General features: G+C 42.1%; 4 protein-coding genes across 11 annotated transcripts in view; 2 read left to right on the forward strand and 2 right to left on the reverse strand.

The window, feature by feature from the left end:
• Positions 1–10,533: 10,533 nt before the first annotated feature.
• Positions 10,534–17,047, reverse strand: LOC112223173 (prolactin regulatory element-binding protein). 2 transcript variants are annotated; one of them, XM_024386203.2, is made up of 10 exons: positions 16,865–17,047; positions 15,631–15,807; positions 15,220–15,409; positions 14,612–14,859; positions 14,428–14,508; positions 14,157–14,284; positions 13,865–14,038; positions 11,542–11,614; positions 11,297–11,456; positions 10,534–11,193 (listed from the first exon to the last, which is right to left on the reverse strand). In XM_024386203.2, exons 2-10 carry the CDS (start codon positions 15,763–15,765, stop codon positions 11,099–11,101), a joined length of 1,284 nt encoding a protein of 427 aa, XP_024241971.1. In that variant the 5' UTR covers positions 15,766–15,807; positions 16,865–17,047; the 3' UTR covers positions 10,534–11,098. The 2 variants fall into 2 exon arrangements, with proteins under 2 accessions (XP_024241971.1, XP_024241970.1); XM_024386202.2 differs by having other exon boundaries at positions 14,612–14,862.
• Positions 17,048–19,157: 2,110 nt separating this feature from the next.
• Positions 19,158–48,788, forward strand: LOC112223172 (adenylate cyclase type 3-like). 2 transcript variants are annotated; one of them, XM_024386201.2, is made up of 21 exons: positions 19,158–19,993; positions 20,305–21,815; positions 23,125–23,274; positions 32,816–32,958; positions 33,071–33,182; positions 33,418–33,545; positions 33,993–34,151; positions 34,511–34,676; positions 35,051–35,170; positions 35,662–35,804; positions 36,157–36,318; positions 36,434–36,521; positions 39,472–39,588; positions 39,944–40,212; positions 40,449–40,530; positions 40,698–40,856; positions 45,156–45,302; positions 45,495–45,608; positions 45,942–46,068; positions 46,180–46,304; positions 46,785–48,788. In XM_024386201.2, exons 2-21 carry the CDS (start codon positions 21,141–21,143, stop codon positions 46,965–46,967), a joined length of 3,369 nt encoding a protein of 1,122 aa, XP_024241969.2. In that variant the 5' UTR covers positions 19,158–19,993; positions 20,305–21,140; the 3' UTR covers positions 46,968–48,788. The 2 variants fall into 2 exon arrangements, with proteins under 2 accessions (XP_024241969.2, XP_042160363.1); XM_042304429.1 differs by having other exon boundaries at positions 35,054–35,170.
• A 1,641-nt stretch (positions 48,789–50,429) lies between these two features.
• LOC112223171 (WD repeat-containing protein 26) lies at positions 50,430–60,423 on the forward strand. Of its 2 annotated transcripts, none has more exons than XM_042304430.1 (14): positions 50,430–51,126; positions 51,980–52,079; positions 52,273–52,329; positions 53,197–53,333; positions 53,714–53,811; positions 54,552–54,708; positions 56,719–56,857; positions 57,027–57,167; positions 57,413–57,532; positions 57,646–57,791; positions 57,894–57,972; positions 58,061–58,190; positions 58,489–58,683; positions 59,498–60,423. In XM_042304430.1, the coding sequence occupies exons 1-14, from the start codon at positions 50,834–50,836 to the stop codon at positions 59,569–59,571; spliced, it is 1,866 nt and encodes a 621-aa protein (XP_042160364.1). In that variant the 5' UTR covers positions 50,430–50,833; the 3' UTR covers positions 59,572–60,423. The 2 variants fall into 2 exon arrangements, with proteins under 2 accessions (XP_042160364.1, XP_024241968.2); XM_024386200.2 differs by having other exon boundaries at positions 50,431–51,126; positions 59,488–60,422.
• A 3,240-nt stretch (positions 60,424–63,663) lies between these two features.
• LOC112223169 (protein cornichon homolog 4) overlaps positions 63,664–71,390 on the reverse strand; it is a 12,393-nt gene continuing 4,666 nt past the window's right edge. For all 5 annotated transcript variants that reach the window (XM_024386195.2, XM_024386196.2, XM_024386198.2 and 2 more), the window contains 3 exons: positions 69,228–69,340; positions 65,577–65,717; positions 63,664–65,388 (listed from right to left, as the gene is read on the reverse strand). In XM_024386195.2, coding sequence (XP_024241963.1) covers positions 65,361–65,388; positions 65,577–65,717; positions 69,228–69,340 — 282 coding nt within the window. In that variant the 3' untranslated portion in view covers positions 63,664–65,360. The remainder of the gene's footprint in view (positions 65,389–65,576; positions 65,718–69,227; positions 69,341–71,390) is intronic.

A 71,390-nucleotide genomic window follows, 5' to 3' on the forward strand; every position in this document is an offset into this window, starting at 1 on the left:
AAATAAATGTATAATTTATCTGTGGAATTTAAAGCTAACCCCTAACCCTTCCAATTCAAACTGGTTGTGATTAGGTGTGAGTGGGAGTGAAGTAAAGTGTGGGCTGAAACATGCTGAAGCAATAACACAGTCTAATGTGTTCCATCTCTGATAAAGCACTGTACCTGGTGCCACTCTGGCTACCCCTCCACCTCATACAATCACACTGCTAGACTACAGCACTCTCCCACACACACACACACAGTCACTCAATCCCCAAGCACATAGTCACTCCATCCCCCATATGCTGTACTCACCTCAAATACACAGCCACACATACAGTGCACTCAAATACATAATCACTCACCACACTGCAAACACACACACAGAAAGAGACATAAGCACACTACACTGTTTCAGTTCTATGCCACACAATTACACTCACTCTAACAAACACACATAATCAAAGTCAAACATGAAATAGCCTACACACACATGCATGCAGACACAGCCTATTTATTGTACCACTTATGGTGCTGTACAAAGGTATGTTACACATTTTGTTCAAAGTGGTTCCTCGCTCTTTGTCGGTTCCCAATAATGGATGAAAAGACCTTAAGAGTCGTATATAATTCATATAAAACGTTTTATATCTATAGAGAGGACCATACGATAATGAGGAATTCCCTCTCTCCCATCCAAGAGAGGGCTGAGAGATGGAGATGAGTAGACGGGAGGTTTAAGTCAAAGGCAGCTAGCCTGGCCTCTCCACTGCTGTGCGCTATGCTGCTGTGATGTGGCTATGAAAGGTTAGGCTTCTGGGCTGCAGAGGCTACCAGGAGGGGACGACTTCTTCAAACTAGAGCTCTGCTACCCGACCCGAGCCCGATGGGCCCCAACATTATACATTGGGTTAGGGCCAGGTAGGGCCTGCATTTTTATCAATAACTAGAGTACGGGCAGGGCTAGGGTATCACTAAATTGATCATTAACATTTTGAAGCTGAGCCATTTACTCGTGCTCTGCTGCGTAGTACAGTCATATCTTACTAAGATCATAACATGGTATCAGAAGTGCTTCAACTATGTCAAATATGAGGCAGGAGAGATTGTTTCAAAGAAAATAATGATGTTCCTTGAGTTTTGTCTGAGTTTAGAGAGACAAAAAGTAGCTAACAGCTCTCTCATGTCTCTTCATTGAGCAGAGCAGTTGCTATAGATACTCACAGACTCTGAGCTCCATGAGCAGAACACATAGAGTGAGCTGTGCACAGGGAACAAGTGACAGACAGAGAGTAGCAGTTAATGGATTTACTAATGGGGGAAGTTATTTCGGGTTTCAGGCAGTGCTGGGCCTTTAAGCAATCAGGCCTGGGTAGGGTAGAGCCTGGGCATAGACTTAAAATTCATGCCTGTGCAGGGCTCTACGTCAAACACTGTCCTGATAGCCATAGTCAGAGAAAAAGCTCCAGTGTAGCCTTCTTATGCAATACTCAATTAACAGACACGTGGGATACCAATGTTCCGATACGGCTTTGATGCATATGATGATCGATGGAGAACACAAGGATGTAAGGGTTGTTGTAGCAATTTGTACAATATTTTTATGGATTTTCAAAACATTATTGTTATGATTTCCAATTTGTTGTGGCTAACGTTACCTAAGTGGCTAATGTTAGCCACCAAAATATGTATTTCATACATTTTGAAGTCAGGCTGTAACACAACAAAATGTGAAATAAGTCAATGGGGTGTCATGACGTTGGCCTGGGGGTAGGTTTATGACAGTCATAAATACCTCTTCCCCCCTTTTTTCTTTCTCTACCCTACTGATGTTACATTTGCAAACACCTTGGTTAACATAGAGATTCTGGGAACATCAGAAGGTGGGGAAAATGAACTATATTCTGGTAATCCGACCAATTGAACATATGCGGTGGTATTTAATGAATATGATGTCAGTTCAGTTGTCATCTGAGACATTCTCATCAATGATAAGATGACATAAACTCTACAGTGGAAAGTCTACACATCAGAGTTATCGGATTCACATGGAATTGTTGTTAAATTTAAATGTTTGAATATGAAATTATTTGTGATAGGATGAAATGTGATTTTAACTTCTAAAATGTGAGATTTGGGTTTTCATGAGTGAATTAGGCCTGACTCAGTGGCCCGCCCACGTGAAGAGACATAGGTTGTAAACCATGAAACACACCCCTTTTCTTCCTTTCTTATATAAAGCCTTGACGACAATATAACCTCCTGTTCCGAGGATGTGAGGACGACGATCCGATGTCAGAATGGTTCAGATAATAACTACAGAACGAAGCCAACATCAGCGTGAGCTTTGTTGCGAATGGTATGAACTTTGAACTCTTATTCACTACAGAAGTGATGCCTCCTAGCCGTTGAGTTAGCAACAGCAGCTGCAAACGCAGGTTAGGAAGGAACAGACAGAGTATCCCGTCTACCACACAACGACGTTACTACAACGTATTCAATTGACCACCAGAGACATTCTTCAAAGGACAAAGGACTCAGTTTGGCAACACGGCCTTCCATCTACCACCAACCTAAGCGCAGCTCAGAGTAAATATTTATTGCATTTTCCTTTTCCAAATGGGCGGTAATTTAGAATGCATAAGATACTGTATTTACGATAGCACAGCTTCTCCCTTTGTTCCTCAGTCTTCCCGCTCTTTCACTCAAACCCAGCCCCTTTTCTTTTGCGTAACAAGCTGTCATATCTGTTCCGCCCGCTAGGGACGTTTTCCTTTATGACGTAATTTGTAATCAAGTTATGATTAATTATGTGTATGTGTAATTCTGTGTGATTAGTTAGGTATTTAGTAAATAAATAATTAAACCCAATTTTGTATTGCTGATTCAACTTGTTAACCAGGGCTCGTGAAGATAACCAAGAATTTACAACTTTCAGATGAGACTGAATTAAGGTGACGATTAATATTGACTGCTATTGATGTAAAATATTACTAGGTCTTTAAGAGTTTATTCGGAAGATAACAGCTCTATAGATATTTTTTTCGTGGTGCCCCGACTCTCTAGTTAATTACATTTACATGATTAGCTCAATCAAGTAATATTATATTACGGAGAAAGTATTTTATATTATAGCATGTCATATCACTTAATCCGGCATAGCCAAAGACACGGCAGGGGTATGAATACTTTCTGAAGGCAATGTATGGGGTTTAGTGTGTGTGTTGTGTGTGTGTGTGTGTGTGTGTGTGTGTGTGTGTGTGTGTGTGTGTGTGTGTGTGTGTGTGTGTGTGTGTGTGTGTGTGTGTGTGTGGTGTGGGAGGGGGGGGCTCTTTATATCTTAGTTGTTTGCCGTGCTGATAGTGGTAAAGGCAGGTATAATGTTTGCCCTGCTTGTCTGTTTCACATTACCCTTCATGGTTGCTGTACTACATTTAAGACTGTATTTTATGTGCTTTCGACCCCGGGAAACCTTTTCTTCCGGGAGAATGCATTTTTTTTCCTTCCCTAATTCGAAATGCTTGATCTTCAACACACCTGAAACAGCAATGGGAGAGGCCTGCCTTTATAGTGGAAACATGCAAGTTTTATGATTTCTCTCTCACATCTTTGAAATCCACTTAAAGGGCTGCTCTCTGATACCATAACTGTATCCAACTGGGTGAGTTTGAAGCTGTTTTTTTTACACAAGAAGCGAAGAGAAGTGCAAAGAAGATCAATGTTTCCCTGTAATTCAACATGACAGTATCTGAACCAGTGGTCCCACACAGCCTGGCCTCATAGACTAAACGTAACATAGTAAATGTAAATCAGGGACCCTCCAATTAGTAGTAATTTATATGATGGGCTGGATGTGTCAATATCCCCCCAATCCGTTTGTGATGGTTACATAAGACAGAAGGTTACTTAAAGCAAAAACAAAAGTAGAGTGGCTGGTCAGGGTGGATGGATAGGCATATAACGCAAACGTTCAAATCTCATCACAGACAATTTTAGCTAATTAGAAACTTTGCAACTACTTACTACTTTTTAGCTACTTTGCAACCACTTAGCATGTTAGCTAACCCTTCACCTAATCTTAACCCTAACCTTAAACCCTAACCCCTAGCTTACCTAATGTTAGCCACCTAGCTAGCATTAGCCACAACAAATTGGAATTCGTAACATATCATGCATTTGGCAAATTCGTAAAATATTGTATGAATTGCAATTCGTAATATATTGTTCTAATTGCAATTTGTAACATTTCACACAAATTGTAATTCGTATGAATTCATGATTCATATGAAATGGATAATGGACATGCACAAATTAATACATACCATAAAAATCATTACCTATCATGCTAATTGGAGTGTACCGCATTTACATTTGCTATGCTACATCTACCCCTGAGTCCATGTTGTCCCACAAGGTTTGATCCATGAACTCACATATCCATTCATGAAAACAATAGTGTTTTAGTAGTCTCATTTGAACAGGAGTCCCCAAATGCTCTGTGCAGACCAGGCTGACTGGCCAGCCAACCAAACTCATCCACTGAGACACATGACCCTGGTCTGCATTATTACTGTATTACTGTATTATCAGAGGTACGCCAAAACAATCACCACGATGAGACAGATAATCATGGTCACTGGCTTAGTCACCACTATGGAGAAAACAAACTTCCCCCTCTGTCTAGCCATTTTGCCCCATGTCACCAGTCAATTCCTTAGACAAATTGAAACCATTTTACTGGTCTGGTTTAAGACAGCGGGCCGACAGGGTATGTGCGTTGTTGGGAGGACAGGAGGTGAAAAAAAGAGAAAGAGATGGTGTTTCTTCCTCTTCATGGAGTTTGAGACACTGGCCTGTCTGGGGAATTCATTTCCTGCTGGGCTGCGATGTAGGTGAGAGGTGGGAGTTGGGTTTCCTGCCTTGTGCTGATGTAGGGGCGGGCCGTGGGGTGGAGGAGGCTGGCTGGAGGGCGGGGGTGTATTTGGGGAAATGTCTGAATCGGCTTCACAATTTGGTGAGAAGAATGATGTTTTGGAGGGGCGAGGGGGTTGCGCAAACATGGCTGCTGACCTTTTAGGACGTAATTTTGTCTCACTGATGAAGCTCAGGATTTTCAGCACAATGATGACTGATACTTGCCCCTTCGATCTCTCATATAGACAAGTAAACCAGGGATGGCTGGCTGGACAGACAGCATTTAGAGAGCTTCATAATGAAACACACACTGCCATTGTGAAGTGGCCTTGAACTTCTCTGGAGAAACCATAGACCTCTGAGTCTGAGAGGTCTGAGTCTATCCCCCCAATCTGTGATGACTGGCTTGGATGTGTGGGAAGGTTGTGCTGCTTCAACTGAATCAGAATGTAGGTTAGATCAACAACATGGGGACTTTCACCACTGTACAGCAATAATTTGCCAGGCACACAGTGCCACCTGCTGGCCAAACACACTGTGTGAGTGAACACATGCACACATTTGTTTTCATTGAAGGCCTTAAAGACATGCTCCGGTACTTTAGCGACTAAGTCATTTTTAAACCTCTCGCTTTGGGCTGGATGTGTCAATGTCTAGTTCATATTGCTGGAGCTGCAGGAGCTAGGAACACAAGCATTTAGCTTCCCCCCCAAATAACATCTGCTAAAAATATATATGCGACCAATAAAATTAGATTTGATTTGGTGTAGTTCATGCATGTGTAACAGCTGTCCAGCGAAGACAAGATGACTGGTTTCAGCACCAGTAGTGTAACAGATGTGATCATACTTCGTGACTCTCTTGCGTTGTGTTTTTAAAGAAAGGACTGTCCAGCCAGTGATGCCAGTTGATTTGTGTTTATTCTGACAATAGACACAAGGAAGCGCATTAGATGTGCAGGACAACAATATGTTTATGGCTGTAGATTTCTTGATTCGTCACTTGAATGTCAATATTAGACAGGGTATTTTATAATCAAACATCATAACAATGACAAAAATAGTACAAAATACAATAAATGTAAGTACCTGACAATAGACACACAGAAGCACATTAGATATTCAGGACAACAGTATGTTGATGGCTGTAGATTCGTGATTAGTCTGTTAGCATGGAAATAACTGTGAATTTGCAGGGAGCTAATGTGACCATTACAATTAGAGCATGCTAGCTAACTCGCTCTTACAGCAATAACATACAAAAGCAGATCCCAGGATTCCCCCAATATCTAACAGTTACCATACACATATATACTGTATATACAGTGCCTTGCAAAATTATTAACCCCCTTGGCGTTTTTCCTATTTTGTTTCATTACAACCTGTAATTTAAATGGGTTTTTATTTGGATTTCATGTAATGGACATACACAAAATACTCAAAATTGTTGAAGTGACATTTAAAAAAGAACTTGTTTAAAAAAAATGTTTTAATTAAAAAAAGAAAAGTGGTGCGTACATATGTATTCACCCCCTTTGCTATAAAGCCCCTGAATAAGATATGGTGCAACCAATTACCTTCAGAAGTCACATAATTAGTTAAATAAAGTCCACCTGTGTGCAATCTAAGTGTCACATGTTCTGTCACATGATCTCAGTATACACCTGTTCTGAAAGGCCCCAGAGTCTGCAACACCACTAAGCAAGGGGTACCACCAAGCAAGCTGTAATGCTCCGGGTGTCGTGGGTGTGGAGTCAAATGCAGGAGACAGAGTTCAATGCTGTGCGTCTTTTAATAGCACCAACGCACCACAGGGTGCTCACAAAAGTTACGTTCCCAACCACAGGGAATCAAAATGTACAATGGAAAAAATCACGACCAGGCACTAACACGTACCTCTACAACAGAGCCGAAGGTTACATTGAAATAATCCCGCACAACAACCAGGTGGGCCGGCTGTCTAATAAAGACAAACTAATTAAACATGAACAGGTGCTACCACTAAACATACAAGGAGGGGGAGGAAAAACAATCAGTGGCAGCTAATAGGCCGGTGACGATGACCGCCGAGCGCCACCCGCCCGGGAAGGGGAAACACCCTCGGTCGGACTCGTGACACAAGCGGCACTATGAAGACCAAGGAGCTCTCCAAACCGGTCAGGGACAAAGTTGTGGAGAAGTACAGATCAGGGTTGGGTTATAAAAAATATCATAAACTTTGAACATCCCACGGAGCACCATTCAATCCATTATTCAAAAATTGAAAGAATATGGCACCACAACAGACCTGCCAAGGGAGGGCCGTCCACCAAAACTCACAGACCAGGCAAGGAGTGCATTAATCAGAGAGACAATGAAGAGACCAAGGATAACCCTGAAGGAGCTGCAAATCTCCACAGCGGAGATTGGAGTATCTGTCCATAGGACCACTTTAAGCCATACACTCCACAGAGCTGGGCTTTACAGAAGAGTGGCCAGAAAAAAAGCCATTGCTTAAAGAAAAAAATAAGCAAACACATTTGGTGTTTGCCAAAAGGCATGTGGGAGACTCCCCAAACATATGGAAGAAGGTACTCTGGTCAGATGAGACTAAAATTGATATTTTTGGCCATCAAAGAAAACGCTAGATCTGATGCAAACCCAACACCTCTCATCACCCCCAAGAACCTCATCCCCATCCCCAACACCAAGCATGGTGGTGGCAGCATCATGCTGTGGGGATGTTTTTCCATCAACAGGGACTGGGAAATTGGTCAGAATTAAAGGAATGATGGATGGCGCTAAATACAGGGAAATTCTTGAGGGAAACCTGTTTCAGTCTTCCAGAGATTTGAGACTGGGATGGAGGTTCACCTTCCAGCAGGACAATGACCCTAAGCATACTGCTAAAGCAACACTTGAGTGGTTTAAGGGGAAACATTTAAATGTCTTGGAAAAGCCTAGTCAAAGCCCAGACCTCAATTCAATTGAGAATCTGTGGTATGACTTAAAAATTGCTGTACACCAGCGGAACCCATCCAACTTGAAGGAGCTAGAGCAGTTTTTGCTTTGAGGAATGGGCAAAAATCCCAGTGGCTAGATGTGCCAAGCTTATAGAGACATACCCCAAGAGACTTGCAGCTGTAATTTCTGCAAAAGGTGGCTCTACAAAGTATTGACTTTGGGGGGGTGAATAGTTATGCAGACTCAGGTTTTATGTTTTTTTGTCTTACTTGTTGTTTGTTTAACAATAAAAAATATGGTGGTAGGCATGTTGTGTAAATCAAATGATACAACCCCCCCCCCAAAATCTATTTTAATTCCAGGTTGTAAGGCAACAAAATAGGAGAAATGCCAAGGGGGGTGAATACTTCCGCAAGCCACTGTACATATCAGGACATGTGCATAGTGAACTCCTACGCATGGAAATAGAATACAGTATTTTAGAATGTGACCTACCACTTGAATGTCAATATCAGAGTGGGAAGAATTTAAATTTGCGTTCTCCCCCTATCTGCAGGCATGACCGATGGCATAACACCTTATTGATATGTAAATTCAACCAAGCAAAATGTGTACATAAACATCAAATACATATTTCTGCACTGTCAAGTAGAAACATAACCAACCCTGTTACACATTTATAATCAACGAGCAGAATGACTGTTTTACCACAATTAGCCACAAAATCCCTAGTTTCTTGAAACTGCCCCGTGACATTGTCCCTACATTTCCTCGATATGGGACAGCCCCCTAGCAATTTGTGTTCTAGCCAATGAGCTTCAGCCCCTCGCATTTGAGTGACAACTGGCAAAAGGCCTGCCCAGCGTTAACAAATGAGGTTGCAGGGCAGGCCCAACGACTCAGTGTTCGGCAGAGCGAGCGCGAGAGCAATGAGGTGGTGCACATATCTGCACATAGCAAGCAATTTTCAGGGACTACTTTCAGACTACTGGCTAAAAAGTATACAAAAGTACCAGAGAATGTCTTTAAAGGCCCAGTGCAATCAAAAATGTGATTTCCTGTGTTTTACACTATATATACTTCCACATTATGAGGTTGGAATAATATTGTGAAATTGTGAAAATTATGATGGTACCCTTTTAGTGGAAGAGCTGTTTGAAAAGACTGCCTGGAATTTCTGACTGACTTGGTGGAATGGAGTTTTGGCCTGCCAGGTTAATAGAACAATAAGAAAGAGTTCCAAACCTCTCTGCCAAGAACAGATAGTTTTCAGTTTTCCCCTCCCCACTCAGACCACTCCACAGTCCGAACAAAATTCTTGCTTGAGAAATTGCTCTTTGCTAATTTTTGGTTCTTTTTGATCATTTTAATTGAAAATAATCACTTTAAGGTACTTAATAGTTACCCAGAAATGATTTGATATTGAAATATAACCATCTTCATTCAACCTTTTAAAGGTATATTCTGTCTGCCGCTGTAACAGAAATTGAACAGAGGTAGAGCACACACTCCTTTTATTATGCCCCTGGGTCATGTTCAATAAGGGTACACAACAGAAATCATTTCAAAAAAAGTTTTGCAATGGGAAACTAAAATGTGCCTTTCTTATTGGATAAGTCCAGGTAGTCCCTCCCTGTTTTAGTCCGTCGTCTTCCATTTGGTGCTTAATGAACACGTCCCAGTGTATCACAGCAACCTTTCCATCTCTGCAACAACGCAAGTGCTTATGCCAGGCATGTAGAGGGATGGTGGTAAGACTAGGGGCCAGAACCAAGCTGTTACATATTCAGGTACCCAGATGGACTGGTGGCATTATTTTAAAGAGTGTGAAGAAAGTGGAAGAGAAAATCATTAAAGCTCTTTAGTTGAAGGCCATTAAGCCTCGACAATAGAGATTCCAATAAAGTGTTTAATTGGTTGAAACAAACAAAGATGAACTATACAGCTTGATGATAGTGTTAGTCAGCCATTTGAAACAAACCAAACACTCTCCATGGTGCTTTGGTCTAGAAAATGCAGAATCTTGAATGCCATGCTACAAAAGACCACACAATGCTAATATAAAGGATGTAGACTCTGCAAGATACAGAAAACCATCACATACACTGGATCATAGCCTGCCTCATCTTTTATATAGGAACATTATCGCTTTCAACCATCTTAGCTAAGTAGTGTTAAATGACCTGTGAGAGTGGCTAGAGCACTCAGGACCACCACATTAATATGAATCAGTCGGTCCAGCTCTGACGAATCAGAGCAAGCCCCGGGCCCAGACTGAATGGTTGTACATAAACACATCTACAGAGCTGTGTTGAGCAGAAAAAGACCACTCTTCCACCTGTCAATCTGGTTTAATGCTGGAATAGGCCTGAAAGGAGACAATTAGAGATACTATACAGGAGCCTTCAGAGAAGAACTTGCCAGGTCTTTCAATATTGGAAATGGAGCTAAAGGGGAGTCCACAAACACCATTTATTTAGTTTTTCCTGAAGGTCATGATGCCCTGTTGCCTGGACTGCTTTCCAGTCTGGGATGAACAATATTAGATACAAACATTTGGTCTATGATGCCCACTAGTGGGCAAAGCAGGAAAAACAGGCCTCAATGGAAACTGGTACAGAAAGTCCATATGCAGAAATGTTAAAATTACAAGTGTGTGTTTATGTATGCACAGGACAGATGGAGACAGACAGAGCAATGATTCACATTTTATATTTATAATTTTACATTTTCTTAAATATCTATGATAAAAAAGCCCCACCCCTTGCACATTCATGATGATATAGAACTGAAGCTGAGCCCTTAACTCCCCACCATGGTATAAAATCAAAAAGAAGATTGACTGATTGATACAGATCAAGAAAAAAAGAGAAATTCTTGCGTCTTGCAGAATTGTGGGTGGAAGGAGCAAGGATGGTTCACTGGGCTGTCCTGAATCAGGGCTAGGGGTGACAGGGAAGGATGGGGGATACAGATATTGGTTAAGGGTATTGTCATTGATATAGGGAATGCTGTTGGGTTGGGAGGATAGAGTTAAGAGTGGGTAAATGGCTCTAGTAGATGTAGTCCAGGGTTGGGCAAGTGTGGTTAAAATGTTCCACGGTTCGGTAAGTGTGGTAAGATGGCTATAGGTAGGAGATGGATGCATGTTCCAGGGTTGTTGCGTCAGGGGAGTTCCTCAGAGGTTGTGGTTTTTGAAGATGATTGTAGGGCCGTCTGGGATTCCTTCATTCTCCCTCCAATTAACATCCCCGTCAATGTCTAAATGAATCCTGGGAAGAGGTGCCGCAGGAGCAGGACGGCTCCCACCACCATGAGGCCACAGAAGAACAGCACCAGCCAGATAGGGAAGGATCCTGGGACAGTGAAGATACAGGGAGAGAGAGAACGAAGGAGGGTGAAGGAAAAGACAATACTGCTCACAATGCTAAATCAATGCTACCAATTCAAACCACTTACTTCGGTTTCGTACCGTGTGCATCTGACAGCGGCTGTCCACAGCCACACTCAACATGGCTGCCTCATTGTTCCCTTTGAGGCTCTGGCCTTTGGGAGTGTCAGGCAGGAAAGCCAGATCGGTCACCACAATGCCGTGGGACTCCTGCACATAGTACAACTTCTACAGAGACAATGAGACAAGATAAATAGGGAGTTACACAGGGATAAGCTAAGGCAGCCAATTATTTGTGTGTGTGTTTGTCTACCTGTAGTGAAAAGGCGACATAGATTGCTACTGATCCCGTCACTGTCCCAAGGCCGAGAAAAGTTCCAGAGTCACTGTGGAACACAGCGAGAATTTAAAAAAAAGAGCCACTGACTCCTGGTTAACAGGGAAGAACAAATATCTACAACAATTACATTTATTCAGGGATAGGCAGTATACCGTATTGATGCACAGACCAGTTTGAGTTTTTACTTCACCTTCTGTAACGGTATTTAATGTTTGGTTTGTTAAAATGTGATACGCCACTCCGTTTTTAAAAAATAGTTTACTCCGCAACTTGAGTCGTCTCTCTCCCCAAGCTCTGCCCAGTCACTGAAGGAGCGCAGTTGCTGTTAGACCACAAGATCATTTGCCGACAGTTCACTGCATGGTCAATGCAGCAGATTAAACAATATGTTGATGACAGCGATGTTGCTTTCCACTTTGCTTCTTAATATAAAAGTGTTCTATAATTACACTATTAGTTTGTATATTACTGTCTGCGAACAGCTAGTTTGTCTTTTCTTAGACCGTTGTGGCTAAAATCGTTTTAGCCGCTAATGCAAATCGCTAGTTAGCTAATAAATGTACTGAGTTTGAGCAAATGTAGCTAGCCAATACAGCCTGATACCAGTGCTGGTGTAGGCCTAAATCAGCATGTTGTTTCTGCAACAGTATTTTCTGCTAAATCAGAGAGGAATAGGCAAAGCATGAATATATTAGCTAGCTACATGAAGTAAGAGAAACTTCTAATGTAGCCAAAGTTTATAGGGTTCCACTCCCATGGGAAACACTTACCAACACTTTGGTTCCTACCCTGTCACAATAACACCTCCAATTAGCATTGAAATTCCAAGTTCTATGAACGCTTGCTTGGCTTTTTCATTCATTGACCTGTCAAATAGTGTATTCAAAGTGCCCACTATTACATTCTAACGCTCACCAGACAGTTTTAGGTACACCCAACTAGTACTGGGTTGGACCCCCTTTGCCTCCAGAATAACCTGAAATCTTTGAGGCATTGATTTTACAAAAATGTTGGAAATGATTGTTGATCAATTGGTGTCAAGGGACCTAATGTGTGCCAGGAATAAATTCCCCACACCAGTACACCACCACCCTGTACCATTGACACCAGGCAGGATGGGTCCATGGATTCTGCTTACATCAAATCATGACGCAACATCAGTCATCAGACCAGGCAATGTTTTCCCACTCCTCAATTGTCCAGTGTTGGTGACTGCGTGGCCACTGGAGCCGCTTCTTCTTTAGCTGACGGGAGTGGAACCTGGTGTGGTCATCTGGTACAATTGTGCATCCATGAGTTGTGCGTTCCGAGATGCCATTTTGCACACCACTGTTGTACTGCACTGTTATTTGTTTGTCAGAGTGCAAGATTCTTGCCATTTTCCCTTCAACCTTTCTCATCAACGAGCTGTTTCACAGGACTGTTGCTGACTGGATTTCTTTGTTTGTCGCACCATTCTCAGGTAAACCCTAGACAAAGTTGTGCGTGAAAAACACCATTGAGGCCAGACGTTTGAGATACTGGATCCGGCATGCCTGGCAGCGACGTTCATACCACACTAAATGTCACTTAGGTCACTCGCTTTGCCCATTCTAACGTTCAATCGAACAGTAACAATGCCTCAATGCCCATCTTCCTGCTTTATATAGCAAGCCACGTAACTCACTGTCTGTAGGAGCAATCCCTTTTTGTGAATGGGGTGATGTACCTAAAACTCTCCAGTGAGTGTAGAATAATCATTCTATTTCCATGATTCCAACACCCAAGTGTTTTGATCTAAAATCACAATACTTATTTTTAACTAAGGCCTTTGTTTTTTTGTGCATATATTGTGCGCACCTACGTGTGGAAATGGTCAAATTAGATCAACTTTTGGTTGAAGTTTGATTGTACAGAACAGAGAAAGCTCCTTTGAAAATCACTTCAAATGTGTGTAGCCACCCTAGGATCATGCACAACTAACGCATAAAGCAAATTTAGAAATGTTACTATTCAAAAACATATCATAAATGTGAGAAATATTGTGATATGATATTTTGGCCATATCAGCCCTACATTTATGACACAGTAACGTCACAGAGAAATACCTGCAATGAGCAGTTGCGCAACCTTATCAGAGATTAACAAATAAGGCTCTTTCTCAATTCATCTTTGCTCAATTCCTCGCATCCTTTCTGATTTGCCTCCTCAAAATGCATTGGAAAAGAAGGTCTGAGTGGAGGGACCTTCTCCAATTCAGAAGGGGGGGCAAGGAAAGATTGATTGAATCCTAGGTATCATCTCCATCGTCCCTCACCTGACAGCCAGGGTGGAGATGACCTCAGTGCCGCAGGGGTTCGTCAGCATGGGTAGGAAATTCTGGCCGTCCCATTTAGAGAGGTAGCATTGTGGAGGTTTTCTGTCTCGTTTGTGGGGGATCTGGACGGTGTAGAGCCTCAGGGTGTCTTTCTGGTCCTCGACTTTTCCAAACCTAAACGGGAGAATGAAAAACATATGTGGTATGCTAGTGTGGCTATTGGATCAGAGCCATATGTCAGTGATGTAACAGGGTATATGAAAATTTGTAGGAGAAAGGGGTATGTGCTTGCCTGCAAGACATATAGCGGTATGACTTTGCTGCTATCTGAGGCATCTTCTCATGCCAACAGAGGCTCATGGCTAGCTGGTTGCCACTCCATATACTGCAGGCAAAGTCCCGGCCCACCGTCACAAGGTGCTACACAGAAACACAAAAGAACACACACACAGGTCAGAAAACACTTACCAGTTTAGCTTACACATTATGTTTATAACCTTCTCATTACTGTGATTCCAACACAGACAGACATTGAGGTCATATACTTATTAGCTGTTTAGTACCTTGTTGTTCGGACTGATGTCCAGGTCTTCAATTTCCCCCTCATGGGCTTTGAAGTCCAACTTCTCTTTTAAGGAGGGGTACTGGTGAGAGAGCAGAGGCATTACAGTCAAGCTCAAACCCTGCACAGTAACAATTGGGGAGAAGTCGCAACATGGCAGCTATTTTGGCATAACTTAAACTCACCTCCCACACTCTGATGTGTCCGTCTGTCCCGCCAGTCAATAGGAGGCTGAGATCAGGACTGAACCTCACACACTTCTGGAGGGGGTCCTGGGGGTTGAGGTCCGACTGCACCTCCCCAAACGTGTCAACAGAGATCTGGGTGGTGTTATCATTCATCTCAGACACATTGCCCCTAGCAGCAGCTCCCTCACTACCCTTACCCCCTTTCCCAGCTCGTCTCCTAGCTGCACCCTGCTCACTGCCACCCCCTGCTGGAAAATAAGGGGCATAGTGATGTGTTAATGTAAGGCAGTGTTGCCCAATCATTCTCCTGGTGACCCAAAGGGATGCACATTTTTTGTTTTTTTCCCCCTACCACAAACATACGTGATTTAAATAATCAAAGGCTTGATGAGTTAATTAGATGAATCAGGTCTTGCTAGGGCAAAAATAATTATGTGCAGCCCTTTGGGTCACCAGGACCAGGATTGAGAAACACAGATGTAAGAGATTAAATGTAAGATAGGAATGATGTTACAGTAAATATATCTGTAAAGATAATTTGAACTTTGTGTATGAAGAGGTTTATAAAAGTGAATGGCAGGTTTTTGGGGGTGTCCCTTCCTTACCGTCTTTGGCTGCGGCCTTGCCCCTGGGCTGGTGTTGTCTGAAGCGCATGAGGCTGCATCTGCCGTCCTGCCCTGCGGCGATCACGTCCCCGCCTATTGCCAGGTTCATGGTGGCACGCGTGTCTGTGTCATGAGAGTGCACCAGGGTGGCACAGTGCTGGTCTCCTACCAACTCCAAACCCAGGAAGTGCTGAAAAGACAGTCCCAACTTAGCAAATACTGTACAACATTACTCAGATTTAATTAGATCAAAATAAATGCTGAATCACAATGTCTACAATGTTTCTGCATTTTCACACTTACATAATACATGCAAGGTAAAAGGGTGTGAAGACAGAGAAGAGACTAGAAATTGAGAGATTGTGCCCATAGAGCAAAACCATTACATGACCTAAACATTCAGTAGCTTACCACTGCATTCTTTATGCCCGTCTTGGAACCGCCTCCCCCTCCTGCAGTGATCACCCATCCTGTTTTGGGGTCCACTTTGATTGTGTAGAGGGGGAAGGGGGCCCTATACAGGTCTGGCATCCTCCGTTTGCCCATGGCTCTTGAAGGAATCAATCCACTTCAGGGCAAATTCCTTGTCTGTAGAAACAGATGCATGAGTACTCAAAATACAAGACAAGACTATAATTACACAATAGTAGCTAGATTCTTGCTTTTAGCAATGCTCGTGTATTTATATACACTAGTGTTGCTTTCAATTGTATTTGGTTGCACAAAACAGTCCGTGGGATTCCAGAAGTTAAATACAATTTTCAGACAATTTAGGATGCTGCACACCCTTGGCTGAACACGGTTTGCAACATCCTAAGTAGCCCGAAAATGGTGGTGGAAAATTGTGTATTAAAGACAGTACACATATTTTTCCTGTTTTAGAAGATCCTGACCCTACCATTACAGGTGTTTACACTGAGCTCGGAACACAATCATAATTACATTAAGACCGTATGGAGCCGGCGTGAGATTTGGGTCAGAAAACGTACCTCAATGCAGGGATGGGATATGCCACTGTACTCCAAATTGTACCTTTAGCCACACTGCTCCATTGAGAAGATACTGCTAGTTTTCCTGGGAAACTGCCATTTTTGGCTTCATGCTAGCTGAGGATGAAAAGTGACGTTTTCTGGGAAAACTAGCAGTATTTCAATCTTCTCGATGGAGCAGTGTGGATAAAGGTAACATTTGGAGTACAGTGGCATATTCCATCCCTGCAATTAAGTAGGTTTTCTGACCCATATCTCGCGCCGACTCCAAGGTGTGTTAATGTAACCATGATTGCGTTACGACCTCCGGTGCAAACAAGAGTAACTGTAGGGATGGTATCTTCTACCTGTCAAGCCTAAGGCGCTTGCTACATCGTTTGCTAACTAACTAGGGTTAGGGTTAGAACAGGTGTTGTTATTTTAATGTTAGCTCGCTAAACATCCCATCGCGAAAGTCTTGTTAGCTAGCTACATAACTTGAAATCTTTGCAATTGTCACTGCACAATAAATATGTACAAGACAGTTGAACTAGCTAGCTAGCTAACTCGCCATCTAAGCTTTTAGCATGCCAGCCAATCATTAACGTTAGCCAATTGAGCATGAATGGTGCACTGGTTAGTGTATGCTCATGTATTTGAGGTCTTGCAAACTCTACCTGTGTAATCTGCTCCGATTTCTCTTCTGATGTCAATTATTTCAATTAGTTGGCTATTCCCATTATGAGCTGTCACTGGCTGCACATATCTAATGAAAATAACGCTAAAGTTGCTAGGTAGCCAGCTTGCTACTTCCCTACATACACGTCAGCAGCGTGCAATCTGAGCGACCACGTCATTAAAGACGCCGCTGTACGTACACTATAAAAAACAACAACATTTGAACTAGCCCTAGATAGACCACACCCCGTCGTTTCCAATGGGCGAAAAGTAATCATAGTGGGCAGACCATGCAAGGTGGGCAGAGCCGAGCACGAGTTAGCGAAATCCTATTGGTGCGTTCTAGCCAATATTTGCATATTTCCGTTAGATAACGTCTACTCTGTGGAGTGTGCGTGTGCAATAACTCAATTTGTTCTTGCGCTACTAACAACGCATTTTTATGCATGTATTTTTTACTTTGGCAAAGGGTAAAGTCTACAAAACTTGGTCCACTCTGTTCATAACAGATTCTAGTTTGGGGAACAGAAAACTATTAAGATCAAAATCCAAAATCCATCTCACTCCATCTTCTCCCACTGCCAGCCACTGGGCTTCCTCTCATAACCATATTTGGGGGTGAGCGGAAATGCCAACCGGAGGCTTCAGATTTATATATCCGGTGAAACATATATCTCAGTTTTCTGTGACACTGTATTGATTTAACTGTATTGTTGTTGTTTTTCTAAACACAATAAACATTTTAATAGCATTGCAAAACAAGAGACAAATATTTGCAAACAAATGTTTTACATAGATGTATTCTATTCTACATAGAGCTAAAACCTTCTGTAGATCATGGACAGCAGAAAAGATTTGCACAGGCCTATATTGGCCAAACAATGTATTGATAATAACACTTTCCTCATGCAAATAATATGTTTTTCTTTGTCCTCTGTGGCCAATGCCATAGAAAACAATATGCACATCTGATGTTCTATTCTGATTCTGCCCAACAGGGTCATTCAAATAGTTACAGTGTATTGGCTTAATCACATGAGAGGGATGATGAAAAAAATGGTCTCTCTAAAACAATAGTGATACTGAGAGCATGATTGTGATATTGTTATAGGACAATGTTCATTTATGAATCTAGAGAAAACCCTCACCTGATGAGAGACATGGTTAGACACAATAAACAGGATTCATTTGTCACTCCCTTCCCTTGCCCATTTCTACTGGGAAGAGATCATTCTGAAAACCGGACTTGTATAAATCCGCTTTAGCAAAGCAATCAATTGTTATGCCTCTGAATAAAATCATGACATTACATAATCATCTGTCAACTGTTAAAGGATGTACCCTAATCCATTGCCTCCCATAATCTGTGTCTAATTTTGCACACCATCTTCATCTGTCCTACCTCAGCCTTTGCTGGTGTTAAAGAGCACTGTTTAATAATTATTGTTGGCTGTTCTCTGGGGAAATCTGTCTCTCCACGGCAACATCAGTCTTGGGATCCAGCAATTAATGAATCACTTTTACAGAGTGTTACCTACAAGCCTCATCTATTTCAATGGGCTGCATCGAGGCACATATCGGTAGCTGTAGGTTAATTCTCCATTCTCAAAAATATGTCCACATGTGTTCTCGTGATCTCTAACCTCTGCTTCCTTAACAAAATCCAAATTGATACATCATGCACTTAGAAAATGAGGCAAAAGTAAGATCAAGGGGTGTGTTTATGGGGGGGGCATGGTGACAAGGGAGAGGACCTTGTGATATGGGGCATCAAACACCCCAAGCTATAGAGGAATGAATTCAGGGGGAAGTATGATTGTTCAATTTGGCCCTGAGAGGAAGGGAGGGAGTTGTTGATGAGTTTGTTTCCAGTAAAAAAAAGGTCAATGGTCTGGGTATTGACCACACGTTCAATACAGGGTTTCAGTGGAATAATCAATACAGGTCTAATGGCAGTGTCAACGAAAGAAGCCTGTCTCGGCAGGTTCGGCACAGCCAGTAGTGTTTCTGGGACACAAACAAATGACCAGACACAACAACCTGAACGCATCTAATAGTCAAAAAATAATAATGAACAACGACGCCATAATGGTGCATGAACAGCCCTGGAGCACATAGACTAGACTCAGTTCCTGCTCCACACACACACACTGTTTGGCATTTTACTGCACCCGCTATATGATTTTCTAAACTGTGTAAGTGACCGTTGACTTAAAATAGGGTGGGCGTGAGCAAAATAAACTGATGTTGTGTAATGGACTGCTGCTCATGTTTGGATTGTTCAAGCCGATGCGGGAACAGTTGTCGATAAGTACGCTATCAATTGTTCCCTCCCAAAGACTGGTTCAAGTGACGTGCATATTTCTTTTACGGTGTTTGTTGGATCCAGGGGTAGGCCCAAACTTCGAATATTTTTTCCTTCTTTTTTTAAACCTTTATTTAACTGTAGAATTTAATAATTTAGTGTGATAATGGTCAGAGTCAATTAGTGCACTCAGACATTGTGCTGGTATGGCTAGGAGGCGGGAAAACATTATGCGAACTTTAATGGCAATTAATCCATAATATGAAATCAAGTGTCATGTTAGTTCATCCAGTCATAATGAATAACGATATGCTATTTACATTTAGTTATCCTATTTGGAATTGTCTGTCCTAATTTCTGACTTTGTACATGGGAGGCAAGGGGGGTGATCTAAAGACTGGGACGGGCTTATCAGGGGTGAAAGTGAAGATCGAGGGCGAAAAAGCAGAGCTGTTCCGTGTTTTCTGCAGAAGGCGAGAGTCCATTGTAGTCTATTACTCGTCGAGAGGGACATGTTCATGTTATTCTTATAACAAACACCCCAAACGCACTGTTTTGATTACAAGTGGCATCTAATCCTTAAAAGAGCGAGCACCACCTATAGGAGATCGAAAGTGGCTTTTTCATGGCTCTGTAAGCGGATGCAACAATATGCGGATGGTTTTTACAGCATCTGGTACAAAATCTCTGTTCACATGCGGCATTTTAAAAGGGATAGATAGACAGGAGATGCCAATCGTCGAGTCACTGGAGAATGAAAACCTACATTGAAAGATCACGTTCATCTTTGGCCATCACCACATGTTAAATGGATACCGAATGGGTAAATAATGACGCTTATTATTTTCAGTCATTCGATCATTTAAGTGGGTATGACAATAGCAGTCCTCTAGCACCTTTTCGAAATAGAAATGTAGCCACGCGATTTAACCCTGAAATCACAGGCAACAAACTCATCAATATGTGTAATGAGGGCAAGAAATATGTAAATATGATGTCCTTATACTGTAGGCTGGAAACCCGTGTTGCTTAATAACACGGCAAAACATACTTAAGTATTTTAAATGGATAGTGTCGATGGTGTCATTTTGGACATCCATTTTACAAGTTCTAACGTTTTTGTCTTTTTCATAGAGCGCAACATGTAGCCGATTTCCTGTGTGCACTGTAAAATCAGAAGTCCCGCATAGTGCTCCGGGGTTATTATCAATTGAGGACAGAGGCGCAGTTTTCTCAAGCTAAATATTGGAAGGGAACGAAAGACATTGCTCTCGGGATCAGTCTGTCAACTGCAAAGAAGAAACGAATCTAGGCCTCTTTTGCAAAACTTGCAAAGGCTGTCCATATTTCCCTGTAATTTTCTTAAAAATCCCTGTTTTTCCCAACGTGGATTGCTAGTCAGGTGTTATCTCAGGTGGAGGGGCCACAATTCATGATCAAACAGCATCCCATATTCTTCACTTCTTTTGAGTTTTCACCATGGAAACCCCATGTGAACATTGGTGAAGACCTTGATGCAATGAATATGGAGAGAAGGGTGGCAATGTAAACAAAGTTTTGTATTCGAAAAGAAACAAAGCTATATTATCGCCCCCACTTTATTCTTAGTGAATTTTCCATGTGCTCCTTTTGCCTTAGGCCTACATTTAGAGAACATTGGATTGGTGAATCAACTGACACTGTCAGAGGCGTGTAACTAACAAATATGTGAGCAAAGCTATTCCAAAGTGCAGATCCTGATAATCAAGACACTACGTGGGATTTGAAGGACCTTCGTGACACCTCAGGGCAAAGGGTTCAGTTTACACGCAGGAGAATAAAAGGGAACCCGATGAGAGAGCACGATGTAGGCCTACGTTTGAACCTACAACAGTACCTTGAGGAGTTTTACACCTGCAGAACTACAAACAGATTTCCACTTTTTTACGACGAGGTCACAGGAAGAATACAAAACGTAGTCATTATTCACGATGCCTCGCAACCGGGCCTTCTCAGAGCCGGAGTACTCAGCAGAGTATTCGGCGGACTGCTCTGTGACCCTACCATCGGACCCAGGCCATGCCGTGGGGCGCTCGCACGAGGTAACGGTTCGCAGCCAAGGGTGCTGCCTCTGCCTCCCACGCTTCATGCGGCTCACCTTTGCACCCGAGTCTCTGGAGAACCTCTATCAGACCTATTTCCGGCGGCAGCGACACGAAACCCTACTGGTTCTGGTTGTGTTTGCTGCCCTGTTTGACAGCTACATCATTGTCATGTGCGCTGTGGTCTACACAGGCGAAAAGCTGGCCTCTGTGGTAGTGGCATCACTGGGCCTGGCATCAGACATCCTACTCTATGTGTTGTGCCGCTACGGCCTGCTACCCGACCGCATCTCGAGACGTGTGGTGCCCTACGCCCTGTGGGTGCTCATAGCGGCCCAGATCTTCTGCTACCTGGGCCTGAACTATGCCCGCTTCCACCAGGCCAGTGACACAGTGGGCTGGCAGGCATTCTTTAGCTTCTCCTTCTTCCTGACACTGCCCTTGCGGCTCACGCCCATTGTACTGATCACATCCGTGTCGTGCGGGGTCCACACCCTAGTGCTGGGGGTCACCATTGCTCAGCAGCAGCAGGAGGATATCCAGGGGGCTGCCCTCGGGAGACAGGTGAGAGTGGGGATGGGGCTGAGGACACACCTTGGGTGGAGAATGAATTGCAGCGGGAGTGGGAGTGGGTGAGTTGTGATGGGGATTGAAGTTGCAGGTAGAGTGGGAGACGGGTAAGAATGGGGGCTGAGGACACATGCAGGAGGAGAAGGAAGTTGCAGGTGGAGAGGGAGACGGGTGAGAGTGGTTCAGGAAACACCTGGGGTGGGTGGACACATAAGAGTTGGATGAAGTTGCTGGTGGAGTTGGAGACAGGCAGGTGTGTGTGGGGGGGGCACGGTAGATAGTAGGGTGACAGGTAGAGAGATGTGAACATATCTTGTGAAGTAGCTCATAAAATAACTAGGAACAGTGCAACATGCTATACTTGCAACTCGAGGAATTATGAGCAATTACTAGGGTATATACAACAGATTTAATCATGTTAAAATGACAGTGCAGGTAAGTCATGCAAGCTTTCCTGATCACAACAAATGGTGTGTTGAAATAATTTCATCATGCAGAAGATTAGCCTCAAGTCTATGTACTATTTATGTCACATTATGCCCTGTAATTGTCTTACAGCATCTACAATGAGTAGGTGTTACGGATGAGTCTGCAAATAGGCTGACGCTATCAAATGTTTCAGTGACAGAGCAGAGGCTGGGGTCTCAGTGTCTCCTACCAACTAAAAGAGTCTTAGGTAGAATTATCAATGGCAAAAAAAAGCCTCTGTGGTTTTGTCATTTGTCTATATTTGTTATTTTAAAGGTCATTCTCTTGTTTGACCTTTGATCAATACTGTTCTCAAATGGTCCACAGTTTTTGGTTCTCAGTATGCTCATGTCTTTATCATAATGTCACATTAATCCAATGAGAGGCAGGCAGCCCAATAAAATGCCAACCACCCTATCAGAGCTTCAAGATGAGCGAATCAAAATATTATTCAATCAAAACAGTGCAGTATACAAACTTTGTTGGAAATTTAACTCATCAGTAGCCACCTCACTGCAACCTATAAGAGTTTGGTAATGGTTTATTTAGAGTGCTGGTTTCTTTTTTCCTGTCTGCCACATTCATGGCTGCAGCAATTCAGTAAGATACCACTAGCCTAGATCATGATAAGTCTACACAAGGCTCCTCCCCACAGCGTTCAGAGTGTGTCCGTATGTCAAATCAAATTTGTATTTGTCACATGCTTCGTAAACGACAGGTGTAGACTAACAGTGAAAGGCTACTGTGCGTGCCTGTTTGTGTGTTTGTTATAGTGCAGGTGGTGTGTGCATGTCATGTGTAAATGTGTGTGTCTAATGACTCTGGCGTTCTCCAGCTGCTGGCCAACATAGTGATCTATGTGTGTGCCATCACTGTGGGCGTCATGTCCTACTACATGGCAGACCGGAAACACCGCAAGGCCTTCCTGGAAGCACGGCAGTCCCTGGAGGTCAAACTCAATCTGGAGGAACAGAGCCAGCAACAGGTGAGACTGAAAGACTGAGACAGGGAGGAAGTGTTGGTAAAAACATATGGCGGGAGGACAGAGGGGCATATACAATATAGGGCAGGAGACAACATGTGCAGAGAGAGAAAAGTGACAGAGGTTGGTAGGTTTGAGTGGTAGGTTAGAGAGTGGGGGGCAATAAGGATCATGTGGCAGTGCCAGAGTAGTGCCCTGGTTTGAATGTATGTGATTCTGATTCAGGCCTGTTTTATTTATGTTGAAGCCAAAGGGAATTTAAACCAAATTCTTAGTATCTATAGCTCCATTTGATCTACGGTTACAGTACACGTACACTAGGCTAATTACGTGTGTGTGTGTGTGTGTGTGTGTGTGTGTGTGCTTGTGCATATTTTGTCTGTTTGAGTTAGCACTGTGTCAGCAGTCATTTCCCCTCCCTCCCCATCTCACAGCTGTGGCCATTGGGCATTCTTGATTGCTACTATTTATGGAACAGACGGTCACTGCTATATAGAGCTCAGAAAGAGGGAGAGCGCTGAGAGGAAAGGGGTGATTATGGAAGTGAGGGAGAGAGAAGGAGGGAGAGAGAGACTCTCCCAGAATACTAATGGAGAAGCATGGGCTGCCGGGATACAAGGGCCGCCAGCCAATCAAGGAGCATCCGGTCGCTGCAGGTTACTATGGCGACCGGCCTCCTGAGACGATGTCCGCAGTAATCACTCTGCTGACTCTCTTGCCCATTTTTTTTGTCTCTCTCCGTCAGGTTTTGATAAGAATGTAGAAAAACCCTGCCACGTTATTTGTTTTCCTCCCTCCACGTGTGTGTGAACTCAAGGCTTTTGTTTGCCTGATGCGTTTGTGTTTTCCAATGTTTATGTTTCTGGTCTTGGGTCATCAAGGGTGGAATCTGTTCAGATGGACTTACGTGGCGATGAGTGATAGTTTTAGGCCAATCAGATTTGTGTATAGGGACAGTGCTTTTAACAGGGAGAAAAGTTCTAGGTCTATATGTCTATGTACTGTGTAATATGTGATTATATATCATGTTTGTCCGTTGGATGTTTATTATTTTATCAGGGAGTCATACTGAGACCAAGGTCTCTTTTACAGATAAGCCCTGTATTACAGATATAACAGAAAATACACACATCAAAATGCAAGCAGAAATAAACACGGTTGTAAAATACAAACACATTCATCAGTAATAAGCCTTTGTCAGGTTAAAAAATAGTAAATAAGGTTCTCAATCAGCTTACTGAATTCCCCTAGAGGCACCAGATATCAAATGTAAGAATATTTTGAAGATTATTCCATAAATTAAGGTGCAATGAAACTAAAAGCTGATTTACCTAACTCAGTAGCAACCAAAGGATTTTCCAGAGTTAGCCATCCCTGAGACAGAGTGTGGTAACTCGTATGTCTAAAGTTTAGTAAAGAAGTTAGGTACAGTGGGACGTTTTGTAAAAGGGCTTTCTAAATAAAAACATAGCAATGTATCAACCTACGTGACATCAGAGGGCCAACCAATTGTCTGTCGGACCCCAGTAAGACAAGCTGTCGCTAATGGGGATACTAATAAATCAAAAGAATGCAGTGACTACGAGTACAAACATTTTAGCCCGTATTAAAGCGCAGTGCACTATGTTAAACTGCATCTAACAGCTTTAATGAAGTGGCAGCTGACTTCATATAGATGATGTCGCCATAGTCTAGGACCGATAGGAACGTCGACTGAATAATCTACTTTCTACTAGAGAGGCTGGACTTATTTCTATAGATGTTATGATAATTTTGTTCTCAATGTTCATAAACTGAACTTCACTTAAAATACTCTGTCTATTACTAAGAATTTGTAAGGTTCTTATTAAAATGAAATATACAGAGGCCAGTTTACAACAGTCAGTAAGGTTTATTTACCAGAGCGCTCCTGTACATATACAAAGACATTCCTTTTATAACTTTCTCTTACCCTACACACATACATACACACCAACATAGGGATTTTCTCATGAGTTTCACCACAGTTTATTACCACTCAGCTGACAGTTTCAGTCTCCCCCAGATACGAGACCTCTGGAGGGGCTCTCCCTGTCCTATCTTATCTTCCCCAGAGTTACACCCGGGTCGGTTCAAACATAGGTTAATGCTTCTCTTCGTTCTCTTTCGACACACACATACATTCCTTTCTTATGTTAAATGTATACATCATTTAGTCATTATTCATAAAAATCATAACAATAGAAGACCATTTTTATTATCAGCTTCATAACTCATCAATATGCTTTTTAAAAGACAGCTTTAAATCTAACCAGATATTTGTAAGCAGGAACACAATCAATATGGACACTATCCAAATGACATGCTTCAATCATCAGAGTTATTTTTATGTGCTTTAGAGAACAGTTTTACCTGCATGCAATACTAATTCCATGGTCAATAAAGTTTTTCTGTAATACAATGAAGGAAGACTGTAGTTCAGATAGAGCCTGCTCAACCGTGGGAGCAATAGCATACACAACAGTATCATTGGCATACAAGTGCAGTTTCTTCTTCTTTAAAAAAAAAACATGTCGATATTGTTAATGTTAAAAAGCACAGGACCAGAATCGACCCCTGTAATTCGTAATATCCAGGAAACCTTATTTAACACCATCAGTAGATATACACATTGAGTTTTATCTGTCAATACATTTTAAAACCAGTTACATGCAATCTGGTCTAGGTCAACTGAGGAAAGACTCTGAATTAGCCATGAGTGATCAAAAGTATCTAAAGCCTTTTATCCATACAGTTAACTACATCATTTATAACTAGGGATCCAGCAGAGATAGTGCTGTGAGCTGGTCTAAAACCCGACTGATGTACATTTAGAATACATTTTAAAAATAAGAAAGATCTTATCTGAGAATTAATCAAAGATTCTAAGGCAAGAAAGTTTAGAAATAGGGTGATTTAATCATTTAGATCACAAGGGTCTGCACGTTTGTGAAGGGGGAGTACATGGGCCGCCTTCCAAACCTTGGGGATAGTACCAGATATAATAGTCAGGTAAAAAATATGGGTTATTGATTCAGTAATCAGTGGGGCAGAGAGCTGCAGCAGGAATGGATCAAGAATATCAGCCCCAGTGGATTTTTTTTACCAGTCTTAAACAAGGCATTTAGCACATCACATATAGTAAATTGTTGAAATAAAAACAAAGATTCACTAGAAGTTGATGGGTTAATCATCGAGGCTGGCAGAGGAAGAGCAGTTTATTAACTTACCAGGGTCAATTTAACCACAATTTCTGGCAAATAAAATGTAATGTATTATATTAGGTTAAAATAAGTGTTTATTCAGTATTGTTGTAATTGTCATTATTAAAAATAAAAATAAAAAAATCGGCTGATTAATCGGCATCGGCTTTTTTTGGGGTCCTCCAATAATCGGTATCAGCATTGAAAAATCATAATCGGTCAACCTCTAGCTCAGATAGCTCTGAAGATCTAACCCTTGGTTTTCTGTCTTTGACTCTGAATTGTTTAAAAGGGGCTTATTTATATGCCAGAGGAATTACATATGGAGGATACATTTTCTAGAGCCAACTCTGGGTCAGGAATACAGGAGACAGTGGCTAAATCAGAGTAGAACCACGTAAAGGATTGGTATTTTGCAGTTTCGTATCTCTAATACATACCATGGGATGTGATTTTTAACATGTACAATGCATTTGGAAAGTATTCAAACACTTGACTTTTTCCTAATTTTGTTACACTACAGCCTTATTCTAAAATTGATTCAACAATTTAATCAATTTTAGAATAAGGCTGTAGCGCAACAAAATTCTCATGAATCTACACACAATACCCCATAATGACAAACCAAAAACAGTTGTTGTTTTTGTGCAAATTTTGAAAAAATGTAAACGGAAATATCACATTTACATAATGCTCCCATTAGCTTTCTATAGACTAGGCCTACTATTTATTTCTCAACTTTCCTAATATTGTGCACATTGCTTATATTTACAACAGGAGCATAGCCTACCTAGCTGGCATGAAAACAAACCACCGGGAAAAGCGTCCTCCATTCACTATTTAAGTGCATAGGTGACATGTAATTTTTACCGCTGCCCTTGTTTTGAAACAGGTGCATGATAATGGTCCATTCTAAATCAAAACAAATTTCACACATATATTATTTAGTATATGTAAATACAATATTAGCTTATCACTTGTGAATGATATATGATCAATTCTGAATGATGCCCAGCATAAGAAAACAGTCTTTTTTTGCTACTTTTTAAAATCATTGTCGTACACCTCATGTAGCCTAGCCCACGGGCCTATATGTTTTAATAATGTTTGTATCACAGGTAAAGTGGCCAAATAACTTCTTAAAATTAAGCATATTAATCCGCTTTACAAGGGGTGTAGAGCCTAACTGGCATACGTAAGCAGCGTGTGAGTTTCAAGTTTGGGGAAGATAATATTCACCATAAAAATGCAGCTTTATAAGAAAAGCATTACATGTATAATTGCATTTGCGTTCGCTTTTGATAATGGTGTTTTCCGCTAATAGAACATTCACACTTATAGCCTACTACCATGTGTGCATTGCTGCACTTATAATGTGAAGAAATACCCTAATAGTTTATCAACATTTTAAGCTAAGCATTCTGATCTGTTGCGTCAGCCACATTGTGTCAAAAAGTTTTTTTGTATTCTTTTGGGATCTATCACATCCCACAACTGTCCCAGACTATGTTTGGAATATGTATTACTCACACAGAATAGAATAGGTAGACTTTTGTACTATGGGGGATAGTACACTGCTCAAAAAAATAAAGGGAACACTTAAACAACACAATGTAAATCACAATCACACTTCTGTGGAATCAAACTGTCCACTTAGGAAGCAACACTGATTGACAATACATTTCACATGCTGTTGTGCAAATGGAATAGACAACAGGTGGAAATTATAGGCAATTTGCAAGACACCCCCAATAAAGGAGTGGTTCTGCAGGTGGTGACCACAGACCACTTCTCAGTTCCTATGCTTCCTGGCTGATGTTTTGGTCACTTTTGAATGCTGGCGGTGCTTTCACTCTAGTGGTAGCATGAGACGGAGTCTACTACCCACACAAGTGGCTCAGGTAGTGCAGCTCATCCAAGATGGCACATCAATGCGAGCTGTGGCAAGAAGGTTTGCTGTGTCTTGTCAGCGTAGTGTCCAGAGCATGGAGGCGCTACCAGGAGACAGGCCAGTACATCAGGAGACGTGGAGGAGGCCGTAGGAGGGCAACAACCCAGCAGCAGGACTGCTACCTCCGCCTTTGTGCAAGGAGGAGCAGGAGGAGCACTGCCAGAGCCCTGCAAAATGACCTCCAGCAGGCCACAAATGTGCATGTGTCTGCTCAAACACCGTGCAGGACGTTTGGCATTTGCCAGAGAACAACAAGATTGGCAAATTCGCCACTGGCGCCCTTTGCTCTTCACAGATGAAAGCAGGTTCACACTGAGCACATGTGACAGAGTCTGGAGACGCAGTGGAGAATGTTCTGCTGCCTGCAACATCCTCCAGCATGACCGGTTTGGCGGTGGGTCAGTCATGGTGTGGGGTGGCATTTCTTTGGGGTTCCTCCTAATGCAAGACAATGCTAGACCTCATGTGGCTGGAGTGTGTCAGCAGTTCCTGCAAGAGGAAGGCATTGATGCTATGGACTGGCCTGCCCGTTCCCCAGACCTGAATCCAATTGAGCACATCTGGGACATCATATCTCGCTCCATCCACCAACGCCACGTTGCACCACAGACTGTCCAGGAGTCGGCGGATGCTTTAGTCCAGGTCTGGGAGGAGATCCCTCAGGAGACCATCCACCACCTCATCAGGAGCATGCCCAGGCGTTGTAGGGAGGTCATACAGGCACGTGGAGGCCACTCACACTACTGAGCCTCATTTTGACTTGTTTTAAGGACATTACATCAAAGTTGGATCAGCCTGTAGTGTGGTTATCCACTTTAATTTTGAGTGTGACTCCAAATCCAAATGGGTTGATAAATTTGATTTCCATTGATAATTTTTGTGTGATTTTGTTGTCAGCACATTCAACTATGTAAAGAAAAAAGTATTTAATAAGAATATTTCATTCATTCAGATCTAGGATGTGTTATTTTAGTGTTCCCTTTATTTTTTTGAGCAGTGTAGATTGACATAGGCTAGTGCTTTTGCTGTTCGTTATGCCTACTTATCTTGTTGGCTGACGAAAAGTAAATTTGAACAGTTCTTCCAATATCTTCAATATGCACCTAGGAATTGGATAAGGACGCAAGCAGTTGTGTCCGAAATGTGTCTGTCTTCACTTGTAGCCTGTGAGAAAGACCCGATCACGTGATGGAGCATGCAGTACTCCATCACAATGGCCACTGGGCGCAAAAGGCCTGGATTTTTTTAGGGTGCATTACGGCCACACAGGATGCTGCTGTGAAATTCTAGGCATTATCAAGTGCTTATCAAATTGTGAATTAGTGACTGATGTAGTGTGTACAGCCTGCACAATAAACAAAGCAGAGCTCATGCCTTTCAAGCAACCTTTTTCAAATCATCATTAGAGTTGCATCATGCAGCATTACAATGTAAACTCTGCAAAAATAGAAACGTCCTCTCACTGTCAACTGTGTTTACTTTCAGCAAACTTAAAATGTGTAAATATTTGTATGAACACAACAACTAAGACATAAACTGAACAAGGTCCACAGTCATGTGACTAACATAAATAGAATGTGTCCCTGAACAAAGGGGGTGTCAAAATCAAAAGTAACAGTAAGTATCTGGTGTGGCCACTAGCTACATTAAGTCCTGCAGTGCATCTCCTCCTCATGAACTGCACCAGATTAGCCAGTTCTTGCTGTGAGATGTTACCCCACTCTTCCACCAAGGCACCTGCAAGTTCCCGGACATTTCTGGGGGGAATGGCCCTAGCCCTCACCCTCCTATCCAACAGGTCCCAGACGTGCTCAATGGGATTGAGATCTGGGCTCTTCGCTGGCCATGGCAGAACACTGACATTCCTGTCTTGCAGGAAATCACACACAGAATAAGCAGTATGGCTGGTGGCATTGTCATGCTGCAGGGTCATCGATCCAGCTCCAGAGTACAGGCCTCGGTGTAACGCTCATTCCTTCGACGATAAACATGAATCTGACCATCACCCCTGATGAGACAAAACAGCGACTCATCAGTGAAGAGCACTTCTTGCCAGTCCTGTCTGGTCCAGCGACGATGGGTTTGTGCCCATAGGCGACGTAGTTGCCGGTGATGTCTGGTGAGGACCTGCCTTACAACAGGCCTACAAGCCCTCAGTCCAGCCTCTCTCAGCCTAATGCGGACAGTCTGAGCACTGATGGAGGGATTGTACATTCCTGGTGTAACTCGGGCAGTTGTTGTTGCCATCCTGTACCTGTCCCACAGATGTGATGTTTGGATGTACCGAACCTGTCCAGGTGTTGTTACACGTGGTCTGCCACTGCGAGGATGATCAGCTGTCCATCCTGTCTCCCTGTAGCGCTGTCTTAGGCGTCTCACAGTACGGACATTGCAATTTATTGCCCCGGCCACATCTGCAGTCCTCATGCCTCCTTGCAGCATGCCTAAGGCATGTTCACGCAGATGAACAGGGACCCTGGGCATCTTTCTTTTGGTGTTATTCAGAATTAGTAGAAAGGCCTAAGTTTTCATAACTGTGACCTTAATTTCCTACCCTCTGTAAGCTGTTAGTGTCTTAACGACCCTTCCACAGGTGCATGTTCATTAATTGTTTAAGGTTAATTGAACAAGCACGGGAAACAGTTTTTAAACCCTTTTCAATGAAGATCTGTGAAGTTAATTCGTAAAAATCCAAATATCTTTGAAAGACCGGGTCCTGAAAAAGGAACATTTCTTTTTTTTGCAGAGTTTATTTTAACAATCAAAACATATAGCCCAACGTTTGTAGAACAACTAAAGTTACAATATTAACTCTAAATTAAGCATATAGGAGTACCTATTTCTTTGATAACCGCTCATCACAGAAGAGCCGCATCCACACTCCCTCAAATCGTTTGGAGAAAATATCCTTTCTATTTTATTCAGCTTTGTTCAATTGTATTCTTTATACTATAAAATAATTCCTTGGAATTCAAAGCAAATCTTGTCTGCTGAATGAACTAGTGTAGCCCACAGCCATTTGGCATAGCCAGATCAGGACCTAACATAAGGAAAACTCAGAGAATGCTCTTCTGTTATTCTGAAATTTACTACATTTTCTAAAATAGATCATGGATTTATTGTGAAGGTGGGGTCGTTGTCCTGTTGGAAGGTGAACCTTCACCCCAGTCTGAGGTTCTGAGTGCTCTCGAGCAGGGTTTCATCAAGAATCTCTCTGCGCTTTGCTCCGTTCATCTTTCCCTTAATCCTGACTAGTCTCCCAGTCCCTGCCGCTTTTAAATTTCCCCACTGCATGATGCTTCCACCACCTTGCTTCACCAAAGAGTTCAAACTTGGGACCAGATAATCTTGTGCCAGGTTTCCAAACTCCAGATGTCATGTGCCTTTTTACTGAGGAGTTGGCATTCCCAGGCCAATTGAGTTCAAAATGGTTGTCCTTCTGGAAGGTTTCATCTCCAGACCAGATAATCTTGTTTCTCATGGTCTGAGAGTCCTTGGTGGTTTCAAACTTCTTCCATTTAATAATGATGGAGGTCACTGTGTTCTTGGGGACCTTCAATGCTGCAGAAATGTTTTGGTACCCTTCCCTAGATCTGTGTTTCGAGACAATCCTGTTTCGGAGCTCTACGGACAATTCCTTTGACCTCATGGCTTGGTTTTTGCTCTGACATGCACTGTCAGCTGTGGGACCTTATATAGACAGGCTTGTGCCTTTCCAAATCATGTCTAATCAATTGAATTTACCACAGGTGCACTCCAATCAAGTTGTAGAAACATCTTAAGGATGATCATTGGTAACAGGATGCACCTGATCTCAATTTTGAGTCTCATAACAATGGGTCTGAGTACTTATGTAAATAAGGTATTTCTGGTTTTTATTTTTAATACATTTGCAAAAATGTAAAAAAATTAATTTAAAAAACTGTTTTAGCTCTGTCATTATGGGGTATTGTGTGTAAATTGATGAGGGGAAACAGTTATTTTTAAAATCTATTTTAGAATAAGGCTGTAATTTAACAAAATGTTGAAAAAGTCAAGGGGTCTGAATACTTTCCAAATGCACTGTATGTACTGTTTGAGCACATCTATTGGTTGAAGGGTGATAGAAGTAGATATAAATGGAAGTGGAGGCTTTGGGATGGCAACGGACAGTTTCCTTTGGACAGTTTCCAACTGACGGTTTCCTTTGTTATAGAAAGTGGTTTGATCAGGTCACTGAATCTTTTCTGATTCTGATTGAGTCATTGATTCATTCTGCTGCCAATTACACACAATGAAGTGCCTTTATTGTAAGCTGTGCATGTGTCTATTGAGGCTCTTTAGAGTCTCCTCATATCGACTGAAACCTCACCACTCTCCCTGTCATCCACAGGAGCGTCTCTTGCTGTCCATCCTGCCCAAGCATATAGCAGACGAGATGTTACAGGACATGAAGAAGAAAGAAGCCAGTCAGACTGGACAGAAGGAGATGCAGCAGTTCAACACCATGTACATGTATCGCCACGAAAATGTCAGGTAAGACTATAGACCTATGGCTAGGAGAACATAACTTATAGAGTATACTATGTTATATAACACAGAGGCAGGATGACGTGATGACTGCATGTAAATCCCCTTTCTCCTTCAGTATTTTGTTTGCAGACATTGTGGGATTCACTCAGCTGTCATCATCATGCAGTGCCCATGAGCTGGTCAAGCTCCTCAATGAACTGTTTGCCCGCTTTGACAAGCTGGCTGCCGTGAGTCACTCACACACACACACACACACAGACATAAATATATTACTTACGGACTAAAAATGTATATTGGTTGGCATGTATACTAATCTTTTAAACAGATTTATTTATAGATGAAAGTTAATTTAAATGAATAATCACATCATTTCACATACAGATGAAATCACTTATTTGAATGTTCCAGCCTCTCCACTACCTCACTGTGTGTGTGTGTTTCTGTGTGTGTGTTTCTGTGTAGAAATACCACCAGTTGAGAATAAAGATCCTGGGAGACTGTTACTACTGCATCTGTGGCCTGCCAGACTACAGAGAGGACCACGCTGCCTGCTCCATCATGATGGGCCTGGCCATGGTGGAGGCCATTTCGTGAGTAGCACCCAATGGAAATGTGGACTGTAGAAACGTTAAAGTGGTTTGTGGTATAGGCTGCATGTGTCAAAGGACATCCTATTCACTCACTTAGGGCCAAAGGGAGTATACTACTGTAGGACATATTACTTTCATGTGCTGAAAACAGGTCTGACATCTACAGTATCTGGATAAATGCTGAGAAAATAATACACAATTCATATTTTCTTAAAAGGTTTGATGCGCTTTTAAGTCCAAACCTTTCAGTATTCCGATTGACTTCCTTTTCAGACGTGTTCACATCTCAGAGGTCCTTCTGTACTTGTGGTGAATAGGGTGTCATTTGAGATTTGCACATAGAGTAGGAATAATGTGATGTGCTGGAGGCAAAACAAATGGTAGGGGAAAGACTGGCTAGGGTGGTTCTTCTTGGCTTTGTGTCATGGTGACTGGGTTGTCCTGTAGGTATGTTCGTGAGAAGACCGGGACAGATGTGGACATGCGTGTGGGGGTACACACTGGCACTGTCCTGGGGGGCGTCCTGGGACAGAAGCGGTGGCAGTATGACGTCTGGTCCACTGACGTCACCGTGGCCAATAAGATGGAGGCGGGGGGAATACCGGGGTAAGAAGGAACTGGTTAAACCCTTCTAAGTTATTACATTTTCCCAAACTCTATTTACAGATCTTTACTACAACCTTAGATGATGCACAGGCAAGATTTACATGCCTCATGCACTCATATTTGTCAAATGTGTTTGTGCCCAATACAAACCCTACATACCAATACAAAATTAATTATTGCTAGCAATAAGTTATGAAGTCTGTAAGGAAATGTTGATGTACTGTATATCAAATAAGAGGGTGACAGCAGGAATTATTCAGTTTGCAATAGGGAGGGCATAGGGTCAGCCTCCACCCGCCCTGCCATTGATATGCCAGGCTCTCTGACCTATAACCTATAACCCCTGACCTTTGTGGCAGGCGTGTGCACATCTCCCAAGCCACCATGGAGTGTCTGCATGGGGAGTTTGATATGGAGCCGGGGAACGGGGGGGACCGCTGTGAGTACCTGAAGGAGAGGGGCATCGACTCCTACCTGGTGGTGGTGCCCAAGGGCCCCCTGGGAAAGAACGGCATCAACGGGGTGGTGAGTATTGCCTCAGCACCTAGTTTTATTCAACCTTTTATTCTTATAGGTTCGTCTCACTGAGATAAAACCTCTGTAAAACTTTATTTTACAACCAGGTAGTAGTTACTAAGAAATAACTTTTGTCTGTAACTTTGGTACCAGTCACCAATTTAGTTGAATTCTTTGAGGTATTTACCAGTGTAGTTTCCTAGTTAATACCATGAAAATACCAGGTAAGTAACAGCTTACAACAGGCTGTAAAAGAAAGCGTTGCAAAAATGTCAATATTTTCTTCTCTCCAGATTCCTCCTGTCAACACACCACAGTCACTGTAACACACCTCACATTCTCTCTCTCTCTCTCCTCCTTCCTGTCTCTTCGTTTCCTATCAGAAGTTGTCTGTGATGTCATCCAATGGGAACTCTCCATTGTTGATCAACACCACTGAGTGTAATGGGAGTGTCCACACAGCCTGCACCACACCAGACGAGCCAGAGGAGCTGGACACACGGGTAACATATGACCTTTACCCCCTAACACACAGGATTGCAACTCTGTGTCCTACAAGTGCACAGTGTGTGCAGGCCTTTGTTCCAGTTTAGGATTAGTACACCTATTCAAATGATTAACTCATCATTGTCTTATATTTAGACCTCGATATGTAAATTCAGGGGTGTGCTGGCTAGTACAAAAACCTCCAAATACTTTGGCTGTCTCCAAGACAGGAGTTGCTCCAACGTGTGCTACCTTCTCCACTTCAAACCTGAATGAAGAGTGGCTACTTCCAGATTCTCCACCCTTCTCATTAAGTGTGCACTTGCACACTCCCCATCATGGATCTAAAAGCATTGAATTGGTGTAAGTATTGGCTGGAGAGAGTTTCGACCATTGTTAAATCCATGAGGGAGTGTGCAAGTGCACACTTTAGAAGAAGTGTGGAGAATCGGGGTGCATCCAGTGGGTGGTGTAATGACAGAACAGAAATGCCACCTTGTGACTCCAGGTGGTGAACCCTTCGTTCCCCAACCCTCGGCGGAGGCTAAGACTGCGGGACCTGGCCGAGAGGGTGATTGATGCGCAAGAGAACGAACAGGAGCTCAACAAACTGCTCAATGAGGCACTGCTGGAGAGAGAGACCGTACAAGCGTGAGTAGACAGAGAGTGAGAGTGAGGGTGTGTGTTGGGTTACAAAATTCCAGGAACATTAAATAAATTCCCTGCTTTTCCTGAAATCCTGTTTGGCGGATTATGGATTTCATGCTTATTCCCTTCTGATTCCGGGAATCCCCCAACCAGGCATTTTGGGAAAACCAGGGAATTTATTTTAAATTCACAGAATTTTGCCAGCCTGTGTGTATCTATGTATGCGTGTGTGCGTGATAGTCATAGAGAAACAACCAGTAGCAGAGGGTGTGTGAGTGAGCCTTGTGCAGCCAGGTAAGAATCCTATGGTTATGTGAGCAGACAGACCGTGTGAACCCTCCCTCTGCCCTGTCAGTTTGAAGGGGAAACGCACCAACCGTCTGTCCCTGCGCTTCGTGGACCCTGAGCTGGAGACCCGCTACTCTGTAGAAAAGGAGAAGCAGAGCGGAGCTGCCTTCAGCTGTTCCTGTGTAGTGCTCTTGTTCACTGCAGCCATGGAGGTCCTCATAGACCCTCGGTGAGTGCACCTAAACACTCTCTCTCTCTGTCTCTGTCTCTGTCTCTCTCTCTCTCTCTCTCTCTCTCTCTCTGTCTCGTGTTCCTCATTTCTTGTGTGGTCTTGCGATTGACAGGATGATAGCAAACTACGTGACCCTAGCTGTGGGAGAGGTCCTGCTGCTCGTCCTAACTGTCTGCTCTCTGGCGGCCATCTTCCCTCGAGTGAGTGCCCCTTCCCCCTGCTCCACTATCACACTTTGCTCAACATCCAACCCAAGAGAAGCAAGCCTTTCAGAGCGAGCAACAGTTAACCCACAGCCAAATCATATTTTATCATAGAACATTTTCCACAACATAACACATCTGTAGATATGAAGATATTTGTTGTGGTATACTCTTGAGTAAAAATAAGGTAGTTGTGATAGTGGATCAACATATCGTAGTTAAATAACTTAGATGTGCTAAGCATCTCATGATGCTGTGCATTTGATGTATACATACACTCCCAATGTTATGTAAGCTGAATGTGGTAAAGAATGTGTCTAATCAGCACCCCATACATACATTCTTCTGTCACGCATCAGCACTTTTGATCTAACCTCATGAGCCAGGTCATGGAAAGTCACATTTATTGACTGCTACAGACAGTTATGTAGCTACCACTATCGACTGCTACTATCACCCTAACGGCAACACTCCTCCCCCAACCCCACATTGCCCACAAGGGTTTTGGACCCCATGCACTGTATCTGTGCACCGTGTGTACACACACACACACACACACACACACACACACACACACACATACAGTGCATTCAGAAAGTATTCAGACCCCTTGGCTTATTCAACATTTTGTTAAGTTACAGCCTTATTCTAAAATTTATGAAAATGTTTCTCATCAATCTACACACAATACCCTATAATGATATAATGACAAAGAACTAGAGAATCTTGTGAGTCCTTTAGGTGCCTTTTGGAAAACTCCAAGTGGGCTGTCATGTGTCTTTTACTGAGAAGTGGCTTCCATCTGGCCACTCTACCATAAAGGCCTGATTGGTGGAGTGCTGCAGAGATGGTTGTCCTTCTGGAAGGTTTTAACCATCTCCACAGAGAATCTCTGGAGCTCTGTCAGAGTGATCATCGGGTTCTTGGTCATCTCCCTGACCAAGGCCCTTCTCCCCCGATTGCTCAGTTTGGCCGGGCAGTCAGCTCTAGGAAGAGTCTTGGTGGTTCCAAATTTCTTCCATTTAAGAATGATGGAGGCCTCTCTGTTTTTTTGGGGACCTTCATTGCTGCAGAAATGTTTTGGTACCCTTCCCCAGATCTGTGCCTCGACACAATCCTGTCTCGAAGCTCTACGGACAATTCCTTTGACCTCATGGCTTGGTTTTTGCTCTGACATGCACTGTCAACTGTGGAACCTTATATAGACAGGTTTGTGCCTTTCCAAATCATGCCCAATCAGTTGAATTTACCACAGGTGGACTCCAAACAAGTTGTAGAAACATCTCAAGAATGATAAATGGAAACAGAATGCAACTTAGCTCTATTTCGTGTCTCATAGCAAAGGGTCTGAGTACTTGTGTAAATTAGCACCCGAGTGGCGCAGTGGTCTAAGGCACTGCATCTCAGTGTTAGAGGCATCACTACAGACCCTGGTTCAATCCCAGGCTGTATCACAACCGGCTGTGATTGGGAGTCCAATAGGGCGGTGCACAATTGGCCCAGCGTCGTCTGGGTTAGGGGATGGTTAGGGCCGGGGTAGGCCGTCATTGTAAATAACAATTTGTTCTTAACTGGCTTGCCTAGTTAACAATCTATTTTAGAATAAGGTATTTGTGTTTAATTTAAATATATTTACAAAAATGTATATTGTGTGTAGATTGATGAGGAAAAATATAATATAAAAATATAAGGTCACAAAATGTGGAAAAAGGGAAGTGGTCTGAATACTTTCCGAATGCACTGTACACACATAAACAAACAGATAAACAACTACTATATCGAGGGCGAAATGCATGTCCATGTCGACATATCTGTGCCTGTTACAGTACAATGTCAACCACATGAACACCAGAAACCACACACACTCACATATACAATTCACCCCAGAGCCATTTAAAAAGAGCTTTTAGTGCTACATAATGAAATGCTTTTTACTTGAAGCTAAATGGACCAGATTATTGTTCAGCTGCTGAGAGAATGTACTGTACCCAATGAGATCAGATTTAACCTTGGATATCTGAGTCCCCTCGCGCGACAGTAGTTCCACTCCAGTGACTATTCTTTATCTATGGAAAATCAATCCCTGCACATCATAGATGTTCATAGAGAAGCCCTCTGGTTGGACTGATGCATGACTCCTGATGCATGATTGATGGTTCAATGAGGAAAACCAATATGTCTCGTCCTCGGTTTGTCACAGCTCATCTGAAATGACCGTTGACAGATACAGCACTATATAGTAGTATACTGTACTGTCACTAACATGAAAGTCACTAATAGTACAGATGTAGGCTCTTAATTTGAACACCCTGTTTTAGTTCACCTTTATTTAACTAGGCAAGTTAGTTAAGAACAAATTCTTATGTACAATGACGGCCTACTGTTGCAGGAGAACTTTCCTGTACAATGTACAACTTGTAGTGTATTTGAGGTTTAGAAATGCTTCTGGAGTTTACCACTTAGACATTTCAGACTTGATTTTCATGATTTTCTCTTATGAGAAATGCATCAATCCCAACAGAAATGTCCAATAACTATAATCCACATAATCATTTATTTTATTTTTTATGCTGTAGCAAACTGGCGCAAATGAATAATCTTCATCTGTACAAACTCACTCGGAGAAATACCCTGACCTCTACTATGGTTTCCATCTGACAATGCGTTTGAAAACTGAACATGATTACGATGATGATTACAATTGTATTACTTTGTTGGTTACAGCGAGCAAAGACGGCCGTCACCATCAATCATAGTTAAAACGTTTTTCATGTTCCGCCATTGCCCCACATACACCACAGGTGTCACAAAAGAGTGTTTTAAAACATTACTCAAAATACAACAATGGTGGTGATGATGATGATGATGATGATATATATTACTGGTAGTTCACGTGACTGGTTAATGATATTTCTGTTGATGACCAACATGTTATTTTTCCTCCTAGGTTTTCCCTAAGAGGCTGGTGTCTTTCTCCACATGGATCGACCACACCCGCTGGGCACGGAACACATGGGCCATGGCAGCAATCTTCATCCTCACCATGGCCGACATTGTGGACATGGTGAGAAACGTTCATCGTTAGTCCAGTAGAAAAAAAAATCACAACACTGAGAACAATGGCTTTCTGGTGTTGAATTATGCAGTAGCATGCCAACACACAAGCCTTCCCATAAACCATGGTTTTGCTTAAGGGTCCGTTTTTGGTATTGACATGCATGCATACCATCCATATGCAACAGCACGCATTGCAGTTAAATGTTTTAAATTCATAATAAAGCCACAAGATGGGAGTGAAACCAAGGATTTAAAAAAGGGGTCCAGGTAAGTTTGGAGGAAGCACTAGAACTCGATTGAGTGGTGTCTCGGGCCTTGCATTGACATTTGGCCTCTATCCCCTCTCTGTCCACGCCCTGTAGCTGAGCTGTCCCCGTCCCTCGGGAAACGCCACAATTGCCCCTCCTTCCTCTGTTGTCCAATCCGGGGCAGAGGGCTGTCTGGACAACCCCAAGTACTACAGCTACATCGCTGTGCTGGCACTCATGGCGACCACCATGCTGGTGCAGGTCAGCCACATGGTCAAGGTCACACTCATGCTCCTCATCACCATAGCGACAGGCATCGTCAACATCTACAGCTGGAGGGACATATTTGACCGCTACGATATGGCCCGCTTCCAGGACTACAGGTGGATGTGGTTGTGGTGTTATAAGCTGTAGAACAGGTGTGGGTGGTGGTCATCAGTTTATGGATGTGTGGTCATCATTTCTTTTCAATTAGTAAAACTGTAATTGGAATTTCAGTTGACTGAATTGAAATGAAATTAACCGCAACTCTGATTGCCATGTTTAGTGTGATATTGCTGTTCTGTAAACAATGTGAGCATGCCGGTGGTTTCTGATTATCTCTGTGCTCTGTTTTTAGGTCTTACCTGGTTCCCTCCAAATATGCCATGACTGTGATGATCTTCATCATGATGATCAGTTTCTACTACTTTTCTCGACATGTAAGTTACTGTGGCAGAAATCTACTAGTTATATACCTTCCAACCTCACTAAGTCATCACTACCTTCTCTATTTTACACATATTCTGCTCCCTCTCCATTCTTGTTAACCTCCCCACCTCTATTTGAACCTATTTCCTGTCTCCTGCCACCATGTCCCTGACTTTAGGTGGAGAAGCTAGCCCGTACTCTGTTCTTGTGGAAGATTGAGGTCCATGAGCAGAAGGAGAAGGTGTATGAGATGAGGCGCTGGAACGAGGCGCTGGTCACTAACATGCTGCCAGAGCACGTAGCACGCCACTTCCTGGGCTCCAAGAAAAGGGACGAGGTGAGACAGCTTTACTACTGTAGAGGCAGTACCTGGTTCCCCTTTCATGGTAAATATACAGTGCCACTAAATAGAATTTGCCCTTTCTAATTTTCTCTACTTTTGCATATTTTTTATACTGAATGTTAGCAGATATTCAACCAAAACCTAATACTAGATAAATGGAACCTGAGTGAACAAATAACACAACAATTACATACTTAATTTATTTATGTAATAAAGTTATGCAACACCCAATGCCCCTGTGTGAAAAAGTAATTCCCCCTCACACTCAGTAACTGCTTGTGCCACCATTAGCTGCAATGACTCGAACCAAGCACTTCCTGTAGTTGATTATCAGTCTCTCACGTCGCTGTGGAGGAATTTTGTCCCACTCTTCCATGCAGATCTGCTGTAACTCAGCGACATTTATGGGTTTTCAAGCAGGAACTGCTTTTTTCAAGTCCTGCCACAATATCCCAATTGGGATCCAGTCTGGACTTTGAGTAGGCCATTCCAAAATGTTGACTTGTTTGCCTTTTAGCCATTTTCATGTAGACTTTGTGTTTTTTGGATTCTCATCTTGCTGCATGACCCAGTTGTACTTCAGCTCACAGACTGTAGAATGATCTGATACAGAGCAAAATTCATGGTTTGTTCTATTAAGGCAAGTCGTCCAGGTCCTGAGGCAGCAAAGCATCCCCAAACCATCACACTACCTGCTTGACCGTTGTTATGAGGTTCTTACTGTGGAATGCAGTGTTTGGTTTTTGCCAGGCATAATGGGACCCATGTCATCCAAAAAGTTGACTAAAGTTATACTTTTCAGTCATCTGTCCATATAACATTCTCTCAAGAGTCTTGATGATCTTCCAGTTGTGTTTTGGCAAACATTAATCAACTTTTTGGACGACATGGGTCCCATTATGCCTGGCGAAAATCAAACACTGCATTCCACAGTAAGAACCTCATACCAACAGTCAAGCATGGTGGCGGTAGTGTGATGGTTTGGGGTCGTATCCATTTATTTTTTTGTTATTGGTAAATTCAGGTTCCCCTTATGTAATATTAGGTTTTGGTCTGATAACATTCAGTATAAAAAAATATGCAAAATTATATAAAAACCCAGAGCTCTAAATTAAAAAATGTCATTTGATAGCACTGAAAATATTTTTTTTCATCAATTAAGATATAGCCTAATGTATATTGGGCCTTGAAGTATTCTAGCTACTTCTGAAGCACACATTGTGTCCTTGAAAGTAATATGTAACCCTGTAAATGCATTTAGGACCATATGTGTCCAGAATTGTCACACTTTATAGCCCTGACCGCACCTACCACGTAGCAACAATGTAAATTCTAGGGCTGAGACGGTAGAATTTTGGATGACAGTTATTAATCAGCAAAATAAACGTGTTCACCGTTATAACCGTTGGAATAGCAAAACAATTATAATAGATGTACGAAACCTGTGAACACTAAGTGTACAAAACATTAGGAACCCCTTCCTAATATTGAGTTGCACCCCCTTTTCCCCTCAGAACAGCCTGGACTCTACATGGTGTCGAAGGTGTTCCACAGGGATGCTGGCTCATGTTGACTCCAATGCTTCCCACAGTTGTGTGAAGTTGGCTGGATGTCCTTTGGGTTGTGCAGCATTCTTGATACACACAAGAAATTGTTGACCGTGAAAAACCCAGCAGTGTTGCAGTTTTTGACACTCACACAGGTGCTCCTGGCACCTGCTACCATACCCCGTTCAAAGGCACTTAAATATTTTGTCTTGCCCATTCACCCTCTGAATGGCACACATACACAAACCATGTCTCAAGGCTTAAAAATCCTTCTTTAACCTGTCTCCTTCACCTTCATCTACACTGATTTGAAGTGGATTTAACTGGTGATATCAACAAGGGATCATAGCTTTCACCTGGATTCACCTGGTCAGTCTGTCATGGAAAGAGAATGTGTCCCTAATGTTTTGTACACTCAGTGTATATATATATTTTAAAGGCACATTTTCTCCTCTGCTCCTAACTGCATTGTGCTGCTGCTGCAGGGAGTGGGGTGTTGCCTAGGCAACCGACGCCTTGTTTGCTACAACACCTTGCATGTTTCAGCGAGGAGCAACAAAGTTTCATCACGTTGTAGAGTCCATGTTACAGCAGAAACTGACTCAACTGCACGAATGGCCGGCCATCCTGTCTTCAGTCAGCTGGTCGTTCATATACAGTAAAAGTCAAAAGTTTGGACACACCTACTCATTCAAGGGTTTTTCTTTATTTTTTACTGTTTTCTACATTGTAGAAATATAGTGAAGACATCAAAACTATGAAATAACACATATGGAATCATGTAGTAAGCAAAAAAGTGTTAAACAAATCAAAATATAATTTATATTTGAAATTCTTCAAAGTAGCCACCATTTTCCTTGATGACAGCTTTGCACACACTTGGCATTCTCTCAACCAGCTTCACCGGGAATGTTTTCCAACAGTCTTGAAGGAGTTCCCACACATGCTGAGCATGTTTGTGAAGACTCATTGCATACCATCTCAATTGGGTTGAAGTCGAGTGATTGTGGGGGCCAGGTCATCTGATGCAGCACTCCATCACTCTCCTTCTTGGTCAAATAGCCCTTACACAGCCTGGAGGTGTGTTGGGTCATTGTCCTGTTGAAAAACAAATGATAGTACCACTAAGCGCAAACCAGATGGAATGGCGTATCGTTACAGAATGCTGTGGTAGCCATGCTGGTTAAGTGTGCCTTGAATTCTAAATAAATCACAGACAGTGTCACCAGCAAAGCACCCCCACACCATCACACCTCCTCCATGCTTCAAGGTGGAAACAACACATGCGGAGATCATTCATTCACCAACTCTGCGTTTTACAGAGACAGAGAATTTGTAATCATCAGACCAAAGGACAGATTTCCGCCGGTCTAATGTCCATTACTCGTGTTTCTTGGCCCAAGCAATTCTCTTATTATTGGTGTCTTTTAGTATTGGTTTCTTTGCAGCAATTCGACCACGAAGGCCTGATTCACGCAGTCACCTCTGAACAGTTGTTGATGAGATGTGTCTGTTACATTTATTTGTGCTGCAGTATGAGGTGCAGTTAACTCTAATGATCTTATACTCTGCAGCAGAGGTAACTGTGGGTCTTCCTTTCCTGTGGCGGTCCTCATGAGAGCCAGTTTCATCATAGAGCTTAATGGTTTTTGCGACTGCACTTGAAGAAACTTTGAAAGTTCTTGCAGTTTTCCGGATTGACTGACCTTCATGTCTTAAAGTAATGACGTACTGTTGTTTCTTGTTGCTTATTTGAGCTTATCTTGCCATAATATTGGCTTGGTCTTTTACCAAATAGGGCTATCTTCTGTGTACCACCCCTAACTTGTCACAACACCACTCATTAAGGAAAGAAATTCCACAAATTAACTTTTAACAAGGCACACCTGTTAATTGAAATACATTCCAGGTGACTACCTCATGAAGCTGGTTGAGAGAATGCCAAGAATGTGCAAAGCTGTTATCAAGGCAAAGGGTGGCTACTTTGAGTAATATAAATTGATTTGTTTAACCATTGTTTGCTTACTACATGATTCCATATGTGTTATTTCATAGTTTTGATGTCTTCACTATTATCCTACAATGTAGAAAATAGTAAAAAAATTAAGTAAAAACGTTCAATGAGTACTAGTAAATACATAGGTTTTAAGGCATTCAATGTGAAGTGGGACCAATACATGTATAGTTCCTGAAGTTGAGAAAGAGGTATCAGCCACGGTCACTGTGTGCGGTGATCAGCCCCCATGTTATCACAGTAGTATTATCAAGGCACAAGGAGAGACCCAAATGCAGACACAGGAGGCAGATGGTTGGAGTCATACAATGTTTATTAATCCAAAGGGGTAGGCAAGAGAATGGTATGTGGACAGGCAAAAAGGTAAAAACCAGATCAGAGTCCATGAGGTACAGAGTGGCAGACAGGCTCGTGGTCAATGCAGGCAGAATGGTCAGGCAGGCAGGTAGAAAGTCCAGAAACAGGCAAGGGTCAAAACCTGGAGGACTAGAAAAAGGAGAATGCAAAAAGCAGAATGGGGAAACCGTTCTGGCACAGAGAGACAGGAAACACAGGGATAAATACACTGGGGAAAATAAGCGACACCTGGAGGGGATGGAGACAATCACAAGGACAGGTGAAACAGATCAGGGCATAACAGGTAAGGTTTGTTTAGCTATTGCAATGGTTACAGCTGGAGTTATACTCTTGAGTTATCTATGTCTGTTAATCCGAAATGTATGCCCCTTCCAGGAGCTGTACAGCCAGTCATATGATGAGATTGGGGTGATGTTCGCCTCCATCCCCAACTTCTCTGACTTCTACACAGAGGAGAGCATCAACAACGGGGGGATTGAGTGCCTCAGGTTCCTAAACGAAATCATCTCAGATTTTGACAGTGTAAGAAGCTCATGAATGCATAATTTCATTTTGTGACTTGTAACAGTCGTGCAAATGTTGGAACTAGCTTGCTATAACAATGGAGATGTTATTACTCCCTATTCCCGATGCATGCCACTGTATAGGAATTAAAGATGCTGCCTAACACTTTGAGACTTGACCTTTCAACCCGTGACCTTTAACCTCTGACAGCTCCTGGACGAGTCTCAGTTCCGCTGCATCACCAAAATCAAAACCATTGGCAGCACCTACATGGCAGCATCAGGTGTCACTCCCAACGTCAGCAACGGCTACGCCTGTCTGAAGGTCAGCTCATTACCATGGTCATCAGCCAATGGGTCTGGGTCAGGGGAGGCTTAAACTAGCCGTGTAAACTATATTATGTAAACTCCTATAGTATGACATAATCATGTGAACTCCTATAGCTAAACAGCAGAACTCCTGATGAACTCAGTCTAGAGCATCTTCTACTGTTTGTGGTAGCAGGTCAGAAATGTGATCTAGAGCTTTAAGTACTGATGTTTTACCCTCTGTAATTTTATGGGTGATGATGATCGTGGTGGTGGTGGTGATCAAATTAATTCACTTAACTTGATGATGGTGATGAAGATGGTTAAGGTAGAGGGCTCTGTTGTGCAGAAAGAAGAGCTGACTGACAGAGAGCGCTGGCAGCATTTGGCAGATCTGGCTGACTTTGCTCTGGCCATGAAGGTCACGCTCATGAACATCAACTACCAGTCCTTCAACAACTTTATGCTACGCATAGGTCAGTGCTAACCTTTCAGCCATATATTTTAAGGTGAGAAAAGAATGGAGAGCGTGTCCTAGTTTTGTACTGCATGCATATCATGTATCCCATACTTCCTCCTCTCCCCAGGTTTGAACAAAGGGGGGGTGCTGGCAGGAGTGATTGGCGCCCGGAAGCCTCACTATGACATCTGGGGCAACACTGTGAATGTGGCCAGTCGCATGGAGTCCACAGGGGTCATGGGTAACATCCAGGTAAGGCCTCTCCATAAAACTGTGCGACGAGATGCAGGATGTGATAAGTAGTGAGGTGACAACCAGACAATCAGTTATAGCTGTAGCGCATTGGCCCGCAAGGTCGTTGATGTACCTGATTTCAGGTGAGGACTGAGCAGGAACACTTGATAGCCTACAATGATTGATGCATTGCAGTCACCGGCAAGATCTCAAACCCACATATAGCAATCTGATACCCGACTGCGCAGTCGATGATGTGGCATGAAACCATTGGTTGACTGAAATGTAGTCGGCCTGGAATGCAGCCATTGTCTCCCAGATGGCTATAATAACACAAGAATAATCCTACTTTGTTTGATTACTATTTAGATTGTGGGATGTGACTTCAGGGAATATCTTTAAGTGGATTACCAAATCTGGGCAGAAAACATGTTGGCTGGATCTGTATGCATATTGAGATTCATCACCCAAAATTCAATGTGATTCTGCTTCCCCCAGGTGGTGGAAGATTGCTACCACATCTTGAAGGAGTACGGATTCCGTTTTGTGAGGAGGGGACCCATCTTTGTGAAGGGGAAAGGAGAGCTGCTTACCTACTTTCTGAAGGGTAGAGAAAAACAGGGATCCTTCATCAACGGCTCCTCGGTCACCCTGCCACACCAAGTGGTGGACAACTCCTGACCTGCGTGTCAACGCTCACAGAAACACAAACGCACACACATAATCAGAAATATACATTCTAATGTAGAAGTGAGATCTGAAATAATGCTTATACCAACACTCCATCTTTCAGAATTGCAAAGAATGTAATGAGGATATGTACATCTTGCAAAGAGAGAAGATTTGTCCCGCCTCCCCCACCCTGCCTGTTCAAATACTTTTTTTGCAAACTACAAAGCTTTTCAAAATAATGCTCAGCTACTTCCAATACAGACTTATGAACACATATCACGCTACTGTATAGTTACACATATTTACACACATTCTTAGACAAACACTCTTCAGACACAGACCGTCTGACAAACACATGAATGAATTCACTACAATGCCATCACTCAAGCCAGATGCAGCCAGGCTGTTGGACTAAATGCCTCATTTTGAATACTTTCCCCCTTTTACAAAATACTTTATATTTGGAAAATAATGGATTTCATTGTGTTTATTACAGTATCTCCAAACTGCTTGGAGATGAAGAAGACCTGAGATAAGATGGTAGAGTGTTTGAAAGTTAATGGTGTGTGTGTGTGTGTGTGTGCGTGTGTGTGTGTGTGTGTGTGTGTGTGTGTGTGTGTGTGTGTGTGTGTGTGTGTGTGTGTGTGTGTGTGTGTGTGTGTGTACTGTATAAGCCTGCAGTGAAAGTGTTCTTTCTCACTTTTTTTCCGATCTGGAATCAAGTAATGTTGCCATGCCCTCTTTCTGTTTGCTATGAATTTGGAACACATGCCTTCTCTGCTCTTCCCCCCTGGGCTTACATTGGCACATTTGACTTCTTTGAGGCATCTGAGGCTATTCTGACAGTGGGTACAGAACCCAGGTGTGAGTCCTCAGGTGCGAAATTGGAGACAGGTTGAATGTTTTTGTGGGTTTTTTTTGGAGGCATTGCAGGTGTGTGCATGCATGTTGTAAAGCAAGAGTGATTCATGGTATTTTAGAGTTTGTGGTCACCAGGTCTTTGTGAGTAGCTGACACCTGTGGCCATTATGGGTGTTCCGGTGGGTAGAAATGCAGTGCCCTGAAAAGGTATTTGCCCCCTTTTCGGATTTTCTCTATTTTTACATGTTTTTGATACTGAACTAGCAGATCTTCAACCAGAATCTAATATTAGATCAAGGGAACATCAGTTTACAAATAACAAACAAATGTATACTTATTTTAGTTATTTAAATAACAACACCCAATTCCCCTGTATGAAAAATGAATTGCCCCTTTACACTCCTGGTTGTGCCACCATTAGCTGCCATGATTGCAACCAAATGCGTCCTGTAGTTGTTGATCAGTCTCACATCGCTGTGGAAAACTTTTGCATGCAGAACATGAACTGCTCCTTTCAATTCCTGCCACAACATCTCGATTGGGATTAGGTCTGGATTTTGACTAGGCTATTCCAAAACCTCAATTTTGTTGCTTTTTAGCCATTTTCAGGTAGACTTGACTGTTTTGGATTAAATTTGACTTAAATTTGACCCCCAAAAAACACCTGGAAGCACTTGGATGACTTGCCGTAATAGAAGGAAGGAACAATAAATGATGCTCTGTATCAAATAAAATGTTATTGGTCACATACACATATTTAGCAGATGTTATTGCGAGTGTAGCAAAATACTTGCTGTATCAGTGAATTCTACAGGAGAATATCAGACTGTTTGGGAGCTGAAGCTGAAGCACAGCTGGGTCACGCAGCAAGACAATCATCCAAAACACACAATCAATGGCTAAAAAGCAACACAGTTGAAGTTTTGGAATGGCCTAGTCAAAAGTCCATACCTAATCCCAATTGAGATGTGGCAGGACTTTAAATGAGCAGTTCATGCTTGAAAACCCACAAATGTAGCTGAGTTAAAGCAGTTCCGCATGGAAGAGTGGGCCAAAATTCCTCCACAGCGACATGAGAGACTGATCAACAACTCCAGGAAGCGTTTGGTTGGAGTCATTGAAGCTAAAGGTGTCACAAGTAGTTATTGAGTGTGAGGGGGAATTACTTTTTCACACGGGCATTGGGTGTTGCATAACTTTGTTTATGAAATAAGTATGTAATTGTTGTGTTATTTGTTCACTCAGGTTCCCATGATCTAAAATTAGGTTTTGGTTGAAGATCTGATAAAATTCAGTATGAAAAATGTGCAAACGTACTTTTTCAAAGCACTGTATGTTTGTTTGTTTGGCTGTATGTAAGGTGAACAGTATTGCAGATGCGGGTGAGTTTCTTTTGCTCGTATTCTATCCCCATCAGTGTCTTTTCTCCAAAATTGGATGAAAGTGCAATAGTTTATTCTTCTACAACCCGCTGTCCTCGCTTGCCCCTTACACAAATTAAAACATTGCTGGCCCTTTAATTAATATTTTTATAACTAAGTTTCATTCATTCTGAGATTATATTTAAAGTGAAGGGATAAAGGACTAATGAGTCTGAGTTGTACATACAGTTTACTGTTCATTAAATTAATTTATTGCAGATGTCAGGGACATATTTCCTTTTTTAAACCAATGTAAAAGTGCCAATGTTGAAGGAATGGCTTTGGTCCCTGAAAATGTGGCCAAAATGCAGGTCTTTGCTGTTTCTCGATTTGTATTTTAAAGAACCTCAGGCTTGGGAATAAAGTGGCACTTTGAATGGTCTGTAAACTATTTGTGTTTGAGTTTAAAGTTAAGTTAATAATGTATTTCATTTAAATGATTTGTCATTTTCAAGTGTATTGATTAAAAAAAGAATTTAAACCATTGTCTCTAATACTTTCTTTAATTCAGTGTGTTTTGGGTAGGTCTGTTGTCTCCTCTTTGGATAGCATAAAGTTGTTGCACATGTGTGAGAGTGTGATGTCTGATCCATTGCATGCAGAAGTTGCAGAACCCAATGAGCACAATATGTTGAAAATACATTTGAACTAATTTTGCTTAACTGAGAAGAGTTCCCCTTTTTGATGTACCTTGAAAAAACTTAGAGGGGCAACCTGCAATTGAACTTCCATTTTTAGACTTTTAAATTAATGGTATATATAATAATAATCCATTGATTATTGAATAATATAACATATTGTCTCATGATCTTAGGTCAATTGTCATACTCCATCAGAACTGAAAATATAAGCTGTTTTACTCCAATGTTTGGAAACAATGTAATTTGAAACAAAAGCTATACAGCCTCAACTGGTTAATTCTATCATTTTGACGTCATGGATGGTCAGTCCATGCAGACATAGCTCTATGAATTTGAGAGTGGTTGCGTTTGGCTACCGTGGTTACATACAGGACGGGCGATGTTATTGTTTAAACTGAAGATTTATATTAAACAAGTAATATTTTTCCCGAGAGATAATTAAACAATTAAAATATAAAACAAAACATATACATTTAAGGTATATTAACTAGTGAAACAAACAATTCAGTATGATCTTCAAGGGCACCACCTATGGACTACCCGGACACAAGGGAGTGTCGGAATTTCCGGTGACGTCACCGCGTCTCAATATCCATAATGGGTCTGCAGCTGTCTGGAGAGCAACAATAACAAGAGAAGCTCAGCGATAAAACGAGTTATTGTCTCGTCTCTGACACCTTTGCTAGCCCCAACTTTACATCATTCTGTCACCAACACCCTCGGTGAATTAACTCTGGCCTCCGCTTCCTCCGACTCGGAAACCGGCGGAGCGTCGCCGCCACCGCGAAAGAAATACCGAGCTTCGGTGGCGGAGGGAGCAGGGGGGCTTGGGGCTGCAATTGGGTCAGCGGCCCTGTCTACAGTTGTGGGGATTTGAACTTTTCCCAATTCACCCGTTCATCCTATCATTCGATTCAATCCGCACAGTGTAGCCCACATCAACATTAATAACATGCAGGCCAACGGGGCAGGGCAGGGTCAAGATTCGGAGCTGTCCTGCCTAAACAACAGTGCGCAAAACGGAGAGTCGTCCTCCGCCGGGGAAGCTCACACTAACGTTAATGGACTATCCACAACAAACAATGGGAACTCTGTCAGTAACAACGACGGTATCCCAGCCCCAGCAGCATCCAACAACACCGTGTCTTCGGATGCAAACTCCGTGAAAAAGAAGAAACGTCTTTCTCAGTCAGAGGAAGATGTCATTAGACTTATAGGGCAACATTTACACGATTTAGGACTTAAGTAAGTAACGTTAGCTAACGTTCGCTTCCTAGCTAGCTGTCAGCTGATGCTAAATCATGTTCTAAATAATAAACGCGAATAAAGCAAGTCATCATGTTGACAGCGACTAGTTCGGTGAGATAAACAGAGGGGCTTTGTAGAGGTAAATGGAATACAGCACGGGTCCTTTAGAAAATTGATGAAGGGAGAAAGATGGCCCATTATTACACAATTTAGCTAGTTTTGGTAGGAAGCTAGTTACTTTGGGGTCCAGAAATGGGACTTCATGAAATGACAAGAACATGCAGTTTTATCGTTAAGTAGCCTAAAGAAACAACACTTCCCTAATCATCACCAAATGCATACTTATATATGTTTTAAGTGTAATTAAAAATATGCTCATAATGACATTGCTCTTGGGAGTTGCCAAGACCATGGGAACTGGAAAATCTAGTCCAGAATGCTTTGAGATTGTTTGGTTACTCTATAGTATTTGCATGTCAATCAAGCCACAAGGTCACGTGAAATCGATCTGTTTTCGTTAAAGAAATTAGAAAATTGAACGGTCATAACATTTGCCTCCAACGTTAAAGATATGTCTACATATTTGATACAGCACAAGTCGAATTGTTTAGGATTTTGGCAAGCTATTGATAAAGATACAATGATCAGGCATTGTGATGTTGTACTTGACCAAGTAATAAGTTAGTAAACATGATTCAAATTAATTATGACTTTTTTTATAACTTGGTCAGGGCTCTGACAAAATAAGAAATTGAACAAATATTTTAGTGTTGAATATCTGTACATAAAATAATGGTATTTGCAAATACTTTCTCCTTTGCAAGTGCTCACCCTCCCCTCTCATCTACAGTCAGACAGTGGACCTGTTGATGCAGGAGTCTGGCTGCAGACTGGAGCATCCCTCTGCCACGAAGTTCCGCAACCATGTGGTGGAAGGAGAGTGGGACAAGGTGATGAAACCATTTGAGATGTTTTTATTTTTAATCATCTAACCTTAGAGGTACACAACACATCTATTCTACTTGTTGACTTATTTTATACATTTCTCTCAAACTTTTTAAACAATTTTGCTTATTAAGTTGAAATGTACAGTAGTTAGAAAACAGAAAATAACCTGTGTCTATTTTTTTGGTTTGAATATAGGCTGAAAGTGACCTGAATGAGCTAAAAGCATTGATGCATTCTCCAAGTGCTATTGTGGTAAGCCCAACAGTGCTACAGTTAGTGCTGAGTGATTGGTGAATTTTGAGGTCCATTTCGGTTTTGATTATATATAAAAATTAAATTAAAAAACACTTTTCAATTCTTGTTTTTTAACATTAAATGCACTATGCATTATGTGGGTTGAATGCTGTAACACAGAATAAAACAATTAATTACTGCTTATCACTTATTAACCATAATCTATACACATTTAATACAATATTTCAGTTGTTTTGTATGTTACATTTGTTTTAGGCCTATTTGATTGCTATTATTTCATTCCACATCATCATCTCATCTCTATAGAGCTGATGCTTATGCTGTCTAACAAAATCAATATTTTAGTAGTTCTTCACAGTAAATAAGGCATACTTTTATTACTGCTACCATCTATCAATCTTAGATGATGTATTTTAAGGTAGCGATACCACACAAAGCAACTGCTCTCTATCCCTATTGATTGTGTGTTCTTCTGTCTCTTGATTATGGTCATTGTAGGTAATTACCATGTTTTCTACACCAAACTATGTAGAATATTAGCCTGTTGGAAACTAACTAGTACATTGCGCAGTTCAGGATTGATCTGATTTATCTCTAGAGAAATTGCACTCATAGAAAAAACTATGAACTGAAATCGGTCAATTAGTTGTTTAAAAAGCCAAAAATAACTGACATTTCGGTTAGTCACTCAGCACTAGCTACAGTAGAATGCGGACAAGACATTGACAACTATTGCTTGTCAGAGTAAAATAGTAGGATGTGTAGGCTACATTTTCTTCATAGACAACCATTTGGATATGTTTTAAGATGCATGTGCTTAACTCATATTTTCCTCCCCTGTCTGTCTTATTTTCTCCTCTATAGCGGATGAAGTTCCTGCTCCTGCAGCAGAAGTACCTGGAGTGCCTGGAGGATGCCAAGGTCCTGGAGGCGCTGCAGGTCCTGAGAGCTGAGCTCACTCCCCTCAAGTACAACACAGAGCGCATCCACATCCTGAGCGGGTAGCTACCTCTGATCAACAGTCCTAATGCCCTACCACACCCTAAAGAAATGGCCTAGATCACAGAGATCTAGCTAAGCCTCTTTTAAAATTGAAACCGCTGTCACTTGTAGTACCTTTTAAAACTAATTTGATCCACGTCCATTGCAATGTGACAACTAACTATTCCATCAGTGAGGAGTGTTTGTGTTGGAATATAGCCAAATCCTCATTCCGTATGGTCGATGGTATGGATTTCTTAAAGACACATTTTTTGCTCCTCTTTGAATTTTAGCTGATTTTGAGTTAGACAGGGAATCCCATTATTCTAGCTGACTGTCTCCGTGGTGCTGGGGGTGAGTCCTGCAGGGCAGCCTAATACCGATGTCATCTATTTCCAAGGTACCTGATGTGCAGCCATGCAGAGGACCTGAGAGCAAAGGCAGAGTGGGAGGGCAAAGGCACTGCCTCCCGCACTAAACTCCTGGACAAGTTACAGAGTGAGTGCCATCTTACACGCACACATACACACACACACACACACATCTCACACACACACACGCACACGCACATCTCACACATACCACACACACACACATACCACATCCTCCCATTCAGCCTTCCCCCCGGTTTTAAGATGAGTGCACCTTTATTATCAAATTTATTCCTCTTGTTGGGTTCTGAGAATATGAAATATACTTATTCATGTCACTGAGGGAGAGAGGGAACTGTATAACGTTGACATTCTGTCCGGATATGTTATTGTTAGCCATCAGGGATCCTATGGGAGGAGAAAAGACACAGTCTGGAACGAGTCAACATGACAGCCGTGAGTTGGGAAGGAGTGAGCACTTTGGGGCAGAGGTCAGGTCAAATGAAGTGAGGAAGAACAGGTATCACTTAGGTTCTGTCTAGCAACCGCGATGCATTGGCTGTTCAGATGTGTAGGAGGAGACTCAGCGTAGGAGAAGGGTTAAATATCAGTGCTTGTGTGAAAATGTTTGGTTTGAGCTTTATTAAGCGTCCGTGAGTTTTAATAGGTTCATTCAGAACCTAACACTCTCCAGATTAGAAACGGAATTGATGGTCTTTAAACACATATTTTGTTCTTCTTCTTTTCCGAGTGACATTTTAAGAATAGACTTTCTTTTAAACAATGTATCTCTCTCCCTCTCTCTTTGTTCCCCTCATTCCTATCTTATCACACTGTGCCTCATTCCCTCCCTTCTCCTGTCTGCAGCGTACCTTCCCCCCTCTGTGATGCTGCCTCCGCGCCGGCTGCAGACCCTGCTGAGGCAGGCTGTGGAGCTGCAGAGAGAGCGTTGCCTCTACCACAACACCAAACTGGACAGTGGCCTGGACTCTGTGTCCCTCCTCCTGGACCACGCCTGCAGCCGGTAAGGCTCTGTCTATATTTGTCTGTCCTTTCTGTGTTCATTCCATTAATTTGGCCGTCAAAATTGGCTTGCCTTGGGCCGTAGCTGTAGCTGTAATGGTCTTAATTCCCAGTAATAGTTTGTTTTGCTTCTATTATGGTTAAGTCACAAGATTTTTTGTATAGATTAGAGGTCTACCGATTAATCGGAATGGCCGATTAATTAGGGCCGATTTCAAGTTTTCAGAACAATCAGAAATCGGTATTTTTGGGCGCCGATTTCCGATTATAAAAATAAATAAAAAACAATTTTGTTTTTATACCTTTTATTTAACTAGGCAAGTCAGTTAAGAACACATTCTTATTTTCAATGACTGCCTAGGAACTGTGGGTTAACTGCCTTGTTCAGGGGCAGAACGACAGATTTTCACCTTGTCAGCTCAGGGGTTCCAATCTTGCAACCTCACAGTTAACTAGTCCAACGCTCTAACCATTGCACTCCACGAGTAGCCTGCCTGTTACGCGAACGCAGTAGAAGCCAAGGTAAATTGATAGCTAGTATTAAACTTATCTTATAAAAAACAATCAATCATAATCACTAGTTATAACTACTGATCCAGTTTAGCAGGCAATATTAACCAGGTGACATTGTGTCATTGCACACAGAGTCAGGGTATATGCAACAGTTTGGGCTGCCTGGCTCATTGCGAACTAATTTGCCAGAATTTTCCGTAATTATGACGTACTTTGAAGGTTGTGCAATGTAACAGGAATATTTAGACTTAGGGATGCCACCCGTTAGATTTAAAAAAATACAGAACGGTTCCGTATTTCACTGAAATAATAAACGCTTTGTTTTCGAAATGATAGTTTCCGGATTTGATCATATTAATGACCAAAGGCTCGTATTTCTGTGTGTTATTATGTTATAATTAAGTCTGATTTGATAGAGCGGTCTGACTGAGCAGCAGCAGGCCCGTAATCATTCATTCAAACAGCACTTTCGTGCGTTTTGCCAGCAGCTCTTCACAAGCACAGCGCTGTTTATGACTTCAAGCCTATCAGCCTAATGGCTGGTGTAACCAATGTGAAATGGCTAGCTAGTTAGCTGAGTGTGTGCTAATACTGTTTCAAACGTCACTCGCTTTTAGATTTGGAGTAGTTATTCCCCTTGCGCTGTAAGGGCCGCGGCTTTTGTGGAGCGATGGGTAACGATGCTTCGAGTGTGGCTGTTGTTGATGTGTTCCTGGTTTGAGCCCAGGTAGAGGCGAGGAGGGGGACGGAAGCTATACTGTTACACTGGCAATACTATAGTGCCTATAAGAACATCCAATAGTCAAAGGTATATGAAATACAAATGGTATAGAGAGAAATAGTCCTATAAATACTATATTAACTACAACCTAAAACCTCTTACCTTGGAATATTGAAGTCTCATGTTTAAAGGAACCACCAACTTTCATATGTTCTCATGTTCTGAGCAAGGAACCTAAACGTTAGCTTTTTTACATGTCACATATTACTTTCTTCTCCAACACTTTGTTTTTGCATTATTTAAACCAAATTGAACATGTTTCATTATTTATTTGAGGCTAAATTGATTTTATTGATGTTTTATGTTAAGTTAAAATAAGTGTTAATTCAGTATTGTTGTAATTGTCCTTATTACAAATAAAAAAATGCAAAAAAAATCGGCCGATTAATCGGTATCGGCTTTTTTTTGGGGGGGGGGGTCCTCCAATAATCGGTATCAGTGTTGAAAAATCATAATCGGTCAAACTCTAGTATAGATCATATGTATTCACGCGCCATTGACTAATGTTCGTTTTCTGACGGTCACATTTTCTAACTGGATAGGAAATTAAGTGATTCCTTTAAACCAATGCTAAAACCTTAGCGCATTGTCATTATCTGCCCTGGTTTAAAAATATATAAACGTTCAGGGTGATAAGGTCTATTCCTGGAATTAATAAAAACCTTATTCTCTCCTATATGCCCTCTCTCCCTGACGTCTGAGTGTTGTTATCTACAGGAAACAGTTCCCTTGCTACACCCAGCAGATCCTCACCGAACACTGCAATGAAGTGTGGTTCTGCAAGTTCTCCAATGACGGCACCAAACTGGCCACGGGATCCAAAGACACCACAGTCATCGTGTGGCATGTCAACACAGTAGGAACCTTTCTCATTACAGATGAACCATTATCATGCTAATAAGTGTATCAGGTTTTAGTAAACAACATATAAGAGAGGGGGGTTTCAAAGGGGTGGCGGGGGCAGGAAGATGTGAACTTTGGGGGAAATTATTAGCTGAGGTAATAACTGTGCTGCTGATTGACAGGAGAGTCACCAGTTGAAGCTGATGAAGACTCTAGAGGGCCACGCCTACGGTGTCTCATACCTGGCCTGGAGCCCTGATGACACTTACTTGATTGCCTGTGGCCCCGATGACTGCTCAGAGCTGTGGCTGTGGAACGTACAGGTAATGTTGGATTTACTTTTTATCCAGAAAGCTTGCTGTTGGAAAGATCAAAAGTCCTCTACAAAGTTCTATTCGTCAATGATTGTGTTGCGTGTAAATTAGAGATTACTTCCACATCTTACTCTCACCAGGATGAAAATGGTAGTTTTTATTGTCATGTTATTACTAGGCATTAAAAAAGTTTAAAGGTTTAAAAAAAAAAAGTCCTCCCTGCTCACTCACCCATGTCTCTTGTCATTGGCCAGACGGGTGAGTTACGGACAAAAATGAGCCAATCACACGAGGACAGTCTGACCAGTGTGGCTTGGAATCCAGACGGCAAACGCTTTGTCACCGGAGGACAGAGGGGCCAATTCTACCAGTGTGTGAGTGTCTTCCATCAGGGTGTAACTTGTCTGTCTCCGCATAAGGGCAGATTGAGCTATTGTGTGTGTTGGGACTAATCAGTCCATTTAGGTTGATATAACCTTATCCCCAGGATCTGGATGGTAACCTGCTGGACTCGTGGGAAGGAGTAAGGGTTCAATGCCTGTGGTGCCTGGGTGACGCTCGGACCGTCCTAGCATCAGACACACACCAGCGTATCCGTGGTTACAACTTTGAGGACCTTACGGACAGAAACATGTGAGTTAGTCCCATCAATTGTCATATCTAATCATTGTTTCTATATGCACGAGGCCCATCCTGTGCTTATGCAAGTTCTGTGTTTGTGCTGCATTTCCACAGAGTCCAGGAGGACCATCCAATCATGTCTTTCACAGTTTCAAAGAACGGGAGGTTAGCTCTGCTGAATGTGGCTACTCAGGTGAGTGGTTTGGCTTTTCTTTGGGGGGGGGTCAGGTTTATGTCGAGCTGTCTGAGAGTGCACCGGTCAATATTCTGCCTGTCTGTAGGGTGTGCACCTGTGGGACCTACATGACCGGGTGCTGGTGAGGAAGTATCAGGGTGTGACACAGGGCTTCTACACCATCCACTCCTGCTTTGGAGGACACAACGAAGACTTCATCGCCAGTGGGAGTGAGGGTAAGGCCACGTCCTCTTCTAGTCGATGTGTCAAAATTATGCTTTGACATTACTTTCAGTATTCTTTGTAAACCTGTCAGTATAACCACACTAGCTCACTCACACATCAGGGCTGTTTATTAGCTCATGCAACAGAAAACGTTTTCAAACAGTTTGCAAAGGAAAAAGGCCAGGTAGTCCCTCCCTGTTTGTCTGTTTTCTTCCATTTGTTGCCTAATGAACATGACCCAGGAAAAGGTAGAGGTGAATGTTTAACACTCACATGGTCTGGTTTATACTGTGTGTCCTCCATCTACAGATCACAAAGTGTACATCTGGCACAGGCGCAGTGAGCTGCCCATCGCAGAGTTGACAGGTCATTCACGTACAGTGAACTGTGTGAGCTGGAATCCTGTAGTGCCCGGTCTCCTGGCCAGCGCCTCAGACGACGGCACTGTCCGAATCTGGGGGCCCGCCCCTTTCCTTGATGTCCAGGACGCTGAGGGGCTAAACGGTACAGATTTATTTGACTGGTCATCATACTTTAACTAGTGGCCTAGAGCCCTCTTTATATCTGTCATATGTTTTTGGGTTCAGTGTATATTATTACCATAGTCTCTACACTGTAATTATGAGACAAAGTGATGTAAAATACAATTTGAAAGGTTTTTAAGTCTATTGTGTAGGGGTGGACCAAGAAGTTAAGGTAATATACATGCAAGTGCTCTTCTATAATTGACTCTACATAGGGCATTTTTGGGAAATTTGGAAAGCCATAATCAATCAACAATATAATTGTACTTTGGGTAAAAATGTGTATCTTTAACATACAATCTGTAGATCCTATAGGATTAGACAGGTTCAGAATTTATGTGAAACGGCACAGTTAAAAAATATATGGCACATGGAAATCATACGAGGGCAGTTTACGGCGATAGGTGGGATGGTCTGGGAGTCGCTGAGGGGTGGGGTTAAGGTGATAGGTGGGATGGTCTGAGAGTAGCTGACGGGTGGTTTTAAAAGCTCATGTTCTATAATAGTTATGACTGACAACGTAATGTATAAATAAGTACTATTCTATATAGATGTAATGTATATAAAAATATCAAATTATTTTATTATTGCTATGTAACTACTGTAAAGAAAATCAAAAGTGGCATCTATGTAAAACGTGTGTAGACTACATGTAACAAGAAAATAAAAGACTGTAAGAACAATGTTTATTTTTGTCATCCGAAGAAGGGGATGGGCAAAAATAAATGTTCAAAAAATAAACAATAAATGAAAATGCTGTTCTGTTTCTCTCTCTCCCTGAAAGAATGTTGTAGCATGGACAGCTGATGGTGACCTTGGAGCAGAAGACACTACTTCTGGAATCCAGGAGAAAAACACTAAACTCTAACGAATGAAGCAGAGAAACTATTGTGTTTTGACAGCTGCTTTCTGAAGGTTTGGCTCTGGGGCTGTGCTCCAGTGGCAGGTGATAACGTCACACACACGGAGATGTCAGACAAATCACTTAAATTAACTGATTACCAAGCAGGCACCTTGAGTGACCTCCCATCTCTTCTTACCTGTGTGGCTCACAGTGTCTGATGTCTGTTGCACCTCCTGTGTTCAGCCAGGCCCCATCCTCTTTCGTCTTGGAGCTAACCCCAGGTCTGCCACCTTTCACCTGCCTCGTCGAGAGTTTATTATTTATTATTGATAGTATTATTTATTGTCATGATTAGTACGTTGATATATAGAGAGAGGGCTGTAGTGGTGGAGAGTGGTATGGGTATATACAGTGCTGTGAAAAAGTTTTTGCCCCTTTTTTAATTCTCTACTTTTGCATATTTTTGATACTAAATGTTATCAGATCTTCAACCAAAACCGAATATTAGATAAAGGGAACCTGAGTGAACAAATAACACAACAATGACATACTTATTTCATAAACAAAGTTATGCAACACCCAATTCCCCTGTGTGAAAAAGTAATTGCACCCTTACACTCAGTAACTGGTTGTGCCATCTTTAGCTACAATGACTCGAAACCAAACGCTTCCTGTAGTTGTTGATCAGTCTCTCATGTCGCTGTGGAGGAATTTTGGCCCACTCTTCCATGCAGAACTGCTTTAACTCAGCGACATTGTAGGTTTTCCAGAATTAACTGCATGTTTCAAGTCCTGCCACAACATCTCAATTGGGATTAGGTCTGGACTTTGACTAGGCCATTCCAAAACTTCAAATTTGTTGCTTTTTAGCCATTTCCATGTACACTTGATTGTGTGTTTTGGATCATTGTCTCGCTGCATGACCCAGCTGCGTTTCAGCTTCAGCTCACAGACGGATAGCCTCACATTCTCCTGTAGAATTCTCTGATACAGAGCAGAATTCATGGTTTGTTCTATTAAGGCAAGTCACCCAGGTCCTGAGGCAGCAAAGCATCCCCAAACTATCACACTACCACCATCATACTTCAGGTTTTTATTGTGGAATGCAGTGTTTGGTTTTCGCCAGGCGTTTTGAATCATCTGTCCATAGAACATTCTTCCAAGAGTCTTAATGGAAGTCCATGTGCATTTTGGCAAACTTGAGTCTTTGTGAATAAGGGTCCCATTATGTCTAACGAAAACAAAACACTGCATTCCACAGTAAGAAACTCATAGCAACGGTCAAGCATGGTGCTGGTAGTGGGATGGTTTGGGGATGCTTTGCTGCCTTAGGAGCTGGATGACTTGCCTTAATAGAAGGAGCCATGAATTCTGCTCTGTATCAGATAATTCTACAGGAGAATATCAGGCCATCAGTCTGTGAGCTGAAGCGCAGCTGAGGGGTGGTGACCTGTCAACTCTGCGATGGGCTGGGTCATGCAGCAAGACAATGATCCAAAACACCCAATCAAGTCTACATGAAAATGGTTCAAAAGTAACAAATGTTATGTTAGGGAATGGATTAGTCAAAGTCCAGACCTAATCCCAATTGAGATGTTGTGGCAGGACTTGACAAAAGCAGTTCATGCTTGAAAATCCCAAAATATCGCTGAAGCATATCGTTAAAGCAGTTCTGCATGCAAGAGTGGGTGAAAATTCCTCCACAGCGATGTGAGACACTGATCAACAACTAGAGGAAGCATTTTGTTGCAGTCATTGCAGCTAAAGTTGGCACAACCAGTTATGGAGTGTAAGGGGGCAATTCGTTTTTCACACAGGGTAATTGGGTGTTGCATAACTTTGTTAATACATTTTTTTTATAAATTCGGGTTCCCTTTATCTAATACTGGGTTTTGATTGAAGATCTGATAACATTCAGTATCAAAAATATGCCAAAATCAGGAAGGGGGCAAATACTTTTCACGGCACTGTATATCTATGTTGTTCTTCTAACAGGAAAGTGATTTTTATTGGTTTATTTATTGCCTCTAATAAACCTCTCAACGTATAAGAGATTGGGGTTTTCACACGCTGAAAATAATGACGTATTTTATTTCACCTCAAACTTTTAGCTATTTTTTAATGACAGGACTTACAGGCATTTTAACTGAATCGGATGGATATAAAATCCACAAATCTAAGTGAATCTTGGAGATGCTTGTATGGTTATGATGATTACGTTTGTTTAGTGTTTTTTAACACAGATAAATACCCTTTTAAATTGGATGTAGCTTTGTTTCCCCAAAGGATGGGATGGTGAGATTGATGTGCATGTTGCTTAGGCCTCACTGCTGCCAGAAGAAACCATTTTGACCACCTGTGGTTCAGCTAAATAGCATTTGATTATATGGTGGCTATGCTCTTACTCTTCAGAGTCCATGCTAGACCTAGTGAAGCACGTGCTGAGGCTAACTTTCTAATGGGAATGTTTAGGAGGTTATAAACTGAGCAAAAAAAGAAACGTCTCACTGTTAACTGCGTTTATTTTCAGCAAATTTAACGTGTAAATATATGTATGAACATAACAAGATTCAACAACTGAGACATAAACTGAACAAGTTCCACAGACATGTGACTAACAGAAATGGAATAATGTGTCCCTGATCAAAGGGGGGGGTCAAAAGTAGCAGTCAGTATTTGGTGTGGCTAGCAGCTGCATTAAGTACTACAGTCCATCTCCTCATGGACTGCACCAGATTTGCCAGTTCTTGCTGTGAGATGGTACCCCACTCTTCCACCAAGGCACCTGCAAGTTCCCGGACATTTCTGGGGAGAATGGCCCTAGCCCTCACCCTCCGATCCAACAGGTCCCAGACGTGCTCAATGGGATTGAGATCCGGCCTCTTCACTGGCCATGGCAAACACTGACATTCCTGTCTTGCAGGAAATCACGCACAGAACGAGCAGTATGGCATTGACATGCTGGAGGGTCATGTCAGGATGAGCCTGCAGGAAGAGTACCACATGAGGGAGGAGGATGTCTTCCCTGTAACGCACAGCGTTGATTGCCTGCAATGACAACAAGCTCAGTCCGATGATGCTGTGACACACCGCCCCAGACCATGACGGACCCTCCACCTCCAAATCGATCCCACTCCAGAGTACAGGCCTCAGTGTAACGCTCATTCCTTCGACGATAAATGCGAGTCCGACCATCACACCTGGTGAGACAAAACAGCGACTCGTCAGTGAAGAGCACTTTTTGCCAGTCCAGCGACGGTGGGTTTGTGCCCATAGGCGACGTTGTAGCCGGTGATGTCTGGTGAGGACCTGCCTTACAACAGGCCTACAAGCCCTCAGTCCAGCCTCTCTCAGCCTATTGCGGACAGTCTGAGCACTGATAGAGGGATTGTGCATTTCTGGTGTAACTCGGGCAGTTGTTGTTGCCATCCTGTTCCTGTCCCGCAGGTGTGATGTTCGGATGTACCGACCCTGTGCAGGTGTTGTTACACGTGGTCTGCCACTGCGAGGATGATCAACTGTCCGACCTGCCTCCCTGTAGTGCTGACTTAGGCGTCTCACAGTACGGACATTGCAATTCATTGCCCTGCCCACATCTGCAGTCCTCATGCCTCCTTGCAGCATGCCTAAGGCACGTTCACGCAGATAAGCTTGGGCATCTTTCTTTTGGTGTTTTTCAGAGTCAGTGGAAAGGCCTCTTTAGTGTCCTAAGTTTTCATAACTGTGACCTTAATTGCTTACTGTCTGTAAGCTGTTAGTGTCTTAATGACCGTTCCACAGGTGCATGTTCATTAATTGTTTATGGTTCATTGAACAAGCATGGGAAACAGTGTTTAAACCCTTTACAATGAAGATGTGTGAAGTTATTTTGATTTTTACGAATTATCTTTGAAAGACCGGGTCCTGAAAAAGGGACGTTTCTTTTTTTGCTGAGTTTAGTTGTGGAGTGGTTAGGTGGTGAAGGAATTGCTTAAACTTGCTGTTTGAACTGGGTTGTATCACCCTTAACATCAACGGGGTTAACTGGGTTTTCCTTGACTTTGATCTCATTTATGTGTCCTCCATTTCCCTCGTCTCTCACTTGTTCCCTTCTCTCCTATCCCTCACCTTTATCGCTTACATTTTTGTTGTATCCACTTTTTTCTCTAGCTGTGGTGAAATTAGCATTTATTTGCTGCTTTGTTTTTCCTTTTCCTGATTTATTTATTCAATACAGGCTGACATAAAATGTCTTTGAAAAAACTTGCTTATCTGTTTATGGTTTTTGTTTTTTTCTCATTTCCCCTGTACTATCGTTGGACAGTCAAGCAAAATAAGCTTTTCTGATGTGCTATATATCTGTATATGTTAATGGGATGTATAATGAGAGTGTAAGAACAGTGTATAGGCTAAGCATTTTTCTGTGACACAGATCTCCCCTGCATCAGGCGAGTGCCTGCCCACAGGTCATTACAGCCACCACCAGCTTGTTCTATTACAGAAGACCGATAGATAAAATATATATACACACCTCAGTACAGATCAAACAATCACAGACGTGTTCTAGGTTCAGTTTATGCAAGTTGTTCTTGAGACATACCTTATTTCCTTGCTGTAAACGCTTGGCGAGGTGAGAAGCCATTATTAGGTTTGTTAGCAGCTAGATTCGGAAGAATCCGTTTTGCATTAAAGTGATTGTACTGTTATGTAACGTTATGTATGCATATTTTCAATAAAGCATTCAGGGTTTTAAGACCATGTGTGATGGCTTTAATGATTAGCAGCTTACGAAACACATATTTTCAAAACATGACTTTGGACTACAGTATTAGCCCTACCACAATATAATCTCACAAGAAAAAGACACCAATTGTTCTCTTTCAAGTTTATTTAAGAAACCCCACAAATTATTTTCAAAAGCACAGAGTAATTTTAGTTTGATTTAATACAATCTGAACACGCACCCTTTCCCCATGGAGAAACACATTTGGCTGGAACATGGTCATTCTCAAACTGCACAAATAACATACATAGTGAAATGTAATACAACGATAATACAGACAAGGGATTTGATTCAATCTGAAGCACTACACAAATTTAAAGACTTACATATCAGCTCAATTGGAAATGACCTTAAATGAAATTGCTCTTCAGTGGTTATTGCCCATTGATACACAGTCGAGTGATAATAGGGTTGAAAAACATTTTCCAATCCAGGTGCATGTATTCCCCTGAGAACACTATTTCATAATACCAATCAAATGTGCAACTTTCAGCAGTCAGGGAATGTCAGATCTACAACTTATTGATGTTAAGAGACCAAGAAAATATAGAAATCAATCTCCAAAACACAGGGTAGTATTCTGCAAAGGATATTCAAGGATTTAAGGATTTTCCAGCATGTTGACAAGAGACAAAAAAATAAATATGACAATCAAATATGGCATTGACATATCAAAGATGATGTTTGGCAGGCTGCAAGAGGATGTGCTAGCTGTTGTGATTGGCTCTTGGCTGAAAATATGTTAGCCAATCGTATGCACCATCTAGCCTGTATGGTTGTCATGTTTTCCATCTGCCCAGAGGAGCAGTGCATGGACAGCATTGTTGGACACAGGCTGAACGAAAGCACGCACACAGTTCCAGGGCAGTTATGAGAACACAGAAGTACGTAATGGAAGGGAGGGGGTGGCTGAGCAATGATTAGGTGTCCAAGGGGAGTGTAATCTCAGGTGACTTCAGCTGAGCAGAGGACTGAGGACCAGGACATATTGAACACCACATTCTGAATAGTTTGTGATTTGGCCGATTGGATTAAAAAAGCCATGGGGATCTCAATCGTTGATCAGTGCCAGGATCATGCTGTGGAGGAGAAAGGAATCATGTGACAAGTGAAGAAATTACTTTAAAACAAAACTTAAGCTCAGGCTAAACATATGTTATCCTGTACTAAGCAATAAATAAAGGAGCAGTAAGATTAGCTATGTTAGTACTGTAACGTGACAGCGGCTAGCATATAGAATCCCAGACAGCAAGGGCCAGTCTCTTACCTGTACAGGTAGATGAAGAAGCAGAGCAGGTGGAAGCCGAGTTTGATCATGGACTCTTTCATGTGAGACTTTAGTTGTCCCCGGTTGTGGATTTCAGTGGGGTCAAACACCCCCATGTTTCCCATGGGCACCTTCCAAACCCTGTCAGATAAACAATAGGTAGACAACACTAGAGACACTAGAACAACCATAGCATTGTAGGTAACAGCTTGGGTGTGGGCTCTCTAAGAGTTGGAGAGTTTGAGTTTGTAAGGGGCTTACATGGGCTAGGGTAGTTATAGTATTACTTGTGGGTGCTGGACTTCCTGCTGAGCAGGGGGCAGTATGTCAAGTTCAACAACATCACTTCCTCTGTGTATATCTACCGGTTCCCCAAAAGGAACTGTCATCTCTACAGTGCTATTATTCATATGCACCAATGACCTGAAAGGCTCTGATGGGAACTGCTTGGCAGTGAAATATGCAGACACCACCAGGCACCCTCAGATGACACACTGCATTTCCAAACAGACGTAAACAGGGTTCATGACTGGTGCAATAACTACCCCAAACTCAACAAAACTGCTTACTGATTTCATGGGGAAGGCAGACTCAGTGAGCCACCTAGTCCTGATTGGTGAAGAGATAGTGTTGAGTTGTAGGTACCTGGGAACCATCATGGACAGCACACCCTTTTAATGCCAACATTCAGAACATCAATAAAAAATACCAACTACGACTATACCTCCTGCGCAGACAGACAACTGAACGTCAACACCTAGATACTCTCTAACTACTACACCTGCCATATAGAGTGTGCTGACTTTCTGTAACCTGGCCTGGTACGGTGGGCAGTCAGTGGCTAATAAGTGTATCCTCAGGCGGACTGTGAACCTGGGGTCCAAGCTCTACGGGCTGCAATGCAGGGGTCTTCAGAGCCACTATGATAAACAGGCAACGGCCAAGAGCATCATAGAGGACCCCACACAATCTTGCCCAATGATTTGAGCTGCTGCCCTCCAGAAGGAGATTAAGGGTCTCACTTTTCAGTAAGAATAGGAGCAAGGCCTGCCAACAGTGGGACATAGGACAGATGCAGGCCCAATACACTGTCGGACGGTAGAATATGTGAAAATGTAAATGGGTGAATTGCATACTAACTTTCCAGTTTTCAGTACCGCATGTAATACAGTTCAAGTAGGAAGTTTACATACACTTAGGTTGGAGTCATTAAAACGTGTTTTTCAACTACTCCACACATTTTTTGTTAACTATAGTTTTGGCAAGTCAGTTAGGACATCTACTTTGTGCATGACAAGTAATTTTTCCAACAATTGTTTACAGACAGATTATTTAACTTCTAATTCACTGTATCACAATTCCAGTGGGTCAGAAGTTTACATACACTAAGTCGACTGTGCCTTTAAACCGCTTTGAAAATTCCAGAAAATTATATCATGGCTTTAGAAGCTTCTGACAGGATAATTTACATACTTTGAGTCAATTGGAGGTGTACCTGTGGATGTATTTCAAGGCATACCTTAAACTCAGTGCCTCTTTGCTTGACATGCTGGAGGAAACAGGTACAAAAGTATCAATATCCACAGTAAAACGAGTCCTATATCGACATAACCTGAAAGGCCGCTCAGCAAGGAAGAAGCCACTGCTCCAAAAACTGCTATAAAAAAGCCAGACTACGGTTTGCAACTGCATATGGGGAAAAAGATCGTACTATTTGGAGAAATGTCCTCTGGTCTGATGAAACAAAAATAGAACTGTTTGGCCATGATAACCATCGTTATATTTGGAGGAAAAAGGGGGAGGCTTTCAAGCCGAAGAACACCATCCCAATCATGAAGCACGGGGGTGGCAGCAGCATATTGTGGGGGTGCTTTGCTGCAGGAGGGACTGGTGCACTTCACAAAATAGATGGAATCATGAGGAAGAAAAATTACGTGGATATATTGAAGCAACATCTCAAGACATCAGTCAGGAAGTTAAAGCTTGGCCGCAAATGGGTCTTCCAAACGGACAATGACCCCAAGCGTACTTCCAAAGTTGTGGCAAAATGGCTTAAGGACAACAAAGTCAAGGTATGGGAGTGGCCATTACAAAGCCCTGACCTCAATCCTATAGAACATTTGAGGGCAGAACTGAAAAAGCGTGTGGAAGCAAGGAGGCCTACAAACCTGACTCAGTTACACCAGCTCTGTCTGGAGGAATGGGCCAAAATTCACGCAACTTATTGTGGGAAGTCAAATCAAATCAAATTTTATTTGTCACATACACATGGTTAGCAGATGTTAATGCGAGTGTAGCGAAATGCTTGTGCTTCTAGTTCCGACAATGCAGTAATAACCAACAAGTAATCTAGCTAACAATTCCAAAACTACTACCTTATAGACAAGTGTAAGGGGATAAAGAATATGTACATAAAGATATATGAATGAGTGATGGTACAGAGCGGCATAGGCAAGATACAGTAGATGGTATTGAGTGCAGTATATACATATGAGATGAGTATGTAAACAAAGTGGCATAGTTAAAGTGGCTAGTGATACATGTATTACATAAAGATGCAGTAGATGATAAAGAGTACAGTATATACATATACATATGAGATGAATAATGTAGGGTATGTAAACATTATATTAGGTAGCATTGTTTAAAGTGGCTAGTGATATGTTTTACATCATTTCCCATCAATTCCCATTGTTAAAGTGGCTAGATTTGAGTCAGTGTGTTGGCAGCAGCCACTCAATGTTAGTGGTGGCTGTTTAACAGTCTGATGGCCTTGAGATAGAAGCTGTTTTTCAGTCTCTCGGTCCCAGCTTTGATGCACCTGTACTGACCTCGCCTTCTGGATGATAGCGGGGTGAACAGGCAGTGGCTCGGGTGGTTGTTGTCCTTGATGATCTTTATGGCCTTCCTGTGACATCGGGTGGTGTAGGTGTCCTGGAGTGCAGGTAGTTTGCCCCCGGTGATGTGTTGTGCGGACCTCACCACCCTCTGGAGAGCCTTACGGTTGTGGGCGTAGCAGTTGCCGTACCAGGCGGTGAAGTTTGTTAGAATTAGAAGTTTGTGAGTGATTTTGGTGACAAGCCGAATTTCTTCAGTCTCCTGAGGTTGAAGAGGCGCTGCTGCGCCTTCTTCACGATGCTGTCTGTGTGGAAGGCTACCCGAAACGCTTGATCCAAGTAAAAAAATAAATAAAGGCAATGCTACCAAATACTAATTGAGGGTATGTAAACTTCTGACCCACTGGGAATGTGATGAAAGAAATAAAAGCTGAAATAAATCATTCTCTACTATTATTCTGACATTTCTTAAAATAAAGTGGTGATCCTAACTTGACCTAAGAATTTTTACTGGCATTAAATGTCAGGAATTGTGGAAAAACTGTGTTTAAATGTATTTGCTAAGGTGTATGTACATTTCTGACTTCAAGTGTATAGTGTTGTGTTCATATGCTGACGTCGAGAAATGAATTTTAATATGTAAAATAAAGTATATCTCATTGTAAGGTTCACAACACAGCCACTGATGACAGCTCTGAGCGGAACCCCTCACCCCTCAGACACAAGTGTCTTTATTGTCCACATAGGACAAGAAGATGCCGTTGGTCATTAACATTCAGTTGTCATCACAAACAAAAAGGTACAACGCACTTACCTGTACATGTTCCAGGTGGCCACAGGCAGGTTGAGTAGGAAGACAAACCAGTGCAGGGAGACAAGCATCAGCACTGTTGCCAGGGCCTGGCCTACCAGCTCTGGTACAACCCACTGCAGATGCACATTATGAAAAGTATATGAGCACAAGCATACAGGACACAATAAATAAAAGACAATGGGCCACAGAGGTATAAGTCAGGAAGTTGAAAGTTACTACCTACATGTAGGGTAAATCCATTTGAATTCAATAACTTTTTGACTGCACACCTTTTGATTTGAACGAAGCATTCCATACATAGGCCTATTTAACCATTGGAAAAGTGCTCAGAAAGTGACTTTAGGGACCTGAATTCCAAAACATTCACGAGGTAAAGGTGCTCAAAGTTAACCCATTTTGCATACCCCCACCATGTCATCATCACTGGAAAAGATGAACAGTTGAGATTTATATCATTTAAAACCTTACAAAACAGGGTTGTCAAATTGTTTGACAATTTCTAGATTAATTTTTATAATGACCTTTAACATCAATTACCTAAAAACGATATTTGCATATGTTGTACCTTAGACCCTATTATACATAGTCTAAGATGTTTGTGTTGTGTCATCGGTTAAGACAACATGCTCTTGAATACAAGGTGGGTGTCATGTTTTGGCTGATACATGTTCAAATATGGAAATACAATTGAAATGTCAAATCTTGAATGGTACCACAAAGATAGTTGGATGTCCACACATCAGAGAATGTTGACTTGAATGGGAATATCTGTTGTTTTAAATTATACTGTCAATCATCCATAGGAAACCTACTGTCAATAGTGTACCAGCTAAATTACAGTGGTCTGAAGGGTTGGTTCCATTCTATGAATTATATTTCTATGATTGAAATGACACCCCCATGTATTCAAGGGCATGTTGTCTCAACCAAAAACCTCAGATGATGTGAAATAGGATGAGAACGAAGGAAAATTATTTTGACACTTTTTTTTGATAATTGATGTTCAAGGTTTCAAAATGACATTCTGTATTCAAAAATATTTTCCAAATAAATAAAATAGTTTGACCACACTGTTTGTAAGCTTTTAAAATATTATCACACTAAACTATCTTTCTAGTGAAGAAGACCTTTATCTCCTGAACCTTTTGGCAAATCAGGTCCAAAAAGTCACTTTCTGACCACATTTTCCATGGACAACCATGTCTGGAAAGTTTGACTTAAATCAAAAGGGATCCTGACAAAAAGTGATTTGATTTCAAATGCATTTAGGGATGGATCGACATTTATAGAATGGTTACCTGGAGGAAAATGGGGGAAGGTCATGCTTTTTTAATTAGTCAAGTGGAGGGTTTAGTATTTTATTAAATCTAGTTCAGGGGAGGGTCATGTAATTTGTAATTGATTGAAATGTCAATATTTCTTTGGTGTTTTAGAAGTAGTTGCTTGTTAGGCAATAAATCAATGTGTGCCCGATCCCACCCCTCATCTCGGATTCTCCGCTGGGCACTCAATATCAAGTGCGCCTATAGGCTATTTAGTGTGTTCTCAAATCAGACGATCCATAGCCTATTGGCTACGAAGTGCATGCTCGAAAAGCACAGAGCAAAGTTATATTTCTAAGATAGCTGCTGGGATGGTGTAAATGAAACTAGGCTACATTACACACTGCAATGGATAATCCAACCCTGAGCCCTGGCCTGCTCTGTGTAATCAAAAACATTTTTGTGTGCAGTTTAACCAATGGCTGTGCTGTGTAGGACTATGGGGGCAGTTCAGGAGAGTCAGTTGCCAACTACTTTTTGTTTTAATTATTATTTTGGGGACAGGGGAGGGTTGATAAAAAAATGTAAAAATGTTGAAGCGTTCAAGGGGGGGTTTATGTCAAATATATTTTAGTGAAGGTAGGGCCATCCATTTTCATTTCAGAGGTCTGATTTTCTCCATGTAAACCTTATTTTAAATATTGTTCACTCCCTTAACCTATACCAACATTAACAAAATATGACGTTCTTTCTCATGTCTGCTCTGCACTCAGGTGCACAGCTTGTACTTATCACGAGTCCTATAGAATACCACAGTATGAGTCATAATACCCATTAAACCTGGCGGTCGAACAGGGAAACGGTTCCATTTTTCCACCATTCATTTCTCTCATAGGGGATT

The sequence above is a fragment of the Oncorhynchus tshawytscha genome, linkage group LG23, assembly GCF_018296145.1.
Source record: "Oncorhynchus tshawytscha isolate Ot180627B linkage group LG23, Otsh_v2.0, whole genome shotgun sequence".
NCBI classification, from domain to species: Eukaryota; Metazoa; Chordata; class Actinopteri; order Salmoniformes; family Salmonidae; genus Oncorhynchus; species Oncorhynchus tshawytscha.

Coding starts and splice junctions, on each gene's coding strand:
- LOC112223173 (XM_024386202.2), bottom strand. CDS start 15,765: ATGGGCAAACGGAGGATGCCAGACCTGTATAGGGCCCCCTTCCCCCTC. Junction 15,410..15,630: donor CGGGCATAAAGAATGCAGTG/GTAAGCTACTGA, acceptor CTGTCTTTTCAG/CACTTCCTGGGTTTGGAGTT. Junction 14,039..14,156: donor TACCGCTATATGTCTTGCAG/GCAAGCACATAC, acceptor TCTCCCGTTTAG/GTTTGGAAAAGTCGAGGACC.
- LOC112223171 (XM_042304430.1), top strand. CDS start 50,834: ATGCAGGCCAACGGGGCAGGGCAGGGTCAAGATTCGGAGCTGTCCTGC. Junction 54,709..56,718: donor CTGGACCACGCCTGCAGCCG/GTAAGGCTCTGT, acceptor TGTTATCTACAG/GAAACAGTTCCCTTGCTACA. Junction 57,533..57,645: donor GGGGCCAATTCTACCAGTGT/GTGAGTGTCTTC, acceptor CCTTATCCCCAG/GATCTGGATGGTAACCTGCT.
- LOC112223172 (XM_024386201.2), top strand. CDS start 21,141: ATGCCTCGCAACCGGGCCTTCTCAGAGCCGGAGTACTCAGCAGAGTAT. Junction 32,959..33,070: donor TATCGCCACGAAAATGTCAG/GTAAGACTATAG, acceptor TTTCTCCTTCAG/TATTTTGTTTGCAGACATTG. Junction 34,152..34,510: donor GAGGCGGGGGGAATACCGGG/GTAAGAAGGAAC, acceptor CCTTTGTGGCAG/GCGTGTGCACATCTCCCAAG.